The sequence below is a fragment of the Zingiber officinale genome, chromosome 11B (assembly GCF_018446385.1).
Source record: "Zingiber officinale cultivar Zhangliang chromosome 11B, Zo_v1.1, whole genome shotgun sequence".
NCBI classification, from domain to species: Eukaryota; Viridiplantae; Streptophyta; class Magnoliopsida; order Zingiberales; family Zingiberaceae; genus Zingiber; species Zingiber officinale.
Genome location: NC_056007.1, coordinates 69,777,946 through 69,850,034, shown reverse-complemented (window position 1 = coordinate 69,850,034; position 72,089 = coordinate 69,777,946). Strand labels below are relative to the sequence as shown.

At 37.8% G+C, this 72,089-nt stretch overlaps 1 protein-coding gene and 1 pseudogene across 1 annotated transcript; one reads left to right on the top strand and one right to left on the bottom strand.

Moving 5' to 3' along the window:
- The first annotated feature begins 23,752 nt into the window (after positions 1–23,752).
- On the top strand, positions 23,753–25,098 carry LOC122034000. The gene is made up of 2 exons (XM_042593138.1): positions 23,753–24,286; positions 24,385–25,098. The coding sequence occupies exons 1-2, from the start codon at positions 23,753–23,755 to the stop codon at positions 25,096–25,098; spliced, it is 1,248 nt and encodes a 415-aa protein (XP_042449072.1).
- A 708-nt stretch (positions 25,099–25,806) lies between these two features.
- Positions 25,807–29,890, bottom strand: LOC122034626 (annotated as a pseudogene).
- Positions 29,891–72,089: the final 42,199 nt, after the last annotated feature.

Here is a 72,089-nt window from a genome sequence, read left to right as displayed (position 1 = left end):
TATAAGGTACTGATAACATGATCCTCTGTGTGTGACACCACACACCATGTTATCTACAATATAAATTAATTGAACAACTACATTTATCATAAATGTAGACATTTGACCAATGTGATTCTTATTTCTAGATAAATGTTTATACCAAAAGCTAGACTTTTAGTATACATCCTAACAAAAGCTTTGCTGCATATTGAATACAAAAAGAAAATATAATCTACAGGCAAAACATATTGAAGCAGATTTCTGGAACTACAGATTTCTTGGTTGCATTGGCAGGTTATCATTTTGTTAGCATTTTGGTTGATCTCTTGATGAGTTTTATTGCTCGAGATGATCAAAGTTTTAAGTGTGGGGGGAGGGAGTTAGTTATAAGTTGATTGAGATTATTTGAATTTCTATTGCTGGAATTGAAGTGTAAAAGCAGCATTGAAGAGGAAAAAAATAGTGAAAAAAAAAATAGTGGCAAGACTAAGAGTATCAAGTGTGGAGACATTGTACCAAGATTTTTGGATAGAAATCAAAATCAAGGAGAGTTTGGTTTGATATTTTGTGTTGGTAACGACAAATGATATTCATTTCTTTTCACATCAAATTGGTCAACCCATCAAGTATATTCCTCCAATACTCTCACTTCCTTCATTGAATTATTTTTCTTTGCCATTTTGTTCACTTCACTTAATTCTTTTGATTCTATTTTAGTTCTTGATGATAAAATCCTTTTGATTCATGTATGCTATGTTTTATGGTGGTGGAGAAGTAGGAAATAAGCAAGCTTATGGTAGTGAAATGTTATGAGTGACATTGAGTGAGCTCCATTTATATACATGTTTGAGTGTGAGAGTTAGAATAGGTGAATACCTTGTGAGATGCCATCTTGCTTAATTTTTCAATTGGATTGAAACCACCATACCTACTGATTATTGTTTGGATTGAATTCATGATTGTTTGTGATCTTTAGATGATCTTAGTTAAATTCCTTTTACTATCTTCTAGGTATTGCTAGGGATTTTTTTGTGGAGATGATTTTTAGATTTTCTTTACTTGCACGAGACGTTCAAGACTAAGTGTGGGGGATTTTATAACCATGACTTTACTATCCTATTTTAATTCATACATGCATGGTTTGATGTTGTTTTCATAGATGAAACCTATATTTGCATCACATTTCGTGCATTACATTTATTCTTGGACCTAATTGCAATTATCTTATTTTTGGTGTTATTTGATGATAATATGTGATTCTTATTTGGTAGGCATCAAAGGATCTTGGATTTGGATTTATTCAAACCGAATTTGTGCTCGAATTGGAGTTTAAACGAGAAGATCAAGCTATGGAGTATTATGGACCGTTCATCAAAGATCGGAGGGATCTGAACCATCTTTTGAAGATCTGGTCCATCCAACCTAAGGAAATGTAGATACAGACCCTTGATTAAGATCAATACCTTCAGATTGGATTTTGAGTGACTTTTCACAGTTGATCAAGATCCAAATCATTCTGAGTCGTCCATCATAGCTCTGATTTGATTTAAATAGAGAAGGTACAGTGCTTCATCCTTCGTCGACTTCTCCATAGTGCTCTTCGCGGCGCACATGGAGACGCGAGATTCTGACCCCGATTCCATCTCCGACCATCTTCTCAAGCGACGTCCTCAGGAGGGATCTTCAAGGCAGTTGTTAGTCTTAGATCCCGATCATCTGGAGCCGTCTGCGAGTGTTCTTTCCAGTGAAATCCTGTTTTATGCGATTCTCTGTTTTCACACAGATTCGACGGCGTTCCTCTGATCTGCGATTCTCTTCCCATCAACGACATTTGGCGGCGTTCCTCCGGTGTTCCTGAGCTCCATCCGACGACAATCCACCATTCATTGCTTCATTCTAGATTTAGAGATTATGGGTTGTAGAAATCCATATTTTCGGTCATTTATAAGTTTCGAGTTGTTTCTAGCTTGTCGGAGGCGTTCCTCTGGTGTTGCTGAGCAATCCTAGAACTGAGACGCAGCTGAGGTTCTTCACTGACGACCGAAGTTGGGCGTTCTCGTCTCCGGCTTCTTGAGTGATGGCAAGAAGTCTTGTCTTGTGTTGGTGCAATATCTCTTAGGTCAAGGTTGACTGGTTTGATCAAGCTTGAGTCTTGGTCATAGTTTCGATGTTTGACAATACATGTAGACACATGGACAATGCAGGTGCAGTTGTTCATATGGGGAGATTCTGATCAGGGACTGATCAGTGTGAATAAAGAAAAAGTCCTAGTGAGTGAAGCTAGGCAGATGGAAATCCTGGTGAGTGAAGCCAGGTGAAAGTCCTAGTGAGTGAAGTTAGGCAGATGGAAATCCTGGTGAGTGAAGCCAGGTGAAAGTCCTAGTGAGTGAAGCTAGGCAGTTGGAAAACCCTAGTGAGTGAAGCTAGGTGAAAGCCCTGGTGAGCGAAGCCAGGCAAGGGAAAATCCAGATGGATCAAGGATGATCGGATATCTGGTGTTGGGAAGTTCTGGCAGGTCAAGGGAGTGACCAGATGCTAGGCATGATGGACCAACAGGTCAAGGTTGACCGGATGTTGGTTTGAGAGGCTTGGGACTTGGTTTTGGGCAAAAAAACTAAGAGCTGGATCGATCAGTGGATCGATCCAGGCCTTTCCTAGCGAACAGAGAGCCTCTGAATCGATTAGTGGATCGATCCAGAGGTCCTAATCGATCAGCCGATCGATTGGGACGCTGCTGCTTCGCACGATAAGCGCTGGATCGATCCAGGCATTTTTCCAGAGCACAGAGGCGCTCTGGATCGATCCGTGAATCGATCCAAAGCCTCTCCGATCGATTGGGAGTTTTCGAATCGATCGGGATTCGACCGTTGCGTCGTATTTGAGCTGTAGGCGGGCGTCTCCTTCAGCACTCCTTCACCGATTCATTTTAGATCCTCACTAGCTCCTCCACAGCTCTTCTCAAGCTCGAGATCGCCAGTTCTTGAAGGTTCTTGGAGGTTCTTCCAAGTCAAGAGGCGGATCAAAGCAAGGAGAAGAAACTAGGGTTAGGGCTTTTGCACTCATTGTAAGCTTGTGAGCTTGTATTTCATTACCTTTCCCTTTCTTCTTGTATTGAGTCTTGTAGGGCTTCTCCGCCCTTGGTAGTTACCATAAAGGAGAGTTTTATTAGTGGAGGGTGTGTGTGTAGGTGTGGATCCTTGGACTAGTCACCTCTTGTGAGGTGGATACCAAGTAAACCAACCGTGTTAGCGTTGTGTGATTTGTTTCTATATTTTCCGCTGCACATCTTCGAAGAAACAAACAACGCCGAACACCGGGCACGCGACGAGCTATTCACCCCCCCCCCCCCTCTAGCTACTTTTGGTCCTAACAAGTGGTATCAGAGCGAGGTCGCTCTTCACCGGAATCATCGCCGGAAGGGTCAAGCATAACAAGAAAAGCTAGAGGGTGAAGAAGTTGGAGAAAATTCTTCAAGTTCAAGATTTTATCAAGCTCAACTTCAAGATGCAATTACAAGATGGACTTGGATTTGACACAAGGGTGGCTCCACCGTACACATCCACAAGCTTCGATTCTTGGAAATCAAGAATCAAAAATTTTCTTATGATGGAGATAGAGCAATGGTTTGCTCTAATGGAAGGCTTCAAAGCTCCAACAAACTCCAAGGGCAAGCTTCTCAAGAAAAGCAAATGGAGCTTGGAGCAAATTCAAAGGAGCGAGGCAAATGATAAAGTGACCAAGCTTTTGGTCAACTTATTGCCTAGCCACATTTTGGCTCAAATCGGAGAATTCAACGATGCCAAGGAGCTTTGGAGCAAATTGGCAACAATCCATGAAGAACCCCCCACTGTACCAAATCAAGAGGAAGCCAAAGAGGGCGACTCATTGGAGCAAGATCAAGAGGAGGACTCCGAAGTTGAGAGATGCTCAACTTCCGAAGAAGAGGAAGTCCAAGAAGCTTCATCCTCAAAGGAGTGCAATCAAAAGAGCAAGGAAGGAGCATATTCCTTGTTTCATGTACAAGAGGATGAAGAAGAAGGTGAAGCCTCCACCTCTAGGATTGAGGGGGAGCAATCTTTATTGACACCGGAGCAAGAGCAAGAAGAATCCTCCACATTCGGGTCAAGAGAAGATGAGGATGAAGAAGCTTCCACCTCCGCAAGTCAAGCAAAATCGAATGGAGGAATATCTTCGGATCAAGAGGAAGCTTCTACCTCCGGATCCAAAGGAAAAGATGCTACCCCTACAAGCAAAGGTATAAATATTTCAATTAATAATAAAAATCATATCATATGCTTTGAATGTAGGGAACATGGGCATTACAAAAGTAAATGCCCTAAATTGGTCAAGAAGAAGGGCCAAGTGGCACAAAAGGGCAAGGTGAAGCCCAAGGAGACCATTCCCAACACAAAGAAGAGCAAGGAGCATATTATATGCTTCTCTTGCAATCAAAAGGGGCATTACCAAAGTCAATGCCCCAAGGGGAAGAAGATGGTCAAGGCTCAAGGAGGCACTAGTCAAGGGGGAGCCTCCAAGGTAAAGAAGAAGGTATCTTTTCTTGAGCCTAACCCTTTACATTATGGTAAAAAGCATGATAGTTCTAATTTTTATCATTTTAATGCAATTTACCATAAGAATAGAAAGCATGAGGGCTTTAAGGAAAAGCATGTGGCCCTACATGCCAAAGCTACCCAACCTAAGGTTAGGAAGGTAGATAGACACTTGGGCGGGAACACTAAGGATAATAGATACATGCCCAAGAACAAAAATGCTCATGGACCAAAACCTAAGGATTTAATGATAGAAAATCAAGTCTTGAGGTAAAGACTTGATAAAATGAAAAAGACCCTAAAAAGGATGGAAAATATCCTACAAGGGCAAAATGAGCAATACCTAGGGCTAGGAAAATCAAAGCCATTCAATGGCCATAGAGGGTTGGGATACAAACCAAAGGCTAAGAAGGATGTGCCCTCGTACCATAGAGTTCCATATAGTTATGGAACAAACCCTAGGTCTAGTGGTCAAGCCAAGAATACTAGGGAAGTCATCCCTAAGAGTATTTTTGCGATAAATGTGACTAAGACTTCTAAGAAGTCTAAGAAAGTCACTAACAAGGTCACAAGGGAGGCTATCCCTAGAGTTGACCTAGAAAATGTGACCAAGGCTTCTAAGAAGCCCAACAAGGTCACTAGGAAGGTATCTAGGGAAGTAATCCCTAGTGAGTACCTAGAGCATCCAAGGAGCACCAATAGGTGTTGGGTTCCTAGGAGCATCTTCTCTACCCCATAGATGGGTTAGAGAGTGTCAACTCCGATTAGAAGGGTAGTTAACCCAACTTTGAGGAAATTGACACTCAAGGAGCATTTTCAAGGTTTTTTGTTAACCTTTGAAAATGAAATGAAATGATTATTTACTCCTTGAAAGAGTAAAATGCGCCTAATGGTGGAAAGATTGATTCTATCTAAAATGGCACAAATTGGGAAAACCTTGAGAAATACCAAGTTGAGATTTTGGTATTCTCTTAGAAATTTAAGGCAATCCGGGCCTTGGTTTATGTGATTACTCTTGATGAAACATGGAATATGCCAACATTTGAGGACATGCTTAATTTTTAAGTGGCATAAACAAATCAAGAGAAATAGAAATGTCAATTTAGGTTTTGGCATTTTTGTGAAGCATTTAGGGCAATCTAGGTTAACTTTTTTAAGTTAAAACAAGTAGTATATTTAGAGTTTAGCTAAGTGGTTAAGGATACTTAGATAAGAAATCTAGGTATATTTTATTTATGCTAAACCTTGCCATGATTGTTTGCCCATCATATGCCATGACATCATGTCTATTTTTGCATTCATGTCTTATTATGAAAAATCCAAAAATACCATGTCATGACATTCATACATCATGTAGTTATAGGACATTTTCTTTTGAAAAATTATTTCCTTTTGATGTATGCCATAACATAATCATGCATTAAGGTTAATTCCTTGTAATTAAGGACAAATGACATTTAACAACACTTATTAACAAGTGACATCCTAGGTGGATGTCTAATATCTCTAAAATGCCTAGATAGATATGCATGATCCCTAGAATAGGGCAAAACCAAAATCTCACATCTCACAAAGACCTATAAGATGACTTGTATGTGTTTTAGTGCATATTAGATACAAGTGAGATGTTAGGATGATGAACAAAACTTAATATGTTGATTTAGTGCATTCTTTTGAGTTTTAAATTCATCAAAGCACATAGTTATGTGTTTTCCCATCATTGGGAAAGCTAATGTACAAGTCATGTGCATTAAGCCCAAGGAACATGGTGGGAAATTGGTTTTGAAAATGTTTTCAAAATGATTTTGGAAAACCTTGGTGAAGGCTATCTTTTGATAATACTCACCATTGAATAGTTAGACATAAACTTGAAGAATACGCTAAAGTTTTAGCAAGTTTTCAAGCTTGTGTCAATCTTTGAAAATATGATGTATTTTCATAGAAAACTATTTTTCCATGATAAAGTATACCCTAAACAATGTCTACACGAAATTTCATGATTTTTGAATTTTTGTAGAATTTTCTAGGGGCCTCTGAAGGTGACTGAAATCATTTTTCAGCAACTATCAGACCTCGATCGGTCCACCGATCGATTGAGGGTCTCATTCGATCAGTGGATCGATTGGGAGCAAGCTTCTCATGAATAGAAGCTTGCTGGATTCATCAGCCGATCGATCCACAAGGCCTGAATCGATTAGTGGATCGATTCAGCAAGGTTCAATCGATTGGAACCCAACTCCAATCGATCCAAGTTGCTGATTTTGGCTGGGAAGGCCTGATTTCAGCATTTTGAACCTATGTTAGTCTAGGTAACCATTCCAAACCCCTCAAAATACATTTGTATACATAAAAAGAGTGTTTTCGTGTTAAAAACAAGGATGGATTGGTTAAGGAAGACTATATTGAAGTCTAGGGTGAGGTTTGTTTCAAATTTTGAATATTTGAACCTCAAAGCTTCTAAATTTGGGTTTCCTAAAGGATTAGGGATTCCAAGTCATTGTTGGTGCAATGACAGAAGTTACCACCATGTCTTTAGGAGGAGGGACTCTTTAAAGGCATGAAAATTATTTTTCATGAACCTTGGAAGGTGGTTAACCTTCCGTTAAGTGGATAATGCTCAAGGATGGACATTTGCCTACATTGAGGAAGAATGTAGGGTTAAGGATAAATGAAGGGAATGAGTCCGTCATTATCGTGTTGGTCACAACGAGTGAAGTTGTGAACAATGATGAGCAACTCTTCAGGGGGAGAGTTTTCAACAATGGGGCATTTGTTGAAGTGTGCCTAAAATTGAGGCACGGGTTGATGTGTGCTCAAAGATGGGTTGATGTGTGCCAATAGGGGGAGAATGTGTGGTTTAAGTTAGGCCTTCATTACCTATGGGGGAGGTCATAGGGGGAGAATGAAGGGAACCAACATTCATACTTTGGCATGAATGGAGTTAAGGCTATGGGATTAGCTTAACTCAGAATGGTCCAAACTTAAAGGTATTGTCAAACATCAAAAAGGGGGAGATTGTTGGTGCAATATCTCTTAGGTCAAGGTTGACTGGTTTGATCAAGCTTGAGTCTTGGTCATAGTTTCGATGTTTGACAATACATGTAGACACATGGACAATGCAGGTGCAGTTGTTCATATGGGGAGATTCTGATCAGGGATTGATCAGTGTGAATAAAGAAAAAGTCCTAGTGAGTGAAGCTAGGCAGATGGAAATCCTGGTGAGTGAAGCCAGGTGAAAGTCCTAGTGAGTGAAGCTAGGCAGATGGAAAACCCTAGTGAGTGAAGCTAGGTGAAAGCCCTGGTGAGTGAAGCCAGGCAAGGGAAAATCCAGATGGATCAAGGATGATCGGATATCTGGTGTTGGGAAGTTCTAGCAGGTCAAGGGAGTGACTAGATGCTAGGCATGATGGACCAACATGTCAAGGTTGACCGGATGTTGGTTTGAGAGGCTTGGGACTTGGTTTTGGGCAAAAAACCAAGGGTTGGATCGATCCAAGAGCTGGATCGATCCAGGCCTTTCCTAGCGAACAGAGAGCCTCTGAATCGATCAGTGGATCGATCCAGAGGTCCCAATCGATCAGCCGATCGATTGGGACGCTGCTGCTTCGCCGGGATCGATCCGTGAATCGATCCAAAGCCTCCCCGATCGATTGGGAGTTTTCGAATCGATCGGGATCCGACCGTTGCGTCGTATTTGAGCTGCAGGCGGGCGTCTCCTTTAGCACTCCTTCACCGATTCATTTCAGATCCTCACCAGCTCCTCCACAGCTCTTCTCAAGCTCGAGATCGCCAGTTCTTGAAGGTTCTTGGAGGTTCTTCCAAGTCAAGAGGCGGATCAAAGCAAGGAGAAGAAACTAGGGTTAGGGCTTTTGCACTCATTGTAAGCTTGTGAGCTTGTATTTCATTACCTTTCCCTTTCTTCTTGTATTAAGTCTTGTAGGGCTTCTCCGCCCTTGGTAGTTACCATAAAGGAGAGTTTTATTAGTGGAGGGTGTGTGTGTAGGTGTGGATCCTTGGACTAGTCACCTCTTGTGAGGTGGATACCAAGTAAACCAACCGTGTTAGCGTTGTGTGATTTGTTTCTATATTTTCCGTTGCACATCTTCGAAGAAACAAGCAACGCCGAACACCGGGCACGCGACGAACTATTCACCCCCCCCCCTCTAGCTACTTTTGGTCCTAACATCTTGTGTATATTGGTTGTGAGTTAGATCGATTTATTTCACTTTGTTACTGTTTTTGTAGCTAGATCAGATTTCTTTAGATGTTTGTTATGTTCTTTGTTAGTTAGAGCCCTAAAGCCAATCATATGATGATTGTTGTATGGACTCGATGTATCATATTCCTATATATTTATAAAGTCATTTCTTTATGGTTATTATACTTACTTGTATTGGTGTCAAATAACTAAGTATAATAGTATCCTTGAGTAGAAGGTTCTTATCTATATCAATCGATTGGTTGAATTGATAGTGAGATGATATAGAGAACACTACTCTTAATCATTCCTAATCAAGTATTAACATTCAGGGACAATGTTAATGTGATGAGACTAGCATGTAGGTCAACTCGATGACTTGATCTCTCAAGTCATGGATATAGAGATATCATGTTGACACATGGGTATGCATTGGAGAATGTATACTGAATGACCCGCCATGATAAAGTATCATGGATCGTTATATTAGTGTCATATACTTTCTCATGTGACTGTTAGTATGACTATAAGTCCTTGGACTTGAAGTCACCATGGTTCCCTACATAAGGAGTTGCATGCTTTGGCTTCGTCAAACGTCACCCATAATTGGGTGGACTATAAAGGCGATTACTGGGTGTGTAACAAATTATGCGGAGGGATGTGAGTGAAGTAGATAGGATCTATCCCTCCTATATGATGGGAGTGACATCATGATTCTTGATAGAGTGAGACCACTAAGTGCATGGTCATGCCCAAATGAGTCAATATGAGATATTGAGCTCATTTGTTTAGAGTGAGTCTACTTGGAGTTCAAGATATAGATTGATTAGAGGATGACATAGTATATGCCTCAATTGATCAATCTAGATATCAAGGATAGAAGGACATTGTCACATATTGTGAGAATTACAATTAGTAGTCACAAAGGCGATGTTGGATCTCAACATTCTTGTAACTTGGGTAGTAATGATGTGTTGCTAGATACCGCTCATTACTTATGCTTCTAAATAGGTTTAGGAGCATTGTCAACGTTACAAGAACCTATAGGGTCACACACAAAGGGAAATTAGATGGAGAATAGGTTCATATGATGAACCAAGAGGGTTAGGTTCATGTGATGAACCAAATTGGATTAAGAGTAATCCAAATTAGACTAATTGAGTTGGACTCAATTTGATTCATGTGTCCAATGAGTCTAATTTAGATTATGACTCATTGAATCAATTTAATTTAATGGATAGAGATTCACTAAATTAAATTGACTTGAATCAAAGGTTGGATTTGATCAACCATGCGAGATAAGAAGTCAAGTTTGACTTGACTTGAGAGGGAAGATGAAGGGTCAAGTTTGACTTGACCAAATGCCACCTCATTTGTGACTTGGCATGGGCCGACCAATGATGGTGTTTCACATCATCAAGGCCACATCATTGTGTGCCACCTCATGAGGAAGACCAAGAGCCATGACTCTTGGTATTACATGGAGGTTTAAAACCCCTCCATTAAGTGGTCGGCCACATTAGTGAGGCATTAAGCAATTTTGTGTGCTAATTCAAGTCTTCTTCTTCATCTCTACATTCTCTTCTCCCTCTCATCCTCCATTGCCGTGACCACCAAGAGTGCCAGCATAATCTAAGTGGTTTTTCTCCACCTTTTGTCATGTCGATATATATAGAGGGGTGTACACTTGACACCCTACGAGATCCGACAACTCTTGGACGAGCGGGATAAGCGAAGGGCTTCGCTACAAGGGTAACTCTCTTTTCATGTAGATCTAAGGTAGATCTAGGGTAGAAACATGTACATGATTTAATTTTTAAATATATCTTCGCACGGATCCGTGGCTAGCTTCGGGGTTTCCGTAACGCAAAAAGCGGTTTTTGTAGCTCGAATTGCTAACAGTGGTATCAGAGCCACGTGCGAAGCATGTACTTGTTTGTATTTTGTTTTTATGAAAAGATATCAGATCTGTAAATTTCTATAAGTTTACTATTTTATGGATTTTGTGAGTATTTTTCTTGTAGAGGCGAAGCAACAAGTGTTTGGACACTTGTAGGCTTCAACTACCGAGAAAAACCTTCCGAAACGGCAAGATCTCGCCCAAATTATTTTGGGACAACAGCTTAAGGCACTGTTAGATCAAGATGGGACACTCGCGATATTCTTTTCGCGAGAAGGGGCACTGCCCCTAACCCCGTAAGGGGCATTGTCCCATGATCGCGTCCGAAAACAACTAAATGGGACCGCTGGGAAGTTGTAACTCATAAAATTGATAAAAACAGTAGTCAAATTATAGAAATTTACGTAAAATACATAATTTAGAATTATGTGTTATATTGTGATGGTCATGGCCCAAAAACCCCAATATGATTGGTTAAAATGTGTTGTAATTCATAATATGGCCTGCGCGCCATTTTTGTGTTGTGCGTGTTGTATTGATATGCGACCTGCGCTTCGTACGTTCTTTTTATGTTCCTGTTGAAAATAGTTTTTAGACTCGAATGTAACTCGAGTTTCATATTGTAATGTACAAAATGAAGCGATGGAAGGTCCACTCAAGAAGGAGTTACGAGGAGGGTGCGATCAACACATGACGGTCAAAAGGAGGCGCTTGAAGAAGTCGTTGACCCTAGGTTGACCGTTCGATCTTTTCATTGGCTTGAAAAGATCGCAGTAGGGCCATGACCTCATCACAAATTATTTGCTTGTGTGTATATGATGCATGCTAATGTAGGGTAATTAGTGCCTTAATGCGTATATGATACACATTCACGATTAGATTAGATCTTAATCAAATCAACTCGAAATGCCTACCAAGTTTTGATACCCATCACTACCTCGATTATTTGTTGTTGTTGAATCTGTCAAAGCAGAGCAACACATTTTATCTTGGTAGAGTGTGGAGGGATAGTCTTAGTCCCGCCTATCAAAGCTTGGGTGAGTACAAACTCAATTAGATTGAGTATAACTAGTTAACTCAATTGGATCGGGTATAACTATAGGCATTTTTTCAATGGTTGGAAGATAGGATAAAAATCACATTTATACTAAATCTTGGGTGATTTAGCCAAAGCTAACTCAAGTTTTAATATAAATGACGATCTTGATCCTATAAACAAGAGTTGCATAGAGATGTAATTGATAATTAGTTATCTACCGATCATACTAAGTCTTGGGCGATTTAGCCAAAGCTAACTCAAGGCATAGTATGATGTGGATCTTGTCCCGCGAGAATTATAGCTAATCGGTATGAATCTAGTAGTGTGGTTTTACCACATCCATGACTTGATTCTACGAAAGTTCTATAATTCAGTGGGAGCATCATTTAGTTAAAGACCTAATTAAATGATAAATGGAATATGATATTTACTCTCTGCTTTATTTATGTTGTAGATTGCCATGTTGATAAACACGAATACTTTCTTCCTGCGTTTTGTCCTTGACAAGGATAAGCTCAATGGAGCTAATTTCCTGGGCTGGTACAGGAATCTGAGAATCGTTCTCACACAAGAAAGAAAACTGTACATCCTGGAGCAACCCATTCCCGAGGCACCTCCTGCCACTGCCACGTGAGCTAACCGAGATGCTTATAAGAAGCATCAAGATAATGCATTAGATGTGTCATGCCTCATGCTCATGACCATGAATTCTGAGCTTCAGAAGCAACACGAGTTGATGCTTGCTTATGATATGGTTGAACATCTTCGTCAACTATATCAAGGACAAGCGAGGCATGAGAGATTCGAGATCTACAAGGCACTGTTTCAGTGCAAGATGCAAGATGGGACTCCCGTAGGTCCATATGTGCTCAAGATGATTGGGTACATAGAGAACCTACAGAGGTTGGGATTCCCACTTGGACAAGAGCTGACCACTGACTTGATCTTGCAATCCTTGCCAGAGAGCTACGGTCAATTTGTCATGAATTACAACATGAATAAAATTGACAAGCCACTACCTGAGCTACTAAGCATGTTGAGAACTGCTGAGCTCAACCTTAAGAAGGTAAAGTCCAACTCCATTTTGATAGTGCAAAAGCATAAAGGCAAGGGTAAGCCTAAAGGTAAGGGAAAGTCTCAAGCCAAGGGCAAAGGCAAGATAATGAAACCTAAAGGAGGGGTTGCCAAGTATGCTACCTGCTTCCACTGCGGTCGGACCGGACACTGGAAGAGGAACTGCAAAGTATATCTGGAAGATCTTAAGAAGAAGAGAAGTGAGACTTCTACTTCAGATATATATATTATAGAAGTCAATCTATCTATTTCTGCATCGTGGGTATTGGATACCGAATGTGCTTCTCACATTTGTACTAATGTGCAGGTGCTGAGAAATAGCAGGGAATTGACGAAGGGTGAGGTGGACCTACAAGTAGGCAATAGAGCACGGGTTGCTACTGTTGCTGTAGGAACTTACTATCTATCTCTTCCCTCTGGACTTGTACTAGAATTAGATGAATGTTGTTATGTGCCTACTCTTACAAAGAACATCATTTCAGTCTCTTGTTTGGACAAGAAAGGCTTTTCTTTTGTAATAAAGAACAAATGTTGTTCCGTTTACTTAAATGAAATGTTCTATTGTAGTGCACCTCTGATAAACGGACTCTACATTCTAGACTTAGAGAACCCCATCTATAACATAAGTACCAAAAGGTTCAAGTCAAATGATATGAACCGAACCTATCTTTGGCATTGTCGCTTATGTCATATAAATGAGAATCGCTTATCCCAGCTCCATAAAGATGGTTTGCTGGACTCATTTGATTTTGAATCATATGAGACATGTGACTCATGCCTACTAGGCAAGATGACCAAGACTCCCTTTAGTGGACACAGTGAAAGAGCAACTGACTTGTTAGGAGTTATACATAGTGATGTATGTGGCACTTTCAATGTCACTGCCAGAGGCGGATATTACTTCTACATTCCCAGTCAACACAAAGTGTTTGTGGCTAAGACTGGGGTATTTCTAGAAAAGGACTTTGTTTCTAGAAAAACTAGTGGGAGTACGTTCAATCTTAAAGAAGTTCAAGATATGGACCATAGCACTAAAGGCTTGATGGAAGTTGAAGTGGAACCACAAAGTGTTGTGGATGATGAGATTGTTGCTCAAGAAGTTGAGGAACAACAACCAGTTCAAGTAGACCTACCTCTTCGCAGGTCTGATAGGGTACGACGTTAGCCTGAGAGATACTCATTTCATTTGTCTGACCATGATGACGTTGTGCTCATTGAGAATGCACCTATCTCCTATCAGGAAGCTGTGATGAGTCCAGATTCTGAGTCATGGCTAGAGGCCATGAGATCCGAGATGGAATCCATGTACACCAACCAAGTATGGACTTTGGTTGATCCACCTGAAGGCGTCAAACCCATTGGGTGTAAGTGGGTCTTTAAAAGAAAGACTGATATAGATGGAATTATTACCTATCAAGGTCGCTTGGTAGCTAAAGGTTTCAAGCAAATTCATGGTATTGACTATGATGAAACCTTTTCTCCAATAGCGATGTTTAACTCCATTCGGGTCATGCTTGCTATTGCAGCATACCACGATTATGAGATCTGGCAGATGGATGTCAAAACCGCGTTTCTGAATGAAAACTTACTCGAGGATGTGTACATGACACAACCTGAGGGTTTTGTAGATCCACAGCATACTGGCAGAGTATGCAAGCTGCATAAGTCCATATATGGACTAAAGCAAGTTTCTCGGAGCTGGAATCTTCGATTCGATGATGCCATCAAACAGTTTGGTTTCATCAAGAATGAAGATGAACCCTGTGTCTACAAGAAGGTTGTTGGGAACACAGTTGTCTTTCTTGTATTGTATGTGGATGACATACTACTCATTGGAAATGACATCCCTTTGCTGCAGTCTGTAAAGACTTGGCTAGGGAATTATTTCTCAATGAAGGACTTAGGCGAAGCAACCTGTATTTTAGGAATAAAGATCTATAGAGATAGATCTAAGAGATTGTTTGGCCTAAGTCAAAGTACATATATTGACACGGTATTACTACGGTTTGCCATGCAGAATTCCAAGAAAGGATTTCTACTGATGTCACATGGTGTGAGTCTTTCGAAGACTCAAAGTCCCTCTTCTAGAGAAGAGAGAGACTGAATGGATAAGATCACTTATGCCTCAGCTATAGGATCTATCATGTACGTCATGCTATGTACTCATCCTGATGTTTCATATGCTTTGAGCATGACGAGCAGATACCAGTCAGATCCACGTGAGTGTCACTAGATAGCGGTCAAGAATATTCTTAAGTACTTAAGAAGGACTAAAAAAATATTTCTTGATATTTGGAGGCGATGACAAGCTAGCTGTCAAGGGTTACAGTGATGCTAGTTTCCAAACTAACTAGGATGATTATAGATCGCAGTTTGAGTGTGTGTTTTGTTTGAATGGTGGTGATGTGAGCTGGAAGAGTTCGAAGCAGGACACAGTTACTGATTCTACAACAGAGGCTGAGTATATTGCTGCATCAGAAGCAGCAAAGGAGGCAGTTTGGATCCGCAAGTTCATTACTGAGCTTGGGGTGGTTCCTAGCATAGCCGATCCTATAGAGCTCTATTGTGACAACAATGGAGCAATTGCACAGGCTAAGGAACCTCGCTCACACCAGCGGACCGAACACATACAACGGAGCTTCCATCTCACACTACAAGAAAAACCCTCATAGACATCGGTGGAACAACAACGGTTTTAAGCAAAAACCGATGTCTTTGAGTATTTTACACCGATTTTTCTAAAAACTGGTGTCTATGAGCGCAGATTTTCGCTCATAGACATCGGTTTTTTAGCTGGTGTCTATGAGCGCCTTTTTTTTTGTTAATAGACACCGGTTTTAACAGCGGTTTTTAAAACCCGATGTTAATGAACCAAAAAAAAATAATTTAATTTTTTCACCGACCAAAATTTACAAGACTTCACAAAATTCCCTCCAAACCTAAACCAATATCGTGCCCCTTCTCTCAGCATAAACCTAAACCTAAACCTAAACCTCAGCCTCATCTCCCTCTTCCCCTTCCGCTGCCTCGCCCTCGGAGATCTCGCCGTCGCTGTCCCCTTCGTCTGCAAGTCCTGGTACCGCGCCTCCCTCGACCCTAGCTGCTGGCGCCGCCTCAACTTCCGCTCCCTCGATGTCTCGCCGTCGCCGTCCCCTTTGAACAGTGGGTTCATTTCCTCGTCACATCTCCCTGCCCGATTCCGCCGACCCTTCTCTTCTTTCCATTTTTCCCGAGTCGACAGAGCCACTCGTCGCGCCATTTCGCTGCCTAGCTGAGCTTCGCAGGCAGCGCCACAGCTGACGGGGCACAACGCGAGGACGAGTGGAGGCGAGACGAAGAAGAAAGAGGCAAGTGTATCTACCTGTGATAACTCGAAATCCATGAGGTATAGTGGGGTGGAAAACCTATAGAAAGTGAAGATTTGGTATGGATTTCGACTGGTTTTCTTCTGGTAAAGGCTTTGATTGTTCTTCCTGGAGATGTTTTGATTTACTTCTTTTGTAGACACTTTCGATATGTTTTCCTCTTCTGTGGATGTGTTTGATTGGTTTTTCTTTGTATACGATTCGGGTTGGATTATTCTCGGTGGGATGTGTTCTTGTTGGAGGTTTCGGTTGAAGGTTACTGCTTGGTTTGCGTATGTTACCCAAAATTGTTTGACAGTGATTTCTGATGTGTTCACAGTAGGTTTTCCTAGAGATTTTGGCTGGTGTTCGATGATTTGAGGTTGAGTTGTGTTGTGTTTTCCATGATGAACAAGTTGTAGAGAGTTGCACGTTACCTGTTTGTTAGAATGGGACACAGAGAGGTCAAAAGTGATTCGAGCTTTCCTTGAAGTTTTGGTTCTTAATTGGAGGGTTTCGGAATGATTTAGAGTCGAATTTGTGTCTTCGTGAGAAGTTGATTTGAAATCTTTGGGTAATTTCCACTCAATGAATTTTCCCCTGCAACATCGTTTACGGATTTCTTTTGATTTGGTTTCTGGTTTAGCTCACTTAGAATGTGATAGCAGATCAGGAAAATTAATGATGCATTGTCAGGACTGGTGTGTGGAAGACCTTTCTGTGCTAAAAATTGATCTTTATCGACGAGTTATCGCTGCAATGAGGAGAGCTGGTGACTACGTATATTCTTGATGTTTATTTGTTCCCATTCTGTAACCTCTGCTGGTTCTTAGGCAGTATTTTGTTACTTTCTCCTATAAACATGATGTCTTGAGTTTGTGAGTCAGTGATTATATGCAGCCTTAGCATTTCTTTATCTATGATCATATTTTTTCTCAGGTTTGTTGATAAGTCTGTGCATATGTTTGATCAACGTAACCTAACTTCTGGTGGTGTTGGTGCACCAGTACACAAACTTGATGGTCACAAGGTTGTTGTTCTCTATGTTCAGGCATGCTGTATTACTATATTATTAGCATTGGAATACTTCTGTTAACTGCTGCTATAACTTACTGTTCTTTTAACTTTATTCCAGTGGTTTCTTGACAAAGCATCAATTTTTAGAAGAGTTGCTGAGGATGGCTTCCTCAATATATGGGATTATGAAGGTATTTGTTTATCTATAATGAAGGTTATGGAAAGTCATTTTCCCATATATTTTTTTGAAGCGAGTCTTTAAAGACAATAGAGGACCACACTCGTCTTCTGTCCATGTGATGATGCCATTCATGCCCAACACTAAAGGCATTTTTTTTTTGGTGAAATAAGCATCACTGCAATCTTCCATCGCCTCTATTGTCGGGGTTGTTAATTTTAATATAATTAACCTTTATCATGTTAATCGTGATGTGTTTGTCTTAATTATTTGGGCTTAACTATATGGATCTTATCTTAATGAGTGTAGATCTAATGCTTGATCATTAGATCTAATGAGGTATCTGCAGATCTAATGCTTGATCATTTATCTGTGAGTTCAAGATGACTTTTTTTTTACGCCGATCAGCAATCTGTAGCAATAGCACATAGTTGTATGCAGATCTAATGCTTAGATCATTCCTCTATGAGTTCAAGATTACTTTTTTTAACACCGATCAGAAATAAATCTACATATTTCCCAGAAAATAGAGAGGTTTCATCTTTCTAAGTGATATGAACTTGTTATCTCTGATAGTTTTTGTGATCATAACATAGACCAAGGAAGAAATCTTCAAGAAATGAGTTTTTTTTTTATTTAATGGATCAGGCAAATAATTGTTTTGATATATGAAATTGTTTTCTTCTTGTCCAATTGATTTACATAGATTTTTTCTTCTTTTAATAATTGATAGAAGATTGATTTTTCAAACCTTTGATAATGTGATATTCCATAATGAAACTCATAAAAGAGGAGCACAGAGATTATAGTCTTCATTTCCATGTGTTATTTATGTTTCCTAGTATTGTTATGTTCTTTGGAAATCTCCTTGTAAGAGTTTGCAAAAGTGTTATGTTTGTCCATCCCTGAAGCCTTGTCCCTTTGAAGCCTAATGTCTAGCAATGGGTTCATCAAGGCCTCATATAATGTCATTGTGCATAAGAGAGATGCAAGTTCTTCTACAGTGTATTTCGATACCTTGCTCAGATACACTAGTTTTGAATAGCATATATAAATTTATGAAGAAATAGTGAAGCAAATTTTGTATAAGCTAAATAGCCTTACCGCGACATCTACATGTGTCAGGATGGGGAACTAATGAGAAGACACTGATCAACATTTTAGCGCATAGAAATGCCACCCAAAGAAAGCAGATTCAGTTGGCTTACGAGGAATTGTACAACGAGAGTCTCACCAAAAAGCTCGAATCAGAACTGAAAGGAAACTTTGAGGTGGTTATTTTTCTCAACCTTTATTGTCCAATGAATGTTTTTATCTATAGGGGCAACATCATTTGCAGAAGCTAATATTAATTATTTGAAAAATTTATAAATGTGAAGAGATCGACATGAACTTAGATATGACTTGAACCAATACTATGAATGTAAGTACATAATTAATGGTAGATTGATAGGACTTGTGGCTTGTTATGCGTGATATGCTTATGTACACTATCACATTGTAGCGGTGTATTTGATTATGTTTGATTCTTCAGAAAGCTGTATATCGCTGGAAACATCCACACTTCCAATCAAAACTTGACACTCTTAATTTGATAGCATGTAAACGTTTACAAAAAGCATTAGATGTTTTGTTTCACAAGATTGAAAACTAGTTGCTTCTACTTAATATGTACATGGTTTATGCATATGGCTTAGGTGAAAAGGAGAAAAGAACCCACACAAATTGGGACGAATTTAGCTCTGACATAGCATGTACAGTAGCTTAGGGATGACCTTAAGCAATTCACACAACATAAAACACATGAATTAAACAACCCATATTAATTGACCTACATCCCATTAAAGAAAATTTATATGTTGACTTAAGCAATCCTTATGCAACCATTAATGAGTGTAGCATTCTCTCATTTCATAAGCTTATATGGTTGCTTTATTTGCCTAAAATAAGTTACAAACCGGATGCTATGCTTTTGTTACAAACCGGATGCTATGCTTTTGTTACAAACCAGATACTAGTTGGAGACTAAATGATTGCCTAAGAAGAAAGGAATTAGAGATTAGGAGCTGCAGTGAGTAGAGTGGCTGGATAAGCTATCTTAAATGGTAACCTTAGGATTAAAGTATTGATTACATTTTTTTAACCTGCTCAACTTCCTCTAAATATCTAACACATTGATACTCGAATTTAACCTAACCTATTAAGATAAATGGGTAATCAAACCTAAAGGGTACCCATTACCATATTTAGCTATACCAATGAATTTCAAGTTCAACTAGAAGTAAGAGTGAGTGTCAATATGCCTGTGGGTACCTCAAGAATAGGGAACTCTTTGTTTTTATGATTTAACCCCTCTTCATTATTTTACTCACCTCTTTTGTTTTTACCTATATTCATGTTTTTCATTAATCAGATAGAGACCCCTAACTACATTATTTAGGCTACAAGCTCGACCTCTACCACATGGCTATAGGGAGGAAATGATCATGTTGATCCCTAATCTTATCCCTAGCCGATCATTAAACATTAAATGTGTGGGAATTTACTAGAATCTACTCCTACATGAAGCAAATGAATAAAAACTACAAGTAAAGTTTACCTACCCTGTTATGACTTCAAAAGAACATGCTGAATTTTCCATGTATGCTAGCCTTTAATATAGAGGGCTACAAGAGGATTATATCTTAGGTCAAGACACTCCAAATCCATCATAAACCAAAAGGAAAATAGTTTCTACTTACTAGAGGATTGAATGGACCCAAAAGGAAGCTCTAACTTGCTGTTTTGGGAGCTGCCTTCTTGCCGCATTCCTTGCCGCTGTGGTTGGTAGCAGAAATCACAGAAAATAGGGGGCTTAGTGCAGGATATTCAGGATACCAAGATGACATAAGAGGTAGTACAATAAATAGTATATCTCTTCATCAGAGGTAGCTTTGTTCTTCTATGCTTCACTAGATTTGTTGTGTAGTCATATTTCTTTGTTCAACCATTATCATGCCTAGTAAGTTGTTGTATGATGCTGTCGGTTCTTGTCAATCTGTACACTTGAATTAGAAGGAGCAAATTATCTATGTTATATTCTAAGCAGCATATACTAAGTGTCATATATGAAAGTTTTAGATTCTATGTTATATTCGTTATCTTGCACAGCAGCCTTTAAAAACTCAGTATTCTATTTTATTTGATACATGTACACATTTGTTTTAGTTATTTGACATATGGTGGATTTATGTGTTTTTACAGTTTACAAATCTCAAGTACTCCAGAGTTGAAATTGATGAAGTGCGGTTCGAGTGGGCTGAATGCATGCTAGATTACATTTGAAGTGCGGTTCTACCTTGATGTGTTAAAAGAATGTTCTACCTTGATTTTGATATCTATTAGCTAGCTTTTGATGTAAAAAGAATGTTTGGGTATTTTATGGATACTGTTGTAAGAAGATTATTTATATAATTTGTGAATATTTGTGTATTTTATGGATATTATTGAATGAAGAATATTTGTATAATTTGTGAATATTTGTGTATTTTTTTTTGTTATTGTCGGTTTTTCATTGTTTCGGAAATCAAATATGCGCTGTTAAAAAATATACATATTACATCGGTTTTCCACCGCTGCAAAACCGGTGTTATTAACTAATATTACATCGGTCATTTGCTGCTGCCAAAACTGGTGTTATTAACATACAATATTACATCGGTTTTACACCGTTGATAAAACGGTGTCGTTAAGTGATACTACACCGGTTAATAACCGATTCGAAGACCGGTGTTGTTAAGTGATACTACACCGGTTTTAAACCGATGTCTAAAATGGCAGACTTTTAACATCGGCTTCATAGACATCGGTCGAAAATGAAATAGACACCGGTGGAAAACCGATGTCTATAAAGGTTTTTGTTGTAGTGTCATTTGAGAGATCATCGATAAATGAGATGTGAAGATTTGCAGAGTACCCACAGAGGCTAACGTCGCTGATCCCTTGACCAAGATTTTGGCACAGAGAAAGCATGATGGTCACACTAGGTCATTGGGCCTTAGAGCCTACACTGATTGACACTAGTGCTAGTGGGAGATTGTTAGTTAAAGTCCTAGAGTCAATCATGTGATGATTATTGTATGAACTCGATGTATCATATTCCTATATATTTATAAAGGCATTTCATTATGGTTATTATACTTACTTGTATTGGTGCCAAATAACTAAGTATAATAGCGTCCTTGAGTAGAAGGTTCTTATCTATATCAATTGATTGGTGGAATTGATAGTGAGATGATATAGAGAACACTACTCTTAATCATTCCTAGTCAAGTATTAACATTCAGGGACAATGTTAATGCGATGAGACTAGCATGTAGGTCAACTCGATGACTTGATCTCACAAGTCATGGATATAGAGATATCATGTTGACACATGGGTATGCATTGGAGAATGTATGCTGAATGACCCGCCATGAGAAAGTATCATGGATCATTATATGAGTGTCATATACTTTCTCATGTGACTATTAGTATGACTATGAGTCCTTGGACTTGAAGTTACCAAGGTTCCCTACATAAGGAGTTGCATGCTTTGGCTTCGTCAAACGTCACCCGTAACTAGGTGGACTATAAAGGCGATTACTGGATGTGTAACAAATTATGCATAGGGATGTGAGTGATGTAGATGGGATCTATCCCTCCTATATGACGGGAGTGACATCATGATTCTTGATAGAGTGAGACCACTAAGTGCATGGCCATGCCCAAATGAGTCAATATGAGATATTGAGCTTATTTGTTTAGAGTGAGTCTACTTGGAGTTCAAGATATAGATTGATTAGAGGATGACACGGTCTATGCTTCAATTGATCAATCTAGATGTTAGGGATAGAAGGACATTGTCACATATTGTGAGAGTCACAATTAGTAGTCACAAAGATGATGTTGGATCTCAACATTCTTGTAACTTGGGTAGTAATGATGTGTTGCTAGATACCGCTCATTACTTATGCTTCTAAATGGGTTTAGGAGCATTGCTAACATTACAAGAACCTATAGGGTCACACACAAAGGGCAATTAGATGGAGAATAGGTTCATATGATGAACCAAGAGGGTTAGGTTCATGAAATGAACCAAATTGGATTAAGAGTAATCCAAATTAGACTAATTGAGTTGGACTCAATTTGATTCATGTGTCCAATGAGTCTAATTTAGATTATGACTCATTGAATCAATTTAATTTAATGGATAGATATTCACTAAATTAAATTGACTTGAATCAAAGGTTGGATTTGATCAACCATGGGAGATAAGAAGTCAAGTTTGACTTGACTTAAGAGGGAAGATTAAGGGTCAAGTTTGACTTGACCAAATGCCACCTCATTTGTGACTTGGCATGGGCCGGCCAATGATGGTGTTCCACATCATCAAGGCCACATCATTGTGTGCCACCTCATGAGGAAGACCAAGAGCCATGACTCTTGGTATTACTAGGAGGTTTAAAACCCCTCCATTAAGTGGTTGGCCACATTAGTGAGGCATTAAGCAATTTTGTGTGCTAATTCAAGTCTTCTTCTTCCTCTCTACATTCTCTTCTCCCTCTCATCCTCCATTGCCGTGACCAACAAGAGTGCCAGCATACTCTAAGTGATTTTTCTCCACCTTTTGTCCATGTGGTACATATAGAGGGGTGTACACTTGACACCCTACGAGATTCGACAACTCTTGGACGAGCGTGATAAGAGAAGGGCTTCGCTACAAGGGTAACTCTCTTTTCATGTAGATCTAAGGTAGATCTAGGGTAGAAACATGTATATGATTTAATTTTTAAATATATCTTCGCACGGATCCGTGGCTAGCTTCTGGGTTTTTGCAACGCAAAAAATAGTTTTTGTGGCTCGAATTGCTAACATTCTTATTAAGTAATCTAGCATTTCTTTATCTTGTTGAAGTTTAATTCATGTCTAAGTAGTTAGAATTTCATTGATGCAAATTAGTTTAAGACTTGTTTAAGCTTGGTTAATTGTTAGGTTGCTAAGTTTTAAGTTAGGGTTTAAATTTGTGCTTTAGATCAGATTTATCTTATGTCTTGTTATGTCATTCACTATTTTATTCAATGCTTTAGATTAGATTTTATTCGAGTCGTGCTATTTCATTATTATTTTAAGTGTGTTGATGATGAAATTCATTACGTAGTGTGACAATACGTATGGATTAATCGGTGACACTTAGTTAGATTTTACTATTGCTTTAGATTAATTAGTTTCTCATTCACTTTGCTTTTATTTTTTTAGTTTACAATCAAAATCCAAAACCCCCAATTCATATTGAAACCCCCAAAAATAGCAATAACATATGGTCCTAAGTTTACCATCCTATCGTTGCTTTCATTGGAGACAACCTGAGTCATTTCTATGCTACATTAGCATAGAAGGGGTTCGGTACTAAATTCTTTTGATCTCGTAACACGACAAAAACGGGCTTATCAATGTCCCATGAGAGAGCTAAGGAACCTAGGCCTTATACTCGTATTCATCCCAACTTTGCTCTTAACATGATGCGATCAGGTTTATTGATTCCGACAATTCTCCCATTCGTTCCTGCCTCTGGGGTAACTCCGGGCGCACCGGCGTCCTCCCCGTCTTCCCAGGTTCCCTCTTCTTCTCTTCCTATAGTGAGAGCTAGGTCTTCTAGTTCAGTCTTCCAAGATGTTATTGCTGGCCTAAATATTGGTTCTATACCTTCTGTTTTATCGCCTACTGTCCCTACTGTCGTACAAGGACCTCCCGTTACTTCTAGTGTTAGGCCTTCACTTCTTCCTCCAAGTTCATTGCCTTCTTCTTCCGCAAGGCCCTCGGCCTCTACTTCTCCTCAAGTCCTTTTCAGGCAAGCCCAAGGCTTGCCTTCTTTACTGGGACACAATTACACTCCTTCCTATGGATTCCTCCAGTTGAAAGATTCCTTAGCCACATCTTGGCTTCAGAGTAAGAGTTCTATGCAGGGAAAAACTACTTTTGATCAGGCTGACAACCACGACCATTAAGCCATTGCTATGAGTATTTTAAATGTGTTCTTTTATTTCACACCTACAACTTATAACTGTGTTATTGTTCTATTCAGTCTTGTGCCTTGAGCTTGTACATGGGAAATTTAGCAGCAGACTTAGAGAGGCAAAATAAAGAGTTAAAGAATCAATTAAGGGCCGTAAAGGCAGCATCCCCTACTCTGAGCAATGAGGTCATCCAACTCCAACAGAAGATAAGTTCTCAGGTTAATCAGATGACCCTTTTGGAGAAGGATTTGCAGCATCATCGCCAGATGTTAGGGGTTAAAGAAGAAGAGAAGAAGACTTTAGAGCTGCAAATACAGAGCCTATCTTCTCAGTTGAGTGTTGAAGTAGCCAAGAAAAATAAAGCTATCTTAGACGCTACCCTCAAATCTTATATCTTAGAGCATTTTCAGACTTCACGCCCTATATCTCCGGACTCAGCTCAAGAGTTAGCTTCTCAGATTTTTGAGCTATTACAGCTACAAGAGAAACTAAAAGCTCAGGATTTAGAAATAGATTTCCTCACCCAAGAACTAGAATGCACCAAAACTGAAAGGACCAATTTTGAGGAAGAATCAAAGTGTCTTGCCTCAGAACTACAAGTTTACAAGGAGGGTAAAGAGGAGCATTGGGAGGTCCGACGCCAACAGTACTTATCCTCTTCTGAATTCAAGAATGAGTTTGCCAGCCGCATTGTAGGGACTCTAACTCATTCTGCTGATGGGGTACTTAAACAGCTACGAGAAGGGGGGTTTTATCTCAAGAGCCTCCTCCTCAATTTATAGATCGGCGGTGACTCAATAAAAATTTGCCCAAGCACCTCATCAGTAGTTTTAAGTAAGCCTTGTGTGGATGAACTGGTTGTAAATAAACTATGGGTGCTTGCTCTCATTCATTCGGTTAGCCTTGTGCCACGAAAAACATTACTGACTCATGACTTGGTCCATATATGTATATATATGTATATATTTCAGCCTATGGTAAATACACTTGCAAATCTTTAAAGCAGGTATGTGTTCACTACAAGAAAAACACTAATAGACAACGCTTTTAAAGCGTTGTCTTTGTTGGTGAAAAAGCATTGTTAAAAGCACTGTTGTTAAAAGTCCTTTCAACGACAATGCTTTAAAAACATTTTCATTTATAGCAAAGACAACGATTTTGCAACGCTTTAAAAACGTTGTTGTTTTTTTGCAAAGACAACACTTTTCCAACGCTTTAAAAACGTTGTTGTTGTTTTGCAAAGACAACACTTTTGCAACGCTTTAAAAACGTTGTCTTTTTTGGGAAAACATCATTATTTAAAAGCGTTGTTGTTTTTGACAAAGATAACACTGTTGCAATGCTTTAAAAGCGTTGTCTTTTTAAAATTAAAAATTAAAAAATCCATTTACAAAATCATTTTTTTATATTTACAAACTATTAATTTTCTTTTACCATGTTCTGATTCAAATTTGACATATAAAATAGCATTTAATTAGCTCGGCTAAAGATTTCAAACTCATACCAAATCAATAGAATTCAACTACAAAGTATTAGTATTTACAGGAGAATTCAACTATACACAAAGACTAAATAGTTTTATTTCAAAGTGGATAGTGACATTCAAATTTAAAACAAAAATGCACAAAACAGCTAGCCGACCTCGAAGACAACGATCTGCATGCTTACTTCTACTAGATATGTCGATCAAAAAGGATTGTCGGCTTGAGACTGGGACAAAACACCTACCACTGTGTATCTATCACAGAAAATAATACCATCAGTATTATGCAAAAGAAATTTTCGGTGTTAAAAGTTGAAAACAAAGGTCACAGTTCGCACCATACAATAATTTTTAAGAGAAAAAGAATTAAGCATAAAATGGCGGGGAATAGAGCAAACGAAAAAGACATGTGCTACTTCGTTTCCGCCATGGAAATATGGCAAAAAGAACAACATAATTAGAGATGTAGTGCTAGACCTAAATACATAATTGGAGATGCAGTTCTAAAAGAACAACATATATTTCATTTGAGTTCTTACATGAACAAAAGTCGAAGCCAATGATGTGTGCCATGGATCAAAGTAATAAGCATTGGGTACATTTTATACTAAACATACATTGGAGACTCTGAAAGGTGTAAATAGAGAGCCACTTCATTCTTTACATACTGCTTTCTATTATTGTTTTTGCCATGTTGGAATCTATACACAGATACCTATGTTGGATGAATTGGAATAACATAGCAAATTTCACATTTTGCAAAATGGGCACATAAAATCATACGATCCGAACAAAAATCTGGTCGTAGTTATAATAAGAAAAACAATGATGTATATATTTAATTCTTTCTCAAATTTGAGCATTTAAGTAGTTTCAAAAGAGAGGTGTCTGAAACTGGGACTTACTTCCTCGTGATACACCGCTATTAGGTCTTCTCCCCTCGACATGAATCAATCTCCCATTTAACTATATTGGAGATGCCTGAAAATGAAAAGCCAGTATGTAAAGTATGTAATTTGAGAGAATCCTCAACATACAACGAGAAATTAAATTTATCTTAAGCAAAATCAAGTTGTCCTCAATATAAGAATTCTGAAGAAAAAAAACAAAGTATGCTAACAAGATACTAGGATATGAATCTAGAAATAGTTTACAGAAGTAAAAAACACTTGGTAAATAATAATGAGGATCAAATATATTAATGTAGAGATTTACAGAGCTGGAACACAAACAAATCTGAAATTTTATAGTGGAGATTCATGTGCAAATATCATCGATAAAATATGTCAGATCTCAAAACTGGTTTTATAAACAAGAAGAAATAAAGATATATAAGCTGCATAAAAGCATTTACACTCAATAGACAGATACTGATTTCAACACGTGATCATACTGGTGCATACTAGACTTGAAATAGGCAAGGATACTACAAAATACTACTATATAGAGTTGATATACTCTAATACTTGTGAGAATAAACTTAAGGAAGATCACATACCTTAAGTGCATTTTGTACACCAATGGCATCTTAATATTCAATGAAAGCATAAAAAACATCAGACTCCTGCAAATTTGCATGTATTGCTGAGTTTAAAATTAATCAAGATGCATAAAACTAAATCAAAATAGTACAACAAGCTAAATGGAATCAACCTTCCGGCTTCTAATAAAAACACCATCTGGTCTCAATTTACCAAAATTCTTAAAGACTTGCTCAAGATCTGAAGTCGAGATAGATGAAGGAAGATTTCCAACATAAACATATCTGGAATCAACTGAGACCAAAACAAATACTAATCTCAAACAAGCTTAAATTAAGACCTTTTCACTAGAGCAGATAAATTCCAGGTGAAAACATAAAGAATATAGAAGCAATTGAATTGATACACACCTGAATTTTCAAAAAAATCGAAAACTACTTAAGTATTAAGGAAGAAACACAGAATGGTGCCCAAGATCACATAATCATTGCATACCAGTTACTGAAAGTTGAACATTTGAGGATTGCCCAAATAATTTTCAAAAAAAAATACAAAGCCTATAATAAGCAATTAGATTTAGACAATGAGACTATGTGGCCTGAATATAAATGGGAGGGCTGACCTTTTCAAGTGCAAAGTAGAAATTCAGGATTGTTCAAACAATTGTCAGAAAGAAGATACAAAACACATAATAAGCAATCAATTTCAGACAATGAGACTATGAGGCATGGATGGGAGGGCTCACATTTTCAAGTGCAAAGTAAAAAAATTTGGATTGTTCAAATAATTTCATAAAGAAAATATAAAAAATGAAGGGAGAAACCTTCATCCTCAACTACTAGAGCCTCCTCAATTGCCTCAGAGCCAGAATTCTCAGGAAAAATAGCAGGATGGGAATGTTGGGAAAAGGAATGGGCCTGTTCTGAAACCACCAGAGATGTCTTTATTACAAGTGTTGGATGCATAGATGGACCAGATTGGCCTTTAGCCCGAAGTTGGGACACAAATAACATCAGTCTCCTAAGGAATAACCTGTAAGAAAATATGACAGAGAAATAACTTTTGCATACAATGGAGGCATATGTGCGCTTAGTTGGCTCTCCAACAGGTTCTTCAGCGGTTGCAAGAGGTGGATCTCTTGTGGTCTCCAAGGCAATTGGATATGGCATAGTCTCTTCAGCAAAAGATTCACCTAATCGTTCATCCAAAACTGGAAGTTGTTGTGGTGCTTCAGGGTTGCTATAATTCTCTACTGTGTTATTTTCTTCCGCCTGCACTAGAGACAACAAGTCCTGAGCCTGAACTTCATCTTGTAGTATATAGTCAGGAACTGCCAAAGTCAGACAAGCTCATGCTCAGTGAAAGAAATAAATTATTAAATATCCAGACAAGGAGCTAATTTTTTTTTTGACCTATGAAAGGCTATGGACCTTCATTGTACATAAAAATAGACACAGTAGGTATAGGAGAAGATTGTTCATTTGTCTGACCAAATTCATTACAGAGCAGCAGTCCACTCCCACAACTTCCCAACTCTTAATATGAGACAACCATATACAGTGACAAATAACATATTTGAGAAACTTCTTAGGAATTACATGAAAGTTGGAATTCTTACAATGACTAAAATAGGGAAATAACACCAATAATGAAACAATATCAATTGCTGACCTAAAATGCTATCACTGTCAACCTCACATTTTGAACACCTACGCTACCAGCTAAATGAAACCTACAACAACAACAAAAAAAAAAAGGGCCCTAGTCATGCTTTGTGGATATCTTTCTGAATTCTTTCGGATGTATGATAAATCAATTCTCTAAATGAACTTTCACAAGAAAATTATCAAACACATTAAACTACTTAAAACAAGGAAAAAGAAACAAGACCAAAGAAGGGAGCTTGAGAAAGATCTCAAAATTTCACAAAAGGTCTCAAATTCTCACAAGTAAGCTACCGAAAGCATAACCACAAAACTTATAGCTTTTCCATTCCATTGATCTTAGAGTCTAAGAACAGGTGAACTAGAAAAAATAGAGAGTGGAGTTTCAAGGCTTGGAGGAATAACTTAAAAGTTACCAGGACAAGGAATCATTGGAGTTACAGTAGCATACCAGAAGACACCAGTGGCAATCACAACTGAATACGGGAGGTAGTCGTGCCAGTACAAGGGGTCACCTCAGTGTCGGGGGTGAAGGAGGCAAAGAGATGGGTAGATCTTCCATGGTCAATCGCCTCAGCGTCGGGATCTGCCGCTTGATGAAGGTGGGGTCAAAGAGATTTGGCAGTGTGAAGGAAGCGTGAATGAGGCGACGGAGGCGAAGAGATTAGGGCATTTTCTATTTAATGAAGAGATGAAGGAATAAGGTGAGGAAATTTTGCCCGCGGTCTTGACGGAGAGGAGTTCGGAGGAGGGGTTCGTAGAGAGGGGTTTGCCGGAGAGGGGTTGGAAGGAGAGGGCATGAGAGGAGGAGTTGGATGGAGATCTAGCGTGTGAGATGAGGAGTTATGAGAGGGGTTTGGGAAGATAGGTGGGTGCGAGTGAAACCTAAGGAGTTATTAAACATAAGCATTTTTCCTTATCGTTTTCACCTGAGAATATATTGGTAGAAATCAACGCTTACTTGTTTCTTGTGGACTATATACCTTTTTAGAGTGAATCATGTTGGTATAAAGGATTCTATCCACTATTGTATTATGGTCCAGCTCCATATTCCGGGTAAATTTCATGATAATTCTTGCTGGTTGTCCCACTTAGTTTTTTGCTCCGAGCGAATTTAAGCTTCACATGTAAAAATCAAAGTACTACGATATCCCGGTCGGGAAACCATTCCCAAGCGGATTTGAATTGACATTTGAAGGTTGAAATGCTGATATATTTTGGTCGGGAATGTACTCCCGAGTGAATCTGAATTTATACTTGAAGGCCAGGAGGTTGATATATTTCGGTCAAGAATCTACTCCCGAGCGAATAAGAAATTAATATATTTCGGTCAGGAATGTACTCCCGAGCGAATCTGAATTAATACCCAAAGGCCGGAATGTTGATGTATCTCGGTCGGGAATGTATTCCCGAGTGAACCTGAATTGATATGTGAAAGACAAAAATTTGATATATTTCGGTCGGGAATGTAATCTCGAGCGAACCTAATTTTAATATATTTCGGTCAGGAATGTACTCCCGAGCGAATTTGAATTAATATATTTTGGTCGGGAATGCCCTCCCGAGCAAATCTGAAATAATACTTGCAGGCTAGAAGGTTGATATATTTCAGTTGGGAATGTACTCTCGAGTGAATCTGAATTAATGCTTGGAGGTCAGGAGATTGATATATTTCAGTCGGGAATGTACTCCCGAGCGAATCTGAAATTAATATATTTCAATTGGGAATGTACTCCCGAGCGAATCTGAAATAATACTTGAAAGCCAGGAGGTTGATATATTTCAGTCGAGAATGTACTCCTGAGCAAATCTGAAATTATACTTGAAGGCAAGGAGGTTGATATATTTCAGTCGGGAATGTACTCCCGAGCGAATCTAGAATTGTACTTGAAGGCCAGGAGGTTGATATATTTCGGTCAGGAATGTACTCCCGAGTGAATCTGAAATTAATATATTTCGGTCAGGAATGTACTCCCGAGCGAATCTGAATTAATGCTTGAAAGTCAGGAGATCAATATATTTCGTTCGGGAATGTACTCCCGAGCGAATCAGAAATTAATATATTTCGGTCGGGAATATACTCCCGAGCGAATCTGAAATAATACTTGAAAGCCAGGAGGTTGATATATTTCGGTCGAGAATGTTCTCCCGAGCGAATCTAAAATTATACTTGAAGGCCGGGAGGTTTATATATTTCAATCCCGAATGTACTTCCGAACGAATCTGACCTTGCTCAGAGTTTAAAGTCTCCAGCTATTTTGACGAGAGTCAAACCATTCTCTTCTCGAGATATCCTAGTTAACCATTATCAAGCGGAGGAGGCATGCTCAAACTATTAAGGGTTTAAATTCTCCGGTTATCCTTAAGGAAGCCAGGCCGGTCACTCCTTAAGGTTCCCGATTGACTATCGCTGAGCAGAGGAAGCATGCTCGAATAGTACTGAGTGGAGTTAGCATGCTCAACTATTAGGGGTTTAAAGTCTCTGGTTCCCCTTAAGGAAGCCAGGCCGGTCACTTCTTAAGGTCCCCGATCGACTGTCGCTGAGCGGAGGAAGCACGCTTGAATAGTACTGAGCGGAGGAAGCACACTCAACTATTAGGGGTTTAAAGTCTCTGGTTCCCCTTAAGGAAGTCAGATTGGTCACACCTTAAGGTCCCCGATCGACTATCATTGAGCGGAGGAAGCACGCTCGAATAGTACTGAGCGGAGGAAGCACACTCAACTATTAGGGGTTTAAAGTCTCTGGTTCCCCTTAAAAAAGCCAGGCCAGTCACTCTTTAATGTTCCCGATTGACTGTCCCTGAGCGGAGGAAGCACGCTCGACTATTAGGGGTTTTAAGTCTCCGGTTCCCCTTAAGGAAGCCAGGCCGATCACTCCTTAAGGTCCCCGATCGACTGTCGCTGAGCGGAGGAAGCACGCTCGAATAGTACTGAGTGGAGGAAGCACGCTCAACTATTAGGGGTTTAAAGTCTCCAATTCTCCTTAAGGATGTCAAGTCGGTAACTCTTTAAGGTCCCCGATCGACTGTCGCTGAGCGGAGGAAGCACGCTCAACAATTAGGGGTTTAAAGTCTTCGGTTCCCCTTAAGGAGGTCAGGTTGGTCACTCCTTAAGGTCCCCAATAGACGGTCGCTGAGCGGAGGATGCATGCTCTAATAGTACTGAGCGGAGGAAGCACGCTCAACTATTAGGGGTTTAAAGTCTCCAGTTCCCTTAAAGGAAGCCAAGCCGGTCACTCCTTAAGGTCCCCGATCGACTGTCAATGAGCGGAGGAAGCACGCTCAAATGGTACTGAGCGAAGGAAGCACGCTCAACTATTAGGGGTTTAAAGTCCCCGGTTCCCCTTATGGAATCTAGGTTGGTCACTCCTTAAGGTCCCCGATCGAGAAAAAAAAATCATAAACTTGAAAAGTTACATCGAGAAAAAAAATCATAAAATATGAAACAACGAAAACATACCTCGTAAACTTGTGGCTCTGAGACCAATAAATTATCACTCCCCAAGAGTAATGTTGTTCGATGAAAATCAGATAGCTCAACCCCTGTAACAGTGACAATTAAAACTTAGATACATAGCTATATGGCTAAACAAGAATAATAATATCTACCCACAGGCTGGAAATAAATACAACCACAAAAGATAAAAAGTAGCCCACACAGTTGGATCAAAAATATAGCGAAAAGCATAAAGTAAACATATAAACCCAAAATAACTCACCACGAGCCGACCTAGTTTGACACAACAACATCAAAACAATTACAAGAAGCCACAAGGCTAAACTCCATGCAGAAGATATATATTACATGTACATGGCTAAAACCAATAATATGAGTGGAAGCAATAACAAAAGAAGTTACTCAATGTGACATGAGACTGATTTACAGAATCTCCAAACAACTCCATAAATCCTCTTCTTGCTCCTTGGTGAAAGAAAAACAAATAAAACGGGTGGTGAGTGCAAGTGACTCAGCGGATAAAGGTCATAGACAGTGCATAAACATAATATGTATAGAGATTCAAAGGTATACAATCTCATAGAAAAATGATCAACAAGTATAATAGTAATGCCATAATCAGTGTCGATACTTCAATGGTGTGCCGAGCATCTAATAACTACAAGTGCAAGAGTGAATCTATAACATAACTGCTCGTAAATACTAAAGCATCATATACGGTCTATCCAACTACCAATAAGCAAGTCAATGTCAAGTACATAGAACAGACAAATCTCAACCATATGTAAATATATCACACACATATGGATATAATCAATCACAAGCATATGCAATCACATATCATATGCATATGTACAACATGGTCACTTTCGCTCACCTCTCAGCTACCACGACCCCTGTATAGTCGAGAGGTTAGGACAATGACCACTGTACACACTATCAACAACCACTGCTCCTAAGTGGTGTGAGTGAACAGTTTGCTGAGTAGCTATCTAGCTATATAGCAACGGGGTCCTTGCCGCTCATAACTCTAGCTAACACTACTTTTGAGTGAAGTGAGTTGGGCATGTCAGGACAAGCTGCACTCACTCATAACTCTAGCTATCTAGCTATATAGCAACGGGGTCCTTGCTGCTCATAACTCTAGCTAACACTACTTTTGAGTGAAGTGAGTTGGGCATGTCAGGACAAGCTGCACTCACTCCAAGCACACTATCCTGAGTGATAGAGTGACCAACAATGGCTAACGACTCTCTCAACAACAAGGGAGACATAGTCACTGGCATGCATGAAATACTATGATGAGCAATATGCAAATAATCATTACCACAGATATAGCAAACAGCTATGACATAGTATAATCAGCTTGCCCAGTAGATGTATATACAACAATAAATGCAAATAAACAAGATATCCAGTAACTACTAAATATCATAGATGACCAACAATAGACTGTATAGGTATAGAATCGATCATTTCAAAGATCAAGCAACCAAGTGTCAAGCTCATGAAATAATACGAGTGTAGTCAAGGTAAATATAACAACCTATCTAAACATAGATCATGCATTAAGGTTAAATTACTAAGAAACAAATTAAATACTTGGCTCTATGTGTGTAATCGGTCCTAGATAACTCCCACATCATGTCGCTCATCTCAGTCAGAGCCTTGCATCAGTATATACAATTTAGTTATCTTTATATGAATTAAATAGCTCAATCCAATCCCCTAAACTAATTAGAATGACCCTAATCGTATCACGATATTCACTTACACCCTGAAGAGATGTTTAGATCTCTCTAATCCCATTTTTTCATTAGATTAGGTTTAATTCCCCAACTAAGCCTAATTATTTTGCAACTAAATAAGACTAGCTGATCCCTAACCATTCTACACCCAATCTGGATTTACATTCATGCACAAATCAACACAAATACTCACCCAAATCCAATCTCACAACTATTGATTTGTGGCCTGAGAAGCTTGCTACCAGAAATTGATGCCTGGAGCTAGGTGAGGCAGCTGGCCACTAAATCGGATCCACAAATCAGAAATCCAACATTTCAAGCCACCAAATATGCTGTTAGGGTTAAATTCATTACCTCTATAGTATGATTGCTTGGCTCCCTCTCAGACAGTGGTGATCTAACCTCAGGAGCCCACGAGGGATCACTGGTCTATTGTGGTGGTATGGATTCTACCAAGAATATGGTCGCTAAAGCCCAAGATCTACAACCAGCGTGTCGATTGGATGAACACAATGGCCGGCGATCAGGTAAGGAAATGGACAAAGATAAAGTTGCACACCATACCTTCCCATGGTTGGATAAGTGGCGGCCGTTGGGTATTCCACATCCATTGCCTACGATCAATAGTGTCGGTGATGTGGGTTGTGATGTCCCGTGACAGATAGGGGAAAGAAAACGATGACTGAATGGATCGGGTTAGGGCACAGGCGGAGTGAAGGAAAGGGTGATGGTGGTGTTACCCAAAGATAGGGCACGACTCGGTGGGGCTTGTGGGCTGCCGCTGCGTGGGTCAGCTCCTGGTCGAGTCTGCCATCTAGGAAGGATAGGCTAGCCTGGGAGATCAGCTAGGCTCGGCATCAGGTAGTCGGTGTCATGCGAAGGGAGGCAACGTCGATGGCAATCAGGTGGAGGGTGGAGAGGCGATCGAGTGAAGTGATCGGCGATCGACGACATCGAGGGATCAGGAGAGGAGAAGAGGGTGGCATCAACAGTCAACCGGTGGCGTCTAGCAGTAGGTGGCGATGAAATTGTGCAGACAACAAAGAGGGATCGAGCGAGAGGGGAAAATTGCGAGGGGAGGAATAGGTATTGGGTGAAAAATGAAAAAGAAAAGAAAGGGAATTCTAATAAATAAACTTCTCCACGTTTAATTATAATAGCTAAAATAGACTTCCTTTATCCGGTTTATCCTCGTAACGTATAAAAAGATTCCTTTTAAATTCAAAAAAAAATCTATAAATTCTTTAAAAATTTCATAAGATTATTCATCAAATAATCATATTATTTAATTACTATTTAGTTGTCGTATTTAACATAGTCATTGTCTAGTTCCAACTAGGACTTCAATATTATCAAGTGATATACTCCATCACACTTAACATCAACTTATTAGATCTTAACAAACTTAACTTTCACCTTAATCATACATCCAAATTTGGGTTCAATATTGTGCTCTTAGCACCAACATATAGTTCTTGTCAAATTTCAACAATGGTACGACACTCATCAAAATAGCAAATATTAAGTCTAACTTGAATATTTAGATAATTTTGTCAAGTATATCAAAACTATTAATGTCCAAATTTAACCCTATGAACGATCTCCTCTTTACTCAAACCTCCTTGTCTACTATTGATTTTAGAAATAAAATCAATTGGTTTTAGTTTAATAATTAACTTTAAATTTAACATGTGATTTATCCGATTAATCCACGGATTCCACCAACATTTATTTGATTTGATTTTCAATTTATTTTCTTACACAAACTTACACATTCCCATATTTTTTTAACTATTCATCTTCTCCACTTCCCTCGTTGGAGAGGAACTTGAGCGTCAAAATATTTGAGCCAGGACACTCCTAGCCTCAATTTTGAATCTCTCTCCTTCTCTCTCGGGCATAGTAGGGGTTTTTGGTGATCCAGCTAGGGGTGACAATTTCTGACCTGATACAAAGACATGAACCGAACCGAACACGAAAAAATCAAGTTTGGCTTACGTCTTTTGGGATTAGATTTGGGTCGACCTGATTAACACGATTAGTAAACGGATTAGGTTCGGATTAACCTGAAATAACCCGATTACAATTTGTGAACCTATTTATAAATATTTTTGAGTCAGATTGTGGTTGAGTTCGGGTTAAAATAAGCATATTTTAATAGAATGAGTCTTTTAGGGTCGGGTTCAAGTAGAGTTCGGGTTAAGACGAGCATATTTTTATAAATTAGTAATTTCGGGTCAGGTCGGGTTTAGGTTGGATTAGGATTGTGAGTCATTTCAGGTCAGGTTCAGGTCAAATATAGATAAATGGGTAGGATCCAAGTCGAATAATTTGACCCAAAATATTAATCATGTCAGGTTTGGATTTTGATATTCCAACCGTTCAACCCAAACATACTAACATAAATCTGACCCAAATTGTCACCTCTAGATCCTGGTCCCTCTTTTTTTTTCCCTTGAAGACTCGACGATTCCGACAACATAGAAGACAAGTCACCAGTAGCTTTTCTATCGACGATTTGCCCATAGGAATAGCTATAATTTCACTATAGAAATAAAATAAATAGGTTTTAGCTAACACGGCTCAACCAGTTGACGCGCTCCAGCTCAGCTTTGAGATAAGTTTTCCAGTCTGGGCGCCTAGACCAACTCCGGGCGCCTGGACCGTCCGAGTGCTTGCAGCACCTGCCTGGGTGGGCTAGTCCTAGTGCATGGACTAGCTCTGAGCACCCGGAGTCCAGGCACCTGGATCCCTTCCGGGTGTAACGCCCGAAAATTCTCAAAACTATTTTAGAATTATCCTATGACTTTTCTGGAATTTTTAGATATTTTTCCGGAATTTTCCGAGTATCGGAAGTAGCAAAAATAATTAGAACCGTAAAATAACTTAGGCGGGAATCGAACCCGAGACCTATGGTTTACAGATAAGATTAGTAACCGGTGAACCCAGCAGGGCCGTGCTGAAAGAAAGGAGAACCAAATATATTTATATTAGAGTTGGGTTCATTAAACCACTTAATATAAATAATAAACTGAAGTTGGAGTTGGGTTATTATTATTTTGGTTCGGCACCTTCTCCTCTCAAACCCTCACGCCGGCGCCCCTCTTCTTCTCCTCTTCCTCACGCACGGCACACCAAGCCCAAGGTCCATCGGTTCACCTTCCGGCGACGACTCCAACACGAAAGAGGTTCTTCTCCGTGAGAGGAACGCGAAGACGGGATCGGATCGTCGAGAGGATCACCTCCACCGGAACTCTAGCGAATAGAATCGTAAGAAATTACGATCAAGAGGTAAGAAACCCCTCACCTGCGGTATAATAGCTCCGTTTGGTTTTCTACGCATTAGTTTTAGCTATATGCAGGTTTTTCGGCACATAGGGTGTGTTTAAACCCCCCTCGAGGATTAGGGATGTAGTTGAGCACCTCTAGACGGGCCGGACACGTTGTTCTCCTTTAGTTGGAGATTCTAGACGCTGTCGGGTGCCTAGAGGTGATCTCCCTATTAGATGAGAGAGTTGGAGCACACCAAGTGTTCGGTAAAATGTTAGGATAGCTAAATACCACCTCAGTTATGTTTAAAAGCTCGGTTAAATGCATTAGGGGCATTTAAACCAGCACATTAGTTTAGTGCAGTTTTATGGGACTACGGTCCAATGGGTGGGCTCCCACAGTCGCCTCTAGGTTCAGATAACCTAGCTCTAGGTTCAGATAACCTAGCTCTAGGTTCAGATAACCTAGAAATAGCATGTTATATCAGTTAGCTATAGATATCAGTATTTTATTTTCAGTGGCACTGTACTGGATTAGATATCCATTGGGTTGGACTCCCACAGTCGTCCCTAGGTTCAGATAGCCTAGACAACCCTGCTAAATTCGGGACTTGCAACCCCGGGTCTAGTAGGGATGCGCGCACAGCAAGTACAGTTGCCGGGCCCAACAGCATGTTTAGTATTTTCACCTATTATGTATTAGATTTCAAAAACTCAAAATCAATTGTGCTAGTTGAGTTTGTTTCCAGTTACAGATTTAGTTTCAGTTAGTTTAGCCTATACTCAGTTCAGTGTTTATTTGGTTGCTTTGCCATGATTCAGTGCTTATGCCATGCTTATGTGTTATGCTTTATGATTTCAGTATACCATGACTTAGCAAGTTCAGTGCATATTTTCAAATAGCATGCTTTAAAAATCATATTGCACCGAATGCATGTTTTTGTGAGGTAGATGGTTTCTTACTAAGCTTGTTAGCTTACAGATCCTACTTTTCTTATACTGCAGATAAAGGTAAAGGAAAAGTGGACTAGCAGAGGAAGCTGGAGGGCAATGCAGATCAAGATGTGTGTGTGTGGAACTGGAAATGAAAGATCTTAGGGATCTAACAAGCTTTAAATTACGCATTTGAACTCTTTAGTAATTTCAATTCAGCATATTAACTTTAGTATTTCCATGTTTGACATGAGTTAACGAACCATGCTTTAGATTATGCTTAAAATGTTAAATATATGATGTTAGAATGTTAGTATTTGCATGCTAGAGTGTTCTCATGTATCTAGAACTGGTGTATGCGATTTTTGGCACGAATCAGTGCTGGAAATCAGAAACTCTGATTTCGTTTCAGACTTTCAGAACCTGGATCGGTCAGCAGACCGATCCAGTGCCATTCCTCTTCCTGGATCGGTCAGCCGACCGATCCAGATGGATACAGTAGCTACTGATCGGTCGACCGACCGATCAGTGAGCCACTGATCGGTCTCACCGACCGGTCAGTGAGCAGCTGGATCGGTCGGCAGACCGATCCAGCCAGTGTTCGCGTGGGTGTCAGTAGATCGGTCCGCCGACCGATCCAGAGACTTCTACCGTGCCAGTATCAAGCTGGATCGATCCCGTGATCGATCCGACAGCCCAATCGATCTGTGGATCGATTGAAATACCTGATTACAGCTAGCAGGTCATTCGGGAGGCATAGGTTGTCTCCCCTAGCAAGTGTACAACTCCTAGGTACACCCAGAGCATTATGTTTTGATCAGTTTAGTAGAAAAAATTTTAATTAGCCCAGCCTTCCGCACAGCATAGTTTAGCATTATTGTGACGATTCGCCTTACAGCCTAGCAGTAGAAGGCGGGTCGTTACACCGGGTGCCCAGACTCCTATTTTCTTCAGTAACTTCTTCCATGTAAAAAAGAGTTAGTCCAGACAACAAAAATATATTTACCTAGCAAAACAGAGTTAGTACAACACAAAAAATAGTACTAATTAGATCCAATATCCTTGAGATCAGGATCTAGTCAAGGTCTCAGCTTAGTTTTTCAAATCGACTTAAGTTGGACCGACGCCTACAATTTCCTTAACGGGGAACACATCCTCATTGAATCTCTCTTCAAGTTGCTTACCTCCATGCTATAGTCGCTTAACTTGCCTTGGACCCGCCAGGTCTTCCCACTAGTTGTCAGGTCAGCAGACCCAACTGAATTTCGATCGATTGTCAGGTCCCACGGACCTAACCGGACTTCTCGCCAAATGTCGGACCCAGCGGACCTATTTGGACTTCGTACAAGCTATCGTGTCCCACAAATCTAGCTAGATTTTATCCTGGTGTCAGGTCCTCCAGACTCATCAATTCTTGCACACTTAGTAAAAAGGTTAAACAAATAACACATCTAACTTTAATTTATTTGTCATACATCAAAACCAGATTATTAGTGCAACCTGCACCAACAATCTCCTCCTTTTTGATGTAATGACAACCTAGGTTAAAATTAGAAAAAAAAAAATATAATTAAGCAAGCATTAGAAATTAAATAAGGTGAGTTAACATGATTTGATGATTTTTCTAACCTAACCCATTATCCTCCCCCTTTGATATACATCAAAAATAATGTACGTAGCATAATTAAATAAAGGTTTAGCAAAAAAGACTTTGCAAACTTAGTTTTTAAGTAAGTTTTCAAAGAATTATGGCAAGTACTTCAAATAAATTTGAAAATAAAGTTTTGAAAACCAACTACTTCAAATAAACAATGTTATCTTTTGCAAGTGAAGTTTTCAAATAAAAATACGTTGCAAAGATAAAAACATAGGGTCATGTTGGGGAGGAATAAATGTTTTCAAGAAAGTTTTGCAAGGCGTTTCAAATAATTTGGTAAAACAATTTATACAATAGTATTCAAATGATTTTATATAATGACTTTGTAAAAATATTGTTTATCAGGAAAAATTTGAAAAGAGTTTCAAAACTTTGTAAATATTTTTCAAATGTTTAAATTTTTCAAAAAATATTTTGCAAACAATTTGAAAAAAAAAACTAAGTTTTAAAATGTTTTGCCACTACAAGAAAAAAAGTTAAAGACAACAGTTTTTTACCGTTGTCGTAGGCAATTTAAAACTGTTGTTAAAGGCCCTGTTGTTAAAAGCACATGCTCAAAAACAACAGTGAAAAACCATTGTCTTTTCTTTGAGTGTGCGCTTTTAACAATAGTTTTATACTGCATATGACAATGGTAAAAAACCGTTGTCTTTTTTAGATAAAAAAAATAATAATTCTAGTATTATAAATCATTCAAAATACTAAATTTAAAAATAAACATTCAAAAATAATATTTACAACATGAGATTTTTCTGCTTAGATGATAGTGAAGAGGTGGCACTATAGCTCCCAGTGTTCCTTAACCTGCTAAAGTTTTTTTATTTTTTTGACTTTTCGGCATTCTTCCCAATACTCTTGAGGACACCTGCTCGAATAAAAATATATATTACAAATTAAAAATCAAAATTGTACACCAGATTCAAATTGCACGGCCTAAATGTCACATAACCATCAAACAATTGAAATGTAATAGTATTACATTTCATGCATCTCAAGATAAGCTTCTAAGAAAAAATAGACCTCAATAGAAAAATAATTGTATGAAAAAAACAGACCTCTTGCAACTCTCAGCAAATTTGAAGGGCATAAGTGACAATAAGAGATAGATTTCACATCAAGATTCAACCTTTAAGAAAGAATCATGTGAATCATGAGCATATGTAGTTGTGACGGGAATAAAACATCGAAATTAAAAAATTTGCAAGAAAAAATTGAAAAAGAGGGACACAATTTGCATTAAGAAGTGATTGATCACACAGTATTAAACATTTATCTATAAGGAATCTGAACTTTTTACACAATTAATAATGAATACAACCAAACTATTTAGAACTATTATGAACAATATGTAAAAGAGTTAAATTATTCAAAGTATACATGTTTCATAGAATTTCTCATTAAACATTCAATCTAATCTAGTTTGCCTTTAATTCTGCCTAGATTCTGACACAAATCTGATACAGAGCTGGTTCAGGTTTTGCACAATGAAGAATTCTCAACTCATTTCAACTATCCTATTTCTATTTTGTATCCCTTTTCTTTATTTTCAACTTGTAGCTATTTCTACATTAGCTGAGCATTGCCTCATTTCAAATGAACAACAAGTACAAAAGCTTCCAATTTCATCAGCACTCTTTCCCATCAAAACAGATTCAGCAAACCTGCCTTCATTACCACTGTTTCCTTGTGCCAAATGATCACCTTTATCCTCATCACTGCCTTCTAAATCTTAAAATACATGTTAATATACTTCTTGAATGCACTTGTACTTCTAAAATTATGATCCCAATTATATTCCCTTCCTTTTAATTCTCACATCTAACTCACTGTTTTGGTTTCAGTTTCTGCATATAACAAGGCTCCACTCGAGCTCTTCTGATCCCTTTTAGTTTTAGCAGTAACAATCCTTTTCACTTCATTTGAGCTTTGAAATAGGAATTTAGGTTCAATTTATGAAAATTTCAGAAATTGTACACTCAGTTTTCAGCTTCAGAAATATACTTCCAGTAGGATGTTTTCCAAGTTAAGTATCAGAACTTTGATTTCTTACAGCCTCAAAGTTTTGCACACAATAAACCAAGTTGATACTTCAATTTTAGAAATGATCTTTTCTGTAAATGAGTTGCAATTCTGCAGAAATTCTTACTCATTTCAAGCTACCACATTCAGCAATTTCAGCATTTGAGTATGTTCATCACCTATCCTATCAAATCAACACACAAGATACTTGAAATGCATACTTCAAATTGATCAGAAATCAGCAGACATCTAATTAGCTAGCTTTTTAAGCTCCTCCTTTTCAAAGATCAGATTCCAATTTAGAACTGAGCTAAGTTCTGCTATTATGTAAACTTAAGCTCATAGTTCAGAATTTAAAAATCAAAATAGCTTCAGATTAACTAGTACAGAATTCACTTAAGAAGTTAGTATTATTTGGACATGAATTCACAGATGCTCCAACAAAAAATACTGGTGGTCACCACAACAATTCCAAAATGGCACACTAGATTTATGAAAGTCCCTTCCTTCTTTGTTTTTTTTCTTCATTTCCTTTTCTAATATCAATTTACTGAACAAAATTAGACAGTTTACAAACACTGCTGTTCACTTCCCTTCTTGAAATAGCATGTAGGTTGTATCCTTGCTGTCAAATGCAGGTATTATAAATTGCAAACAACTGCTTAAAACTAAATTTTACAGCAACCTCTGATTACTAGCACTGTAGTGAAGCTATGCAGTTTCAAAATCTGTAAATTAAGGTAGTTTCATCTCATATCTTGGAGAATTCTTGAGCTATGAGACAACTACAATGCTGATCAAGAATAGCATCAACAATTGGCACAAAACATATCCTAGCAGCCACACCATCTTAGAATGATTCCAGCACTAAAATGAATTTGTCAATTTCAGTAACCACCTTCAAGCACTCTGATTTCCTCACTTATCAGAATCTGCAGCTTAGTATTTAGTTCCTTGTAAAAGAGATATTACCATTTGAAATTGTATAACTAAGAGTTCCACCTAAGTGTTTAACTAGTCAGGAACTTGTAGCAAGAAATTAGCACAACAAACCGAGATTGATACATTAATTTCACAACTTTATAGTTTCATTGATTTAGCTTCAGCAATCTACAGCTTACTGCAGTTACCAGCTTAAGTTGTGAAGATTTCAAATTAGCATCCTCGATAATTGACATTAAACAAAGGTTCTTCAATGGCCCAAGTGATACCATCTACATGTCCATAGTCTTCTGAATTTAATATGTAGATCATGACAATTTAGTGTGATTATCAAATACTGCATTTCCATAAAACAGAATGCATTTCCCAAGAAATCATAACCTGATTTGTTAAGACATTTCAATTCCAACTGCTTCTTTGTTTCTCAGATTCCCACATGATACTGATGCATTACACAACTTCTTCCATAATCTCAGCTCTTGTGAATATAGCACTGTTGCAATTAACAATACAACTAACCAAAACAAAACCAAAGAACATAACCTTCAAATTCCAGCTTTAATTACTGCACATTATATGTATCAAGCATCAATAGCAAGGGCATGCAATCATCGACAATCATCAAAATTTCCAAACACTTGCAAACTCCCTCGCCCACACTTAAACCTTATTCCATCTTACAAATCTAATTCATCAAGGATTCAACCAAAACTCTTAATAAAAGAATGACAAGCAAAGGTGATCTAAAGTTAGAATGCTAGATGAGAATGCTTAAAGAACATTGTGAGGAAAGAAATTAGAAATTATAAGGGAACAAAAATGACAATATCCTTCATTTCCATGCATACATATGCTATTGTGACTTTGAAAAGAAGCAAAGCAAGTTCTAGAGTTTAATTGCTATGAGTGCATGCCACACAAAAATATAATAGAGTATAGGCTTAAAGTGGTCCTCTCTAGGTAATTTTCATGCAATCAAGCTCAACTAATCAAAATAGAATCCACCACCACACTAACCAATATCATGTAAGTAAAGCATCCAATCATGTTAAATGACCTAAAATTGATGGTCAAATTTAAGAAACTTTTACCATCTTAAAAATATTACTAGAAAAATTCCATGGAAAATTTATTCAAAATGACATGCTATGAAAACTAAACAAAATACAAAGTATGGAAACAAATTGCAAATGTAAATATGAAACTAAAGAAATGTATTAAGCAAAAATAAAAGCAAGGAACAAACTCCCCTTATTCCGGGCGGTTGAAGAAGATTTAGAAGAAGAAGGTGTTGGTGCGGTTAGCACTAACGGTCTAACCCAGGTTTTGATGAATGAAAAATTAGGTTAAGTTAGTTTTGTTGTTGATCTAACACTCTGACCGACTGTGCAGGAGAAGCCCAAACAGGTCCACGGGCTGACCGGATGTCTGGCACGAAGCCCAGCTAGGTCGACGAGCCGATCGGATAGCTGGCAGGAAGTCCAAATGGGTCGACGGGCTGACCGAACATTTGGCACGAAGTCCAACTAGGTCGACAGGCTGACCGGATAGCTGGCACGAAGTCCAGACGGGTCGAAGGGCTGACCGGACGTCTGGCAGGTAAGTCACTAGAGGGGAGTGACTGTGAGGACGCGTTCCCGAGAAGGGAACTTAGGCGTCGATCCAACTTAGATCCATTTCAAAAATCTAAGTTGAGATTGTGACTAGATTCCGGTCTCGGAAAAATAGAATCTAAGTCATACTCTTTATGTTAAAATTATAAACTGTGCTAATACTTTGTTTTGCAGGATATACATTATATATTTGCCTCGGACTAACCTTGTCTTGTAGGAGAAGGAGTTTTTTGAAGAAAGGTGGTCCGGGCGCTAGGAGGGGATCCGGGCGCCCGGAAGGGATCTGGGCCCCCGGAGGCAAAGTTTATCCTCCTCGCGTCGTCGCCACGTGGAGCCTCCTGGTTGGGTCGGCTACATCATGGTCGAGGCGCCATGAAAGTTCCCGGCGTCCCGAGCCTCCTATATAAGGAGGGTCAAAGGTGGAGCTCCAACAACAACTCTGAATTCAATCTCTGGTGCTCCTGCGACGCTGCGAAGCTCTTCCGATGACCTGCGATTCAAGTGTTCTTTCTTATTATTGTCGGTATTATCTTTTAATAGTTCTTGTACTTGATATTGTAATTCTATTTACGAACTATTAGTGATTGTCTAACGAAAGTACTCAACGAGTGCGGGCCTTGGAGTAGGAGTCGACAAAGGCTCCAAACCAAGTAAAATTGGTCTGTGTTAGCATTGCTTTCTATTTCCGCTGCGTATTCTCAATAATTTTTGTTAATCGATATTCACCCCCCCTCTATCGAACGTCTATGATCCAACAAGTGGTATCAGAACAGGTACCGCTCTGATTTGGTGCAACCACCAATCAGACAAAGGGGGGTCTTTTTAAAGAAAAATTAGATATCGTTCGTTCTTAAAATAAAATGCCTTTCGTTTTTTCCCTCCAAAACTGGTTTTGAAAAATACATCGTCATCTTTTCACCATTGCTTAGTATTGACAAAATATTACATTTTTAAAATTTTGAAATAATATTTTTTATTATTATTTTATTATTATTTTTTTGAAATTAGTGAAATACTATTTTTTCAGCACTGCTAATCCAAGACCAAGTCTTGGGATCTTTCTGTGTGTTTCTTTGTGTGCAAGAACAATGTCTATTCAAGAAGGATGGAACCCCCTCGAACCACTACCATACGATCAAGAAGATTTTAACTACTGGAGGCGAAGAATGGAATGTTTCTTAGGAAGCTTAGATTTTGATAATGTGCTAATATTGAGGAAACCTTCTCAGGACTCAGAACTGAACAAAAATGTAAGTAAAATTATTTGTAATGTTTTACCTAACAATATTTTATGCAGACTAGAAAAATACAAGAATGCATATAAGTTGTGGACCCAGTTGATCAAGCTTCACGAAACGCCGATGGAGCTAGAAGATCAAGTTAAAGTCGAATCCAGACTCGAGTCAAATCCAACGGAGAAGCCTACTGAATTTGGGGTTGCGCTCAAGGTTAGTAATATTTATCAAAATACCCCTGCTAATAGTAGCTTAAATAATCAGCATGATGATTCAAATAAGTATGAAATTATTCCAAGTATGGTGCATGATAATCTAAATATAAATGATTTAAATTCAAAATCACAAAATAATCTAGACTCTAATCAAGTCAATCAAGACTCTGATCAATTTGGCATCAACCTTGACTTGGTCAAACGGAACAATGACCAAATAAATTCAAATAATTTAATTAATTCAAAAAATTTAAAATTAAGTGAGCATTTAGACATAAATAAGTCAAACATTAAAATAAATTCAAATTTAAAAGTTAAAAATGAGAAAATGGATAAAATCAATAAATACGTTGATAAAGTAATTGATAATCAAGATAAAATCAGTCTAGAAAATGTTATCCAAAATCAAGATAATTTAATTAATAAAAAATTAAATTTTAAAGATAAAACTAATATAATAAATTCAATTAATCATATCAATTTAAAAGACAAAGAAAATATAAGGATAAAATCAAACACTTTGATAAAATTAAAACGGAATTTAACAAACTTAAAATTAAATGTTAAAGATAACATATTAAACAAAAATAATCTAGAAATTTCAAAATTAACAATTAATAAAAAGCTAAAAGATAAACCTTTAAAGAAATATAATTCAAACAATTTAATTAACTCAAATCCAAAAATAAATAAAAACTTAAACTTTAAAAATAAGCTATTAAAGAAAGATAATTCAATTAACCCAATAAAATTGAAATTGAAAGAAAATTTAAATATTAAATATACTCTTTTAAAGAAAGATAATTTGACCAATTTAATTAATTCAAAATTAAAAACTTAAATTTAAATTACAAATTAAACATTAAAATTTAACTAAAACCAACTCTAATTATACAAGAAATCTTAAAAAGAAAAATCAATAATTTAGGGGGAGGCTCCAGAATAGATGACACCTCCAAAAATAATTTACCCGGCAAGATAACCGAAACTAACTTACCCAGCAGGGTACCCAAAACCAACCTAACCGGCAGGGTAATTAGGACTAGAATAAAAAGGGACAAAAGTTTAACTTGACTTATGGTACTGGTGAAGTTTTGGATGATAGTACGTTAGGGAAGCTTAGTCTATGCATGTTTAGGAAGATATGACTTCGACCTGTGCATGTGCCTAAGTGGAACTAGCTGAAGCTACCCCTTACAGATCTTAACTAGTTAGACCAAGGTTTTGTATTAAGTTCAGTGGATAGGACTATCTGGAAAATCTCGAAGGCATGGTTACTCTAATGATGTCCAAGTGACTCACCATAGCCCAGAAGTTTATCCAAAGAATGCTTATTTGTTGAGCTCAAAGCTAAACCTAAATCTAACATAAAGTTAAACCAAACCCTAAATGGAATCTAATTCATCTCACAAAACTATAGGATTCCCTGATTGAAAATTTAGACCGGGTGAGATGACTAAGGATCAAAATTAAATTTTGAATTAAAATTCACGATTAAAATTAAAATTAAAATTAAATATCAAAATTTAAAAATTTATTTTAATCGTAAAAATTTATTCTAAAATTAGATTTAAAAATTTATTTTAAACATAAAAATTATATTAAACACTTTAAAAATATTTTAAAAATTATTTCAACTTAAACATTATTTTAAAAATTATTTTAACTTAATAAATTATTTTAAAAATTATTTTATATTAATAAATTATTTTAACTTAATAAATTATTTTAACCTAAAAATTATTTTAAATATTATTTCAACTTAATAAATTATTTTAACATAAAAATTATTTTAAAATTTATTTTAACTTTAAAAAAACTTTTCCAAAAATTATTTTTAATTTAATTTTTTTTTAACTTTAAAACTTTCTCAAAAAAAACTTTTAAAAATTATTTTAAAAAATCATATTAAAAATTCTTTTAAAAATTACATAAAAACTCTTTTAAAAATCATCTTAAAAATTCTTTTAAAAAATTATTTAAAACCTATTTTAAAAATCTTTTTAAAAATTATTAAAAAAATCTTTTAAAAATTATTTTAAAAAATTATTTAAAACTTATTTCAAAAATATTTTTTAAAATTATTTTAAAATTTATTTTAAACTTTAAAAACTCATTTTAAAAAATTCTTTCAAAAACTTTTAAAAATCATTTTAAAAACTTTAAAAATCATTTTTAAAACTTTTAAAAATAATTTTAAAAATTCTTTAAAAATTATTTTAAAACTTTTAAAACTAATTTTAAAAATTCTTTTAAAAAATTTTAAAAATTATTTTGGAACTTTTAAAACTCATTTTAAAAACAAAACTTCTAAAAACTTTTAAGAATAATTCCAAAAATTCTTTTAAAAAAATTATTTAAAACTTATTTTAATATTTAATTTAAAATTGATTTAAAAACCTTTTAAAAATCATTTTAAAAATTCTTTTAAAATATTATTTGAAACTTATTTTTTTTTAAATCATTTAAAAAAAAATTATTTTTAAAACTCATCTTAAAAATTATTTTAAAAATTATTTTAAAACTTTAAAAATAATTTTTAAAAACTCTTTAAAAAATTATTTTAAAAACTTTTAAAATTCAATTTCAATTTTTTTTAAAAAAAATTATTATATTAGAAACTTTATAAAATTATTTTTAAAAACTTTTAAAAGTCATTTTAAAAATTTTTTAAAAAATTATTTAAAAACTCTTTTAAAAATCATTTTAAAAAATCTTTTAAAAATCATTTTTAAAAACTCTTTTAAAAATTATTTTAAAAACTTTTGAAACTCATTTTAAACAATCTTTTAAAAAATTATTTACTACTTATTTTAAAAAACTTTTTAAAAATTATTTTAAAATTTTTAAACTCATTTTAAAAAATTCTTTTAAAAAATTTTAAAAATCATTTTAAACACTTTAAAAATAATTTAAAAATCATTTTTAAAAGTATTTTTAAAATTATTTTTAAAATTATTTTTAAACTTTTAAAACTAATTTTAAAAATTCTTTTAAAACTTTTTAAAAATTTTTCTAAAACTTTTAAAACTCATTTTTAAAAAATTCTATTAAAAACTTTTAAAAATCATTTTAAAAATTCTTTTAAAAAAAACTTATTTAAAACTTATTTTAAAAATCATTTTAAAATTTATTTTAAAATTTATTTAAAATCTATTTTAAAAATCATTTTAAAAATTCTTTTAAACAATTATTTAAAACTTGTTTTAAAAAAATCATTTCAAAAATTCTTTAAAAAAAATCATTTTTAAAACTTTTAGAACTCATCTTAAAAATTCTTTTTAAAAATAATTTGAAAAAGTTTTAAAAATTATTTTTAAAACTTTATTTAAAAAAATATTTAAAAATTAGTTTTTAAAAAAAAAATCCTTTTTAAAAATTATTTTAAAAATCATTTAACTTAAAAATTATTTTTTTTCTTAAGAATTTGTTAAAAAAAATATTTTAATTTAGAAAGCATTTCAAGTAAACTTAAAGTTAGATTAAAAAAAATAATTATATTTAAATTTCATTAAAATATATTAAACTAACTCTAAACTTTAATGACATTATTAACAAATAATTAAAATTTGATTAACTTGTGATTATAAACTTAATAAATAAATAATTGAAGTACGAACTTCAAAAATTATCTCTAATCTAAATTTGAATCGACCTTACATTAAATAGTTAATTAATACTTAACAATAATTTAGCTCAATAAATCTTAATTTTAACGTTAATCAAAATCTTAATTTCACTATAATTAAATCATAATTTATCATTATTAACGATTGATTCAAATTGAATCTTAATAAATGAAAAGCAGCGCGAATAAGAAACTAATCTAAAGCAATAGTAAAATCTAACTAAGTGTCACCGATTAATCCATACGCATTGTCACACTACATAATGAATTTCATCATCAACACACTTAAACTAATAATAAAATAGCATGACTCAAATAAAATTTAATCTAAAGCATTGAATAAAATAGTGAATGACATAACAAGACATAAGATAAATCTGATCTAAAGCACAAATTTAAACCCTAACTTAAAACTTAGCAACCTAACAATTAACCAAGCTTAAACAAGTCTTAAAGTAATTTACATCAATGAAATTCTAACTACTTAACATGAATTAAACTTCAACAAGATAAAGAAATGCTAGATTATTTAATAAGAACATAACAAACATCTAAAGAAATCTGATCTAGCTACAAAAACAGTAACAAAGAGAAATAAACCGATCCAACTCACAATCAATCTACACAAGACAACACTTCTTTCCGTCACACAAGAAGTCGGAGACGAGAACACCCAACTTTGGTCGTCAGTGAGGAACCTCAGCTGCGTCTCAGTTCTAGGATTGCTCAGCAACACTAGAGGAATGCCTCCGGCAAGCTAGAAACAACTCGGAACCTATAAATGGTCGAAAATCTAGATTTCTGCAACCCGGAATCTCTAAATTTGGAATGAAGTTGCGAATGGTGGATTGTCGTCGGATGGAGCTCAGGAACACCAGAGGAACGCCACCAAATGTCGCTGATGGGAAGAGAATCGTAGATCGGAGGAACGCCGCCGAATCCATGTGAAAACAGAGAATCACAGAAAATAGGATTTTGTCGGAAAGAACGCTCGCCAACGGCTCCAGATGATCGGGATCTATGTCTAGCATCTGCCTTGAAGATCCCCGCTGAGGACGTCGCCTGAGAAGATGGTCATATATGGAATCGATGTCGAAATCTCGCGTCTCCGCGTGTGCTGCGAACATCACTGTGGAGAAGTCGACGAAGGATGAAGCACTGTAGCTCCTCAATTTAAATCAGATCAGATCTGTGATGAATGACTCAGAATGATTTTGATCTTGATCAACGGTGAAAAGTCACTCAAAATCTGATCTGAAGGTATTGATCTTGATCAAGGGTCTGGATCTACTCTTCCTTAGGTCGGATGGACCAGATCTTCAATGGATGGTTCAGATCTCTCCGATCTTTGATGAATGGTCCATAATACTCCACAACTTGATCTTCTCGTTTAAACTCCGATTCGAGCACAAATTCGGTTTGAATAAATCCAAATCCAAGATCCTTTGATGCCTACAAAATAAGAATCACATATTAGCATCAAATAACACCAAAAATAAGATAATTGTTGTAACGACCCAATTTTCCTTATTTTGAGTTCTAAATATCTTTGAAAATGTCTGAAAATACTTTTAAAATATTCTAGAGATTTTTAGGAATTTTTAGAGTATTTTTATGTAATTTTTGGAGGTCGTTTAGTAGGGTTACAAAAAGAAAGAAGTTTTGATAAAAAACGTTGAAGGTGAGACTCGAACCCGAGACCTTGACCCGAGCCGAATCTCAGCCGAACCCATCCAACCAGCTGAGCTACACGGTTTTATTAACCTAGTATGGAGAGAAATAGATTTAAGCATAGTTGGAATCGAATTAAACTAAGTTATAAAAGGGGTTAAGTGTTTTTACCGTGACCTAAACAAAAGTTTTTCCTCTCTTTTCTCTCCCGACGGCGCGATTCTTCTTTCTCGGGCGAAAAGGGGGCGACGGCGCTAGGGCTCGTTTCCGGCGGCCGGCGAGGACTTCTTTCCGGGAGTTGTTCGCGGATTCGTGGTCTCCTCGTCAAGGAGAACACGCGGATAGGAAGGGATCGCCGAAACCTTCACCTCATCCGAACCCTAGATCTCTTTCTCCGGTTGTAAGTCCAAGAACCCATTGTAAGTGCTTCTCACCTGCGGTAGGAGTAGCTCTCGGGGTTTTGTTTTGCATTTTGTTGAACAATAGCAGCTTTCATTCTAGTTTGTGGTTTCGGATTTGACCTTGATCTAGCAAATTGGTATAGTTTTTCTGGTTTGAATCTGTTGGTGTTTTATTTAGTGCACGAACAGAAGTTTTGAAGGTTTTCCGTGACTACCACAGCATGCTAGTTAGATGTATTTACCTTACACTTCAAGCATGTTTAAGTAGATATAAATTACTTCAAGCCATTGTATGATTGAGTGATTGTTAGGAGTCAAGAATAAGTTAGTTTTTACAAGCTTGAAATGTGGAAAACTCTTACTGCCGTGAGCTGCTTAAAAGTTGTTCCTTATGACCATGTATTCTCCTTTTAGTGGCTGAGGAATTCTGTTGGAATCGGTTTGAATATATATCCTGTTACATTTCAGTGATATAGTTGTTCTTTCATTAATTATTGGGGAGTTATTTGAATATGTACTGGATAATATTTTTACATCAGTGCCATGTAGTTAAATATCTCCTGTTTGTGAATAAATGAGAGAAGTACAAGCAAAGCAATACTAAGATACAATCTGATCCTAAGTTTCAGAATTGAGAATCAAGGCACACTAAGTGCTTAAATAGATGCCAAGGCATTTATTTAGAAGAAGTAATTAAAGAAGTATATAAAGAAAAGTATTTTACTTTTAAAGGGCATGTACCGGACACAATGTCCAAGGGATGGGCTCCAAGTTGCCCCTAGACGTAAGGTCTAGAAGTGTCTTAATGGTTTTGGGATTTGCTACCTCAATTCTCATTAAGAAAGGCGCGCAAAGTGGTACAATGTCGGGCCCAAGTAAAGTTGAATATTATTTTTAAAGTATAAAAGTATTAAGTTGGAAACAAATAGAACAAGTTCTTTTATCTAAGTTGCAAATTCTAGCAAGTTAAATTGTTGTTTCCTTTAGAGATGCATGATGTAGTTCTATTTGCTATTTTCATGTTGAGCATGTACCCCTGTTTTCTTTTATGTTTATGCATTCCTTATCGGATTTTGTGAGTAGAAAGCACTTACTAAGCTTTTAGCTTATAGATACTACTTTCCTCCTACTGCAGATATAGATAAAAATAAAGGAAAAGCTAAAGTGCTATAGAAGAAGGCGACAAGGAGACGTTGATGGTGTGTGTGTGGTGGCTGATATGGAAGCTTGGGACCTTGCTAGATGATTTTGGAAATGTTCTGCTAGTGTTCTTTTGATTTCTGCTATAGTGGGACTACATTGCCATGTTAAAAATTGTTAGATGCTAGTATGCTATATAGGTTTGCTTTAATGGAACTGTCACATGATTTACTTCTGCTGTAGTGAAATTTGTTTTCAATTGCAATGAGTAGGATATATGAGTAGCTAGCGAATTCCTATGCTTAGTTTTCCTTTTGTTACTGCTGGAAATTTTAATCTGCTGTGAAATGCTAGAAATATTCTTATGCTCAGTACTTCCTTATAAATCTGCTGGAATGTTAAGTTGCTGGATTTATTCGGATGTTAAATGCTTAAGTTCATTACTTCTTTATACTCTGCTGGAATGTTAAATTTCTGGAAGGTTAAATCTGCTGGGAAGTTCGGATTTGATTGCACAGTAGTCTCTCATGTATACTGGTATCACTATTGTTGTTAGTTTTCTGCCGTGGGAATTACATTGCTCGGTATTTATGTGCTAAAGCTGGAGTCTTATTTCTGCCGTGAGAATCATATCTGCAGGAGTTCTTTTGTCTATAAAAATGTGCACTGTTTCGGCTTGTTAGGAAAGCATGAGCAGTAAGAGTTTTGGTGTATGAAAGAAAAGCATGTGTATGAAAGAAATGCATATATTTCGGCTTGTTAGGACGTGAATAAGTAGTAGTCTATTTCACTTCCTCTTAATTACTGTTTTGGTTGTAGAATGAATAACTACAATTTTGTAACAAGGAAATGTTAGGTAGGATTTCATGAATGCAAGTTAATAAAGGAAGTAGCAAACAGTAGAGATACTTAAGCTTCATTGCCTATATGTTACCCTTGTTTGTGTTACACTTGTTTGCATGTTTAAACAAGTAAAAAAAAAAAAAAAAATATAAGTATCAGAGCAGTTTAAAGCATTTTGATATGTGATATGTTTTAAACAAATAGTTTAAAGCATTTCTAGTGTTAAAAGTAAGTAGTATCAGTTATGTGTAGATAGTAGTTTCAGTAGCGGTCACCCTCAGAGTAGTAGTAAGGAGGGTGGTCGTTACAGTTGGTATCAGAGCAGGTTCCATTTCCAGCAACACACACACATCAGCATCATCCTTGCCGCTTTCAAGTAAGAAAGTATTTAAGTTCTTTCTTTATTGCTTTCCTTTATTTACATTATTATTTGCAGTATGGATTGATAGTTATAAGTGAATGAGTAAGATAAGAGTTTTATTTTTTTTAGCTATTTCCTTTCTTAATATATAAATGGGTATGTTTAGAAAGGGTAGAGAAATCATCAAATTTTCTTATTTGTTTAACTAGATGTCGAGAAGAGGACGTCCCCGTACCGCTCGTATTGAGGACCAAGTTCAGGAGGAAGAGAGGCCAGGCTCAACTGAGCCCAATCTTTCTGAAGTTGTTGCCCAACTTCAGAACCAAGTAGCTGAGCAGCAGCAAGTAATTGCCAATCTGATGGCAAATCAACAACCAGTCCCTCCTACTCCTCAAACAGTAACTGTGGAGACTCCAGTGGTAACTGAGGTTCCACCAACTGCCCAAGGAGTCGTCACAGCACCCCAGAGACAAGAATCCTACCTCATTCAGTGGTCAAACCAAACCGAGAGTTTCTCGAGCAACGGAGCCCTGGATGCCCAGGCTTGGTTCAAAACATCGAGAGCACCATGGAGCTTCTTGACCAGCCAAGTCGAGAAAGTCAAGTGTGCCTCCTTCTGACCGGAGACGCACGCATGTGGTGGGAGAGAGTAAGAAAAGGACAATCAATCGGATGAGATGGATTGATTTTGAGATGATTCTACGACGAGTTCTTTCGCCAAAAGATCACCAATAAGCACTACGAGGAGTTTATGGAGTTCAGACAGGGGGATCTGACAGTGGAGGAAGCAGTTAAAAGATTCAACAGGCTAGCTCGTCTCTGCCCAGAACTAGTAAGTACAGAGAAGGAGCGAGTCAGACTAATGCTCAGAATGTTGAAGCCTGTGATATCACTTAATGTGAGCAGTGGGACTCATCAGCCCCTGACTAGAGAAGAGTTGGTCAGTAGAGCCTTAGTAGCTGAGCACTACCTGAACAGCATGAAGGCACAAAGAGAGCAGCACAAGCCAATCAAGATGGAGACCAAGACTGGGGGAAACCAGAAATCCCAGTTAAATAATCAGAACTGGAAAGGCAAGGGTACTAAAAGAAAGCAGTGGGATTCAGGAAGTAACCAGAAGGGAGGACCAGAAACCAAACAGACTAAGCTCCTTCCCTGCCCTAAATGTGGGAGAACACATCCAGGAGCCTGCCTCTTGGGTAAGACTGGATGTTATTCTTGTGGTCAAGAAGGACACATGGCCAAACAGTGTCCTAACAAGTTCAAAGCACCTCAGCCACAGCCAATACAATATGGAGGCAAGCCTCAGTTACATTACATGCCTGCAACTCTGAAAGGACCTCAGATCAGTCAAGGAAGGTTGGAAGCTCCACCAGTTCCAGCCAGTGCCAGAGTATTCTCCCTTACTAAAGAGGAAGCTGCTAGTGCCTCCACGGTCGTAACAGGTCAAGTAGTTATTTTTCAGCATATAGCTACTGCACTATTTGATACTGGGGCGACCCATTCTTTTGTATCCATACCTTTTGCCAAAGAATTACAGGTACCTATGGAAAGCATGAATTCCAGGTTCTTGACAACCCTGCCTTCTGGGGAAGTCATGGAATCCAGTCAGTGGCTTCGGTCTGTACCAGTCAGAATTTCAGACCGAGAGTTATGTGTTAACCTGGTAGTCCTCGCTATGCAGGATTTCGATATCATTTTGGGTATGTCAGTGGACTGCCGCAGAAGGAAAGTGATCTTTAGTCCAGAAGGTGAACCATCCTTTGAATTTACAGGAGTGCCAAAGAGGAAGACTCAGAAATTTCTCTCTTCCCTCACAGCTCACCAGATGCTAGCTAAAGGGTGTACTGGTTTCCTTGCGTTCATTGTGAGTACAGAAGAAGAAGAAAGACCTAAGCAGGAGGAAGTTCGGGTAGTCTGTGAGTATCCAGAGGTATTCCCAGAAGAGCTACCTGGACTACCTCCCAACAGAGAAGTGGAGTTTGAGATTGAACTGGTTCCTGGTACCGGTCCAATTTCAAAATCGCATGTCTCCAGCAGAGCTAAAAGAGTTACAAGAGCAACTTCAGGAGCTACTTGACAAGGGTTTCATTCGCCCTAGTCACTCACCATGGGGAGCTCCTGTGTTGTTTGTCAAGAAGAAGGATGGATCTATGCGGATGTGCATAGATTATAGAGCTCTGAATCAAGTGACCATCAAGAACAGGTATCCACTGCCCAGGATCGATGATTTATTTGATCAATTGAAAGGGGCAACAGTGTTCTCCAAGATAGATCTGCGCTCTGGGTACCATCAGTTAAAAGTGAAGGAGAGTGATATACCCAGAACTGCTTTCAGGACCAGATATGGACACTATGAATTCGTGGTCATGCCTTTTGGTGTGACTAATGCACCTGCAGTCTTTATGGACTTGATGAATAGAGTGTTCAGTGAATACATTGACAAGTTTGTCATTGTGTTCATCGACGACATTCTAATCTATTCCAGAACCCCAGAGAAGCATGACACGCACTTGAGAATAGTCCTGCAGACCCTTCAGCGAAAACAGCTCTATGCTAAATTCTCAAAGTGCGAGTTCTGGTTGGAGCAGGTGGCATTTCTAGGTCACATTGTTTCAAAAGAAGGCATTCAGGTAGATCCAGCCAAAGTAGAAGCGGTCAGCAACTGGAAGAGACCCAAGAATGCCAGGGAGATCAGAAGCTTCCTTGGTTTAGCTGGATACTACAGGAAATTTGTGGAGGACTTTTCCAGGATAGCCTCTCCACTTACAGCCCTCACCAGGAAGGACAAGAAGTTTGAATGGTCAGATAAATGTGAGCAGAGTTTTCAAGAACTCAAGAGGAGACTGACCAGTGCTCCTATACTGACTGTTCCAGAGGATGACAAGAGTTTTGACATCTACAGTGATGCTTCCAAGATGGGTTTAGGAGCTGTACTCATGCAGGAAGGAAAAGTTATAGCTTATGCTTCAAGACAACTCAAAGACTACGAGAAGAACTACCCCACTCATGATCTAGAGCTGGCAGCTGTAGTCTTTGCACTGAAACTCTGGCGACACTACTTGTATGGAGTCCAGTGCAGAATCTTCACAGACCATCAGAGTCTTAAGTACTTCTTCACTCAGAAGGACTTAAACATGAGACAACGCAGGTGGTTAGAGTTGGTCAAAGATTATGACTGTGAAATCCTCTACCACCCAGGTAAAGCTAATAAAGTGGCAAATGCACTAAGCAGAAAGTCCAGTGCATCTTTGATGTCCTTATCATCATTAGCCCTGCCACTACAGAAGGAGTTGTCAGATTTCGGACTTGAAATTATTTATGGGCAACTTTCTGCATTGACCTTAGAGTCAACTCTGATTGAGGATATACAGAAAAAGCAAAGCGAAGATCCAGATATTCAAAAGATCAAGCAAGGGATACAAGAAGAAGGAAGTTCAGAATTTCGAGTATCAGACAGTGGAATTCTTTATCAGGGAAATCGCCTTTGTGTTCCCAATGATGAAGAGCTGAGAAAGAAAATTTTAGAAGAAGCCCATAGTACACCATACTCCATGCATCCTGGTTCTACCAAGATGTGAAACAGAGATTCTGGTGGTCCGGACTCAAAAGAGATGTAACTAAATATGTCAGTACCTGCCTGACACGTCGGAGGGTCAAAGCAGAACACCAGAGACCAGGAGGAGTTCTACAGCCTCTTCCTATACCAGAGTGGAAGTGGGAAGACATATCCATGGACTTCATAACAGGTCTCCCAAGAACCACAAATGGATATGATGCGATATGGGTGATAGTGGACAGATTGACCAAGTCCGCTCATTTTCTAGCCATCAAAGTGTCTCACTCTATAGAGCAGTTGACACAGTTGTATGTTAAAGAGGTGATCAGACTTCACGGAGTTCCCAAATCTATCATTTCGATAGAGATGGGCGCTTCACCTCTCACTTTTGGGAGTGTGATCGCACTAGGCACCAAGCTCAAGTTCAGATGCCTTCCATCCTCAGACGACAGAGCGAGTAAATCAGATCCTAGAAGATATGCTTAGGGCTTGTGCATTAGATTTTAAAGCGTTGGTGCAAGTATCATGCTTAGCGAGTTTGCCTACAACAACACTACCAAGCCACCATCGAGGATGGCACCATATGAAGCATTGTATGGCAGAAAGTGCAGATGCAAGAAGAAGGTGAAAGAAAAGAAATGGAAGTAGAGTGGGCATTCAGATAGAGCTGATAGATGAGACCACTCAGGCCATCCAGAAGATCGGACAAAGAATTGAGATTGCCCAGGAGGCAGAAGAGTTATGCTGACACACGCCGTAGGCCATTGGAATTTCAAGTAGGAGATTGAGTTTTCCTCAAGGTCGCTCCTATGAAGGGAGTGGTGAGATTTGGCAAGAAGGGCAAATTAAGTCCTCGCTACGTAGGACCTTACCTGATCATAGAGAGGATTGGGAAAGTAGCTTACAAGCTGGACTTACCACAAGACATGTCAGCAATACATAATGTATTTCATGTCTCCATGCTAAAGAAGTGTCTCCATGACCCTAGCCAAGTGATTGAACCTCAGTCAGTGCAGATCCAAGAGGATCTTAGTTATGAGAGTAGACCTACACAGATAGTGGATAGAGCAGTCAAGAGACTAAGGAACAAAGAAGTGCCACTAGTGAAGGTCGTCTGGCAGAACCAGAAGCACGAGGAAGTCACTTGGGAACGAGAGGACAGTATGAGGCAGAAATATCCAGAACTATTCTAAGTTCGAGGACGAACTTTTTATAAGGTATGGGGAGTTGTAACGACCCAATTTTCCTTATTTTGAGTTCTAAATATCTTTGAAAATGTCTGAAAATACTTTTAAAATATTCTAGAGATTTTTAGGAATTTTTAGAGTATTTTTATGTAATTTTTGGAGGTCGTTTAGTAGGGTTACAAAAAGAAAGAAGTTTTGATAAAAAACGTTGAAGGTGAGACTCGAACCCGAGACCTTGACCCGAGCCGAATCTCAGCCGAACCCAGCCAACCAGCTGAGCTACACGGTTTTATTAACCTAGTATGGAGAGAAATAGATTTAAGCATAGTTGGAATCGAATTAAACTAAGTTATAAAAGGGGTTGAGTGTTTTTACCGTGACCTAAACCTAAGTTTTTCCTCTCTTTTCTCTCCCGACGGCGCGATTCTTCTTTCTCGGGCGAAAAGGGGGCGACGGCGCTAGGGCTCGTTTCCGGCGGCCGGCGAGGACTTCTTTCCGGGAGTTGTTCGCGGATTCGTGGTCTCCTCGTCAAGGAGAACACGCGGATAGGAAGGGATCGCCGAAACCTTCACCTCATCCGAACCCTAGATCTCTTTCTCCGGTTGTAAGTCCAAGAACCCATTATAAGTGCTTCTCACCTGCGGTAGGAGTAGCTCTCGGGGTTTTGTTTTGCATTTTGTTGAACAATAGCAGCTTTCATTCTAGTTTGTGGTTTCGGATTTGACCTTGATCTAGCAAATTGGTATAGTTTTTCTGGTTTGAATCTGTTGGTGTTTTATTTAGTGCACGAACAGAAGTTTTGAAGGTTTTCCGTGACTACCACAGCATGCTAGTTAGATGTATTTACCTTACACTTCAAGCATGTTTAAGTAGATATAAATTACTTCAAGCCATTGTATGATTGAGTGATTGTTAGGAGTCAAGAATAAGTTAGTTTTTACAAGCTTGAAATGTGGAAAACTCTTACTGCCGTGAGCTGCTTAAAAGTTGTTCCTTATGACCATGTATTCTCCTTTTAGTGGCTGAGGAATTCTGTTGGAATCGGTTTGAATATATATCCTGTTACATTTCAGTGATATAGTTGTTCTTTCATTAATTATTGGGGAGTTATTTGAATATGTACTGGATAATATTTTTACATCAGTGCCATGTAGTTAAATATCTCCTGTTTGCTGAATAAATGAGAGAAGTACAAGCAAAGCAATACTAAGATACAATCTGATCCTAAGTTTCAGAATTGAGAATCAAGGCACACTAAGTGCTTAAATAGATGCCAAGGCATTTATTTAGAAGAAGTAATTAAAGAAGTATATAAAGAAAAGTATTTTACTTTTAAAGGGCATGTACCGGACACAATGTCCAAGGGATGGGCTCCAAGTTGCCCCTAGACGTAAGGTCTAGAAGTGTCTTAATGGTTTTGGGATTTGCTACCTCAATTCTCATTAAGAAAGACGCGCAAAGTGGTACAATGCCGGGCCCAAGTAAAGTTGAATATTATTTTTAAAGTATAAAAGTATTAAGTTGGAAACAAATAGAACAAGTTCTTTTATCTAAGTTGCAAATTCTAGCAAGTTAAATTGTTGTTTCCTTTAGAGATGCATGATGTAGTTCTATTTGCTATTTTCATGTTGAGCATGTACCCCTGTTTTCTTTTATGTTTATGCATTCCTTATCGGATTTTGTGAGTAGAAAGCACTTACTAAGCTTTTAGCTTATAGATACTACTTTCCTCCTACTGCAGATATAGATAAAAATAAAGGAAAAGCTAAAGTGCTATAGAAGAAGGCGACAAGGAGACGTTGATGGTGTGTGTGTGGTGGCTGATATGGAAGCTTGGGACCTTGCTAGATGATTTTGGAAATGTTCTGCTAGTGTTCTTTTGATTTCTGCTATAGTGGGACTACATTGCCATGTTAAAAATTGTTAGATGCTAGTATGCTATATAGGTTTGCTTTAATGGAACTGTCACATGATTTACTTCTGCTGTAGTGAAATTTGTTTTCAATTGCAATGAGTAGGATATATGAGTAGCTAGCGAATTCCTATGCTTAGTTTTCCTTTTGTTACTGCTGGAAATTTTAATCTGCTGTGAAATGCTAGAAATATTCTTATGCTCAGTACTTCCTTATAAATCTGCTGGAATGTTAAGTTGCTGGATTTATTCGGATGTTAAATGCTTAAGTTCATTACTTCTTTATACTCTGCTGGAATGTTAAATTTCTGGAAGGTTAAATCTGCTGGGAAGTTCGGATTTGATTGCACAGTAGTCTCTCATGTATACTGGTATCACTATTGTTGTTAGTTTTCTGCCGTGGGAATTACATTGCTCGGTATTTATGTGCTAAAGCTGGAGTCTTATTTCTGCCGTGAGAATCATATCTGCAGGAGTTCTTTTGTCTATAAAAATGTGCATTGTTTCGGCTTGTTAGGAAAGCATGAGCAGTAAGAATTTTGGTGTATGAAAGAAAAGCATGTGTATGAAAGAAATGCATATATTTCGGCTTGTTAGGACGTGAATAAGTAGTAGTCTATTTCACTTCCTCTTAATTACTGTTTTGGTTGTAGAATGAATAACTACAATTTTGTAACAAGGAAATGTTAGGTAGGATTTCATGAATGCAAGTTAATAAAGGAAGTAGCAAACAGTAGAGATACTTAAGCTTCATTGCCTATATGTTACCCTTGTTTGTGTTACACTTGTTTGCATGTTTAAACAAGTAAAAAAAATATATATATAAGTATCAGAGCAGTTTAAAGCATTTTGATATGTGATATGTTTTAAACAAATAGTTTAAAGCATTTCTAGTGTTAAAAGTAAGTAGTATCAGTTATGTGTAGATAGTAGTTTCAGTAGCGATCACCCTCAGAGTAGTAGTAAGGAGGGTGGTCGTTACAATTGTAATTAGGTCCAAGAATAAATGCAATGCATGAAATGTGATGCAAATATAGGTTTCATCTATGAAAACAACATCAAACCATGCATGTATGAATCAAAATAGGATTGTAAAATCATGGTTATCAGACATCTCAGAAGTAACAATGGGAATTTGCTCCAATTTGGAAATTGTGATAGAAGCCAAGCTGTTCTTTGGAACATATGTTCTTTCTCATCGGGCAGTGAAAGGACTCTTTTCCTCGGAAGGTTCAAACTCCTCAATAGGGATCTCTTGAGGGGGAGTAATCCGAGAGATGAAGGGGAAGGGTTGAGGCGACGATTCCTCAATATATCTTCTCCCAGCTTAGTCAGGATTGATTTAGTCAACCCTAAATTCCTATACATCAAAGATGGGAGAACGACATCAACTGGAAAAGATAAAAAGTATAAATCAAAGGAAGAGGCAATTTTAAGATGATGAAGGATCAGTGGGGAAAGGTATATAACTTACTAAAGGGAGACTCCAATTCTGTGTCGGTAGAGCTTATTCTAAAGATAAAAAAGCATACCTTCAACAATTAGTGCAGGTAAATAGAATTTAGCCCCTTTCAATTTCGACATGGACGCATAAAAGGTCGAGTCAGTAGTATCATCTTGGGGATTTGGAAGAGCAGGAAGAGTCCGTTGCCAAGTGATAGGGTAAGAAGGAGGAGAAGGAAGGCGCAAAAAGAAGAACTTTTGTCTCCATTCTGCTTGTGCTGGGTTTTTGTTGAATAAGATAGCTTTGGGACGACTCTGGAACTTAAGGAGGCTATCTTCTACTTGATGGAGAACAAAAAATTAGTGGAACAAACGGGGAGAAGAGGGAAAGTCAAGTAATTGGGAAATAGTGACAAAGGCAGATAATATAGAGAAAGATTGAGGAATGAGTTGATTCAGAGGCATGTTAAAATAGTGACTTACGGCGACAAAGAAATGGTGGAGAGGGAGCCGAAAGCTATATAGTGCTTGTTCCCAAAAGACGGCGACACTCTCTGGAGGAGGAAGATGTGGACGGTCCTCTGGAGTAGGAAGGACCAAATAGGAGGGAAATCCATAATCTGAGCACATTACATAAACTTCCAACTCACTGGCACTAGAAGAGCAATGGGAGGACCACTCAGAAGAGGACGAAGAAGAGGTCATCCTGGATAAAAGGTCAGGGGGAGAAGGAGAACCGCGAATGAAATAGAGAAAGAAGGGAAGTTATAGAGGAGGAAGATGACAGGATGAACTCTTGATGTATCTCTAAAACTCTCAATGCAATTATCGAGAAGGGTAAAGGGCAGATAGGGAAAAAAGCAACAATGAAAGAATCGGCGGCAAACCAGTAGATACACAGGTAAAATATTAGGTATACGAAAATAGGTACACCTGTAATCGCAAGGGTGACATTCCCGAAGTACAAGTTCAAACTGAAAATGTTACGGGAACCCGAGGGAAGTTATGATTAATCTTTCAAAATCCTGGTAAGCTCAGATTCATAGGACGTAAGAAATAAAAAGCAGATCGGCTGAATAGGCTCATCCTGTCACCATAGGCCGATCAGAAAATATAGGTGTCTAACTCGTCCGACCGAGGAGTCCAAGTCAACAAGCTCGCCCTGTCATTATATACCGGGCGAGAAATAACCAACCTAGGTAATTCCGCTCGGCTCTCATGTACAGAAAGGATAACTAGTGTCAAGGAGAACAACATAGGCAAGTGCATGAGGTTACTCAAGATTAAGCAAACATATAGTGAATATACCCTATTCCTCACAGGGTGGCCAAAAAGAAGAAAAAAAACACACACGCACACACACACACACACACACACACACACACACACACACACATATATATATATATATATATATATAGTCATACATGATAAGACTAAGTGATTATGATGGGTTGGCTGGAATATTAATTTACATATGCATGAACACACAACCACTCGGTCAATCCCCATAGATGCATGCATAAAGAAGATGATCAAACATTCAGAAAATATGATTAATTGAAGGAAAATAAGGTGAATTATACCAAGTTCAAGATAGAAGTTAGCGTGAATTCATCATAAAGAAAGAGTCAGCGGGACATTAGGATTACAACATAACAACAACTACAGTAGCTGTGGAAACAAGCCGGGAGGACGATCCTTTAGTAATTTCCTCCGGTTAGGGAAGCCAGGGGGAGGGTTGGACACTAATACATTTAATTCCTTTAACTCCCTCACCCCCTAATCCAGTGCGTAATTCACAGTCCGTATAAGAGAATCAGAAATGGGGGCGAGGAAAGCAGGAGACTTAAGATACTTCTTCTTCTTCTTCTCAAAGCAAGCATCCTCACTGGCTTTATAAGCTACCAATTCTTCTTAGGAAGCCTTCAGAGCAGCCTCTTTAAGGTTCAAAGTACATAATTGTTCTGCCAGTGTGGTTGCATGGGTGTCCTTTAATGATTGTAGTTGGGAGGACAATTGAGCAATTTCGGAGGTGTATTTCTCCAGCTTGGAAGAAAGCTCATCACCACGGGCATTGGCTAATAGCAGCTGATATTGAAAACTCTCCACATCAGCCTTGTACTGGCGGGACTGCTGAGTCTCAGTCTTAAGTGTCTAGCAGGTCTCTTCCAATTGGGAGGACAAACCCTTTAGTTTCTCGTCCACCTGGTCAGGAGATAGCTCGGAGACCTGTCTCTTCAGCGTTGCATTTTCTTGGATTAAGGTATGTAGCAAATGGGCTATGCTCATGTTGTATATCCAGCATTGTAGAACAATGAGCATTAAGAGGATACGTAAGAAAATTGGACTGTAAAGGGAAATAAGGGTACCTTCGTCTCCTCAAGAGAGAATTTGTCTGCCATTTCGGAGTAATCGATTCTTCGATTAATCGACAAACCTCGTCCCTAGCTGTGGTGAAAGACCCTCCCAAGAGTATAGGTAGAGTAGTAGTAAGGGAAGGAGTGGAAGACAAAGAAGTCTGAATCAAAGGGGGACAGTAAATAATGTATGGTGAGTTGTGGGGGGGGGGGGGGGGGGGGAAGGTTATTTGTTCAGGAAAATTCATAAAAAAAAAAAAGGGAGGCGAGGAATTACCACTGGGAATAGCTGGGGTGGTAGACGAACAAGGAACAAGTGCAAGATAAAGGGCTGAGAGACGGATATCAGGAGAAGAAGTAACAACATCTACAACGGGAAGGTCCTCAGAATGGGAAACAGATTTTTGTTTTGGGGGCGGAGCAAGGGCCAGTTTACATTATTTCTTGGTGGGTGCTTCTAAAGGAGATTTCTCTGAAGTCGAAGGGGAAACAAGCTCAACAATTGTGGGAAGTTCAGGAGGGTTCCCTTCTGGAACCGCAGCTTGATAAGTAGAAACATCCTCTATGATAGCGGGGGCTTCTGACGAAGAGGGTTGACCCAATGCGGTAAGAAGTTCTTGCTCCTTAGCTTTAACTTCTTCTTCCGCCAAACATAACTGGCCATCGATTATAGTTTCGAATAGAGGATCCACTACACAAAGTAAAAAATGCCTTAGTAGTAAAAAAGGATTGTAATAGACAAAGGGTGACTTACCAAGGGAGCCACGAAGCCCTATTTGAACGGGGCTCTATCCAAAAAGATAAAGAAGATCATCCCAGATCCATTTGTGAATGAATAAATGACAAACTTATAGCTTCTGTGAGTAGGCAGTGAAGGAAGGATGTTTATGCAATTCCTTCACGTCAGGAAGAGTAGGAAAAGAGGATTTCCAAGAAGCAGACCAAGGGATGGGTTCAGGGAATTTTACAAAGAAAAAGCGTGATTTCCATCTCTGTTGAAGTGTATACTAAAAGCCTAGCTTTTTGTAAACATTTATTTTTAAAAATAAAAGAATCACATTGGTCAATATCTACATTTATTTGTTAAAAGTAATTGTTCAATTAATTTATATAGTAGATAACATGGAGTGTGGTGTCACACTCAGAAGATCATGTTGTCGGTTCTTTATAAATTATAAATAGTTGCTCACGACTAAGATGGAAAGGAACAAACCATCGGAATAGTTGTAGTGTAATTAAATATTAGTTTATCTTGATTAATAAATTACACTGATACACTCTAAGTGTATTGAGTAGGATCATTTAAGTAAGTTCTTTGTACTGACTTAATAAAAGAACTAGACCTTAGTTATTATGGAAGTGTGTGCTCTTAATCTTAATATAATAACAAGCACATATATTTAATATTTGTTTCTTTGACTTATCAAAGGGTGAGGTTTAGCTCGATAAATCAATATGCCCGATAAGTTGGGAAATGATATTACTTATAGTGTGTGTTGTTGATTATAGAAGGAAACTGTGTCCTAGTAATCTAGGTTGACAATGACCCCAAGAGGAGCTCATAAGGATTGTCATGTTAAACCCTGCAGGTGGACTTAGTTTGACATGACGATGAGGTTGAGTGGTACTACTCTTGGATTAAGATATTAATTAAGTGAGTTGTCAGTAACTCATTTAATTAGTGGACATTCGACATCTTAAACACAGGGAGACTAACACACTCATAATAAGAAGGAGCCCAAAATATAATTTGGGATTGGTGCGGAAGTTTAATAATAATTCTTTAGTGGTATCAATTATTATTGATGAAGTTAAGTTGTGTGTTCGGGGCGAACATGGGAAGCTTAATTTCATCGGAAGGCCAAAACCAATTTCTCCTCTAGGTTCCTGTCGTAGCCTCATTATAGCCTCAAGTCCATCCAAATATAAGTCCATCTTGGTGTCCAAGAAGGGCCGGCCACATCGTCTTCTATAGGAGCGGACCCTATTGCTTGGTGACCAAGCTAGTAGGGGTCGACCATAATAATTCAAACAAGGAGGGTTGTTTTGAATTTTTTAAAATCTTCTCTTTGTAGAAAACTATAAGTTTTAAAAGAGAGATTTTAATTTTTAAAACTTTTCTTATTTGAATTAGGCCACATGTTTTAATAGAGAGTTTTAAAAGTTTTAAAACTTTCCTTTTTTAACCATCCTCATGGTTTAAAAAAAAGGAGGATAATTGTTGGTGCGGGAAGCATCCGACAATCGAACTCGTGTTTTGATAATGGCAAAGGATTCAAAGTTAAGGTGTTTTGTAATCTAACAAGTTTACTTGAGGATTTCAGGAAAGTCCTAGCTGCGGTTAGACAAAGGGAAAACCCTAGGGGGTGGTAACCCTAGGTCATAGGGGGTGGTAACCCTATGCGGAAAGTCTTGGCAGGTCGATGACTTCAGGAAAAAGTCCAGGGGGTGGTAACCCTAGGTGGAAAGTCCTGGTGTCGCGAATCAGGTGAAAGACTGGACTAGCCGGGAAGCGGATGTCCAGCAGAAAGTCCAGAAGCATCGAGTGCTGAGCAAAAGTCCAGTGGATCTGGAGGATCGCACTGGCAACAGGTAAAATCTCCTGAGTGGAGTAGGTGACGACGCGTTCCCCGTAGAGGGAACAGTAGGCGTCGGGTCGACCTAGGGTTTCCTGTTGGAAACCCGAAGTTAGACTCGGACAATTCGGAGACTGTCTATACTTCATTTATCATATTTATTGTGCTAACTTTGTGTTGCAGGGTAGTGTTTGGGACTAACGTATCTTGCAGGTGCAAAGGAGCAACCTAAAGCCTCGGATGAACAATGTCCGAGGCGCCTTCATGGAGCTTGGAGGCGCCTCGGGTGCAAGGCAGGAGCTGGCTGCGAGAAGCTGTTCAAGGTGCCTTGATGAACAGTGGAAGGCGCCTTGAACAGATGAAGGCGCCCTAGTAAACAGTGGAAGGAGCCTTGAATCTGTGATAAGATTCGACCAGTTCGCCCCTTATCTCCGCGGCTGACTCGGCTCATTCAAGGCGCCTTGGTGAACAGTAGAAGGCGCCTTGAACAACCTTTATAAGAGGTCTCGACCAGCAGCTCTCTACAACAATTTTGCAAGCTTTACTTCTGCTGTGTGCTGCTCAAGAGTCGATTCTAAAGTGTTGTTGCAGTCGCCGATGACCCGTAGCCTCATTTATTATTACTTTGTTGTCGGTATTACTTCAACTTCAGTTGTACTTAATTCCTTGTACTTATTCGCGATATTTTAGTTGTTGCCCACGGAAAGTGATCAAGGATCGTGGGCCTTCGAGTAGGAGTCGATCTAGGCTCTGAACGAAGTAAACGACTGTGTTCTTGTGTGTTTGCTTATTTTTATTTCACTGCTTTAATTACTCAACGATTGTTTTACGATTCCGATATTCGAAATAGCCACGAGCGCTATTCACCCCCCCCCCCCTCTAGCGCGGTCTCGATCCAACAATTGGTATCAGAGTGGGGTTGTTTTGAGTTGGTGCAACCATCATTCAAAACAATTTTTTCGTGGTATTTTTTTCGGAGTCAATTAGAAATTAGCTAAGTAGCTAAAATTCTAATTCTTTTCAAATCGGTGTTGCTCAAAGTTGGTCAATACCACTTGAGCTCGTTAGTTTTTCTTCTTCTTCCCGCACTACTAATCCAAGACTCAGTCTTGGAATAGATCCTTCTGTTTGTGTTTTTTTTAGATCTAAATGGCCCAACAAGAAGGATATAGCACTGTTCGTCCCCCACTATTTTCCGGAGAAGACTTCGGATATTGGAAGGGGCGAATGGAGATATATCTGAAGATCCAGTTCGACACCTGGATGATAGTCAAGACAGGACTGCAACTACCAACTGATGCGGACGGCAAGCCTACATCCTGTGAGAACTGGGAGCCAGCATTTATCAAAAAGGTGGAAGCCGACGCCAAAGCCACCTGCACCATCCAGTGCGGTCTTACCAAGGAAGAGCTCAACAGAGTCGGTTCGTTCTCTTCCGCAAAGGAGCTGTGGGAGAAACTGATCGAACTTCACGAAGGCATCTCAGAAACCAAGGTAAGTAAACGTGATTTATTACTTAATAAACTTTACAACTTAAAAATGCAGGAAGGCGAGACGGCAAGCGCGTTACACGCTCGAATTCAAGATATTTTGAACTCACTTCATGGAATCGGGCAGAAGGTAGAAAATAGGAACATTATAAGGTATGTTCTTAACTCGTTTCCTAGGAGTACATTGTGGGCATCGATGGTAGATGCCTACAAAGTCTCCAAGGATTTGTCTTCCTTAAAATTAGATGAATTATTTAGTGAATTTGAACTTCATGAACAAACTAATGCACAGCCATCCGAGAAAGGTATAGCTTTACTTGCAGGTACTAGTCGAACACGCGAACCGAGATTCCGACGAAAAATTGAACTGGAATCAGAAGACGAACCTGACTCAGAAGATTCAGAAGACGAACTGACCAGCGAACTAGTGAACCTCGTCAAGAAGCTCTATAAGAAGAAGAAGGGTTTCAACAAGAAAGACCTGAAGAAGGCAGTACAATCCAAGGAGGCCCAACCTAGCTCGAAGGTAAAATTTGAAGTCACATGCTACGGGTGTAACCAAAAGGGGCACATCAAAGCCAACTGCCCCAACCAAAAGGAAGCCAAAAAGAAAAGGAGAAAGAAGGCCCTGAAGGCAACCTGGGACGAATCTTCTTCGGAGGACGACGACGACGAACTCGAGGAGACGAGTTTACTCGCACTGATGGCCCGGGACCAGATCATCGAGAGCGAGAGCAAGTCAGAGGCCGACTCCGAGCAAAGCCACGGATCTGCATCCGTTTCCGAAGGGCCAGACTCCGCTGTAAGTATTCTGAGGCTTAATAATTTAGTTAATTATTTACTTCGCAAATTAGCCAAGTCAAACCTTAAGATAAAGTCACTTCTAAAGGAAGTAGCTATCCTTAAAGAAGTGACTAACTCAAAATCCTTACCTGATCAAGTTCAGACTGAAGATTCAACTCAAGTTCAAATACTTGAGGAAGAAAATTTGAGTCTGAAAAATCAGGTCAAGGATTTAAAAAATACTTTAGAACGGTTTTCTTTGGGCTCCAAGAATCTGGACCTAATTCTTGGGACACAAAGAGCCGTCTACAATAGAACTGGGCTAGGATATAAAAGTAAAAAAGAAATATAAATCTTATTTATCCCTAATAAACAAACAAAGTAGTAAACCAGTTCAAGCATGGATCCCCAAGTCCAAATTGATCAATCAAGTTGACTTGGCCAATACTGGGTTCCGAAGGATCAAATACACTACCTCGATAGACCATATCGAGGCTATGATCCTGGGGGAGCTAAAAGAAAAACGATCTTAAAAATTTAAAATTCAAAATTAAGTTAAAAATTCGAAATTAAATTATAAATTCAAATTTTGAAATTAAATTATAAATTCAAAATTCAAAATCAATTTAAAAAATCGAAATTAAAATTCAAAATTCAAAATCAAGTTAAAAATTCAAAATTAAATTATAAATTCAAAATTCAAAATCAAATTAAAAATTCAAAATTAAATTATAAATTCAAAATTCAAAAATAGATGGAGGATCCAAACTAGCTGGCACCTCCAACTGAACTACCCGACAGGGTAACTGAACCTAAGCTACCCGAAATGGGTAAACCAAGAGTACATTACCCGGCAGGGTAATTAAGGTTAGATTAAAACGGGCTAGGTTTAACTTGACCCACAGTACTGGTGAAGTTTTTGGATTATAGTACGTTAGGGAAGCTTGGGCATCGCATGTCTAGGAAGATATGGCTTCGACCTGGTGCATTTGGCCAAGTGGAACTGACCGAAGCTACCCTTAAATGAATCCTAACTAGTTAGACCATGGATTAGTATTAAGTTCAATAGGTAGGACTATTTGGGAAACCTCGAAGGCATGGTTACTTTAATGAGCTCCGTGTGACTCACCATAGCCCAGAAGTTTATCCAAAGAATGCTTACTTGTTGAATCCAAAGCTAAACCTGAATCTAACACAAAGTTAAACCATACCCTTAAATTCAACAACAATTCATCTCACAACAATTATAGGATTCCCTGATTGACAATTTAGATCGGGTGAGATGACTAAGAAATTAAACTATGAAAATTGACTTAAACTTAAATCAAGTTAATCAACAATTAAATTATCTTTAATTAACAAAACTAAAATTATTTTAAAAACTAAAATTCAAAATTATTTTAAAAACTAAATTTCAAAATCATTTTAAAAACTAAATTTCAAAATTATTTTAAAAACTAAATTTCAAAATTATTTTAAAAACTAAATTTCAAAATTATTTTAAAACTAAATTTCAAAATCATTTTAAAAACTAAATTTCAAAATCATTTTAAAAACTAAATTTCAAAATCATTTTAAAAACTAAATTTCAAAATTATTTTAAAAACTAAATTTCAAAATTATTTTAAAACTAAATTTCAAAATCATTTTAAAAACTAAATTTCAAAATTATTTTAAAAACTAAATTTCAAAATTATTTTAAAAACTAAATTTCAAAATTATTTTAAAAACTAAATTTCAAAATCATTTTAAAAACTAAATTTCAAAATTATTTTAAAAACTAAATTTCAAAATTATTTTAAAACTAAATTTCAAAATTATTTTAAAACTAAATTTCAAAATCATTTTAAAACTAAATTTCAAAATTATTTTAAAACTAAAATTAATTAACTATAAAATCATTTTCAAAAATTAATTAACTATAAAATCTTTTCAAAACGTTAATTAAAAATAACCATAGGATTAAGTGTTTGCTAAATTACTTCAAATACAATTGAGTAAGATAGAAAATCAAAAGAGTCTACTTCAATTAAGCTATCTTTAAATCCATTAAAAATCAATTCAAACTACTTCATGTGTAGGAATTGGATCAATGGATGTTGGATAGTGGATGCTCCAGACATATGACTGGAGATAAGTTGAAGTTTACTAAACTCAAGTACAAGAAGTTAGGATCAGTTGCATTCGGCAACGACGGTAAACTTAAAGTAATCAGAAAAGGTAATATTGAACTTAGTTCTGATTTCATTATTCGAAATGTCTTATTGGTTGAAAATTTTAACTTTAATTTACTAAGTATAAGTCAATTATGTGACAGCGGATATCTAGTCAATTTTGATAAATCTGGATGTCTAGTTAAAAACATCGAAAACCCTGAAATTAGACTTAAGGGACTTAGGAAGAATAACATCTACACAATTGACTTATCAATATCCTCAATAAAGTGTCTCTTGACACAACAAGAGCAAACCCAACTGTGGCACAGAAGACTGGGTCACACGCACACTAGACTCATTTCAAAAATGAGTCAAAATGGTCTAGTTAGAGGTTTGCCCAAATTAAAATTTATTGAAAACTCAATCTGTGATGCGTGTCAAAAAGGAAAACAAACCAAGTCAACCCACAAGTCAACTAACCTAGAAAGAACTAACACCGTACTTGAGCTCCTTCTCCTTGACCTTTTTGATTCACATGGAGCCAAATC

Bases quoted from the DNA above. Each gene is read 5' to 3' on its own strand.
- LOC122034000 (XM_042593138.1), top strand. From the start codon at position 23,753: ATGTCCCATGAGAGAGCTAAGGAACCTAGGCCTTATACTCGTATTCAT. The intron at 24,287-24,384 runs GCTGACAACCAC...TGTTCTATTCAG, and splicing joins GAAAAACTACTTTTGATCAG to TCTTGTGCCTTGAGCTTGTA.